Source organism: Zingiber officinale, chromosome 3B (assembly GCF_018446385.1).
Source record: "Zingiber officinale cultivar Zhangliang chromosome 3B, Zo_v1.1, whole genome shotgun sequence".
In the NCBI taxonomy this organism is placed as follows: Eukaryota; Viridiplantae; Streptophyta; class Magnoliopsida; order Zingiberales; family Zingiberaceae; genus Zingiber; species Zingiber officinale.
In genome coordinates this window covers 118741213-118813018 of record NC_055991.1, presented here as the reverse complement: position 1 = coordinate 118813018, position 71806 = coordinate 118741213, and the positions used below count along the sequence as shown (strand labels likewise).

Sequence of the window (71806 nt, the reverse complement as noted above, 5' to 3'; positions counted from 1 at the left end):
CAGCGGCTCTCTTGAGGAGGCCGAGCCGAATGCTCCCTCAGCATGGACAGACATCAGCCGCTTGGGAGGCTGTTGCAAACCCGCAGCCACCCCAACACTGGGAGTCCGGCTGGTCATCCCTTCGCCCACCACAACGAGCGTCTCCTCGCTCTCACCGATCAGATCTTCATGGGAGCCAACCGGCTACAGGCTGCGGCTCGCTAGTTCTTCAACAACTACCGCATTGATCGCGGCAACCTTGAGCTTCGCTTTGCCGGCCAGCCGTGCTCGTAACATGACTTCAGCTGCACGAAAAGAAGAAAATCAGTTAGCATCAAAGGAAGAGTTAAAAGAAGCTTCATGCCTATACTGATCGGCAGTCGGGTGTGGATCAGACTTAAGCCGAAGATATAAAAGACACCTTCTAGCAGCAACTTGTGGATGTCGTACTTCTAACTGGCCAACATCGAAGCTACGTTCAAGTAGTCTGATCAGCTCTTGTAGCTTTTCAAGGGGGAGTTGAGGCACCACTTCGAGCTGCTAGTGGGTTAGGAAGTCTAGCCGCTCGGGAAGGCACATGAAGAAAAAATATTATTTCCAGTGATTGTTGGAGGTTGACATCTTGTCGAAGAATACTAAACCGACTCGAGACTAGAAGAGGAAAATCCTCAGATCGGACAATTTAGGGTAATAAAAATAATGAAAGACTCGGGGGGTAAGAGGAATGTCATGCGGGCGGAATAGGACAATGACTCCGCACAGCAATCGAAAGGAGTTCGGCACAAGTTGAGGAAGGGAAATGCGAAAATATTTACAAACTACGGAAATAAAGGGATGTATAGGGAAATGCAAACCGACGATAAATTGGTCTAAGAAGAAACAAAGGTAGCTGGTCGACGGAGAATTGGGCCAATCAGATGGAGAAGCCCAAACGATCTAATAGTCAGGAGGGATTTCAAAAACATCTCGCAGGCTCTCAGTGTCACCTTCATCAAACCTAGACTCCATGGATGTATACCAGAGTCCAGGGACAGAGGCAGGTGGCTGTGAAGAACTTACCATTGCAAAAACTGAGAAAGGTGAAAAGAAAGCTACTAGAATGTTGCCGGAACAAAAAGAAATGCCGAAAAAGATCGAAGGTAGACGCGATTGGGAGAAGGCTTTCTGGAGAAAAGATCGTCGGAAAAGCAGGAATCACAGGGGAGCAGGGATGGAAGGTCGCCGGGGAAAATCGCGCAGGAGCAAAGGGGTGGCCGCTGGGAGCGCTCGAAGAAGTGTAGAGGAGGAGGAGATGCAGAGGGCTTATAAGCCCCAGGCTCGGCCGATCAGAGTCGTCCGATCTAGGTCACGTAAACCAAGGCATTGATCGAGCCGTCGAATTTGAACCGCCAAATATCACATCACGCCTATCATGTCAGGCGTGCGGAGGCCTCGGGCGTGACACGTGGCGCCTCACCACATGTCGGCATTTAATAATGGCATGGAAGCACGCTCAGCCTTAATGCGCAGAGATTTGCACGATTTCCCAAAAATCTGGGTGACATCAGCATGGCTCACGCTCACCCAAGACAGTCCAAGGAAAGATTTCACAAGTGTAAACCTTCATTGTGCCGGTCGGATGAAGGAGAGCATACCTAGGCCCGAACGACAAGCTTCAACGGGCCATTCGGAGAGGATCAGTCTTATCCCGAGTGAAAACCACACAGTGTCGAAGGCCGATCGGGAGGAAACCTACTCAGACAATTGTCCAGTCAGTCGGACTATAGCCTCCTTCGACTAGACTTGAGCGGAAGACTTGTGATACGGTGAGGATGATGGGCCCCACCCCGCTACCACGGTGGAGGTCAAAGTCAAGACGGTCAACGAGTGGATGATATCGGACGGTCATGTGAATCATGCTCCGACCGGGGAGAGGGCTCCGACTCGTCGTCGACTTCGACACGAGGAGCATTCAAACAACCGACGCTCAAGGGAGAACGACGCTCAGAGGCCGAGCTGAGCGGCTACCCGCTCGGCCTAGCACCAGACTCGACATCAACCGAGCACCCGGGCAGTGACTTCTGGCCGAGTGGCTATCCCGCTAGGCCCATCAACAGAGCACGCGGATAGTGGACTTCCTACCGAGCGGCTATCCCACTCGGCTTAGCAACAGAGCACGCGAACAGTGGAATTCCGACCGAGCGGATATCCCCCCTCGACCTAGCAACAGATAACACTCGGACGACGGAACTCCGGTCGAGCTGCTATTCCGCTCAGCCAAGCAACAGATACAGCAGGCTATCTTTCGACATCCTTTTGGGACTAGTGCCGTTGACAGGCGGCATAGTCAGACAAAGGATCGTACTGCGGAAGCTTCCACTGTCACTTCAGAGATATACTCAACCCGTTAAGATACTGTGTCAAGAACACTTTACTGACAGATCTTTTCAAGGAAAGCTTTGAGATGCGTGCTCGCTTTGGGAAGTGCGCATGCGTGCTCGCTTTGGGAAGGGCGCACGCGTCCTACCAGAGCTCTATATAAAGGGGGGGGGGGGTCTAAGCATCGACGGAGGTATGCGATATTTTACTGTTGCACTACAGTCTTCTTGTTGCTCCGCTCCTTGCTTCTTGTTCCTCTTCGCCGGAGACTGACTTGAGCGTCAGAGGGCCATCGCCGGGGACCCCTTCCCTGGCTCGTCATTGATGTCACTTCTGTTGCAGGTCAGAGCAAGGTCCACAGGAGGTCAGCGGGAGTGTCACATCCCCAACATCCATCTCATCGACTTTTGGACAAGATCAGATTATTTTAATAAAGGCCCCAAAAAAATATATATTTTTCATTAAAAATCTAAAAAAGAAAAAAAAAAAAAAAAAAAGGAATGTAAACGATCCTTTTTTTCCTTTCTAAGATTGTATTCTTTGTACAACTCTTTCTTCATTAATTTATTTACAGAAGTCGGAATACTCTGAAGAGTAAAGTTTGAATCATGAACGCTAATTTCCTCCTTTTTTCTCTTTTGAATCTCTTCTAATTAAATAAAAAAAGTCTATTCTCTAATTGAAATTTTAATTTCATCAATATATAAACTTACAATGTAAGTTACTTGCTTATCTATATTTTTTCTTATTGTAAATATTCAATATTATTTTTTAATATTGTATTAGAGTCTAATATTTTATGATTTTTCTTATAGATTTGAAAGAGTTAAAATATATCATCCCAATTTTATTATTATAGACTAGATTATATCGATTGCTTCAAGCACAAATCAGACTTTATTGCTCTTTCACTATTATTTTTACTGCTTATGTTTGTTTCATTGCTAGCTTCGTTGCTAGTTTTGTATGTTTTATTTTTTACATTTGAAATTTATATTACAAACATATTTTCAAAAAAATATCAATCTGAGAGTAAAAAAAAAGAGTGGAACAAATTATTAAAACTCACAAAGGTGTTCTTCATAAGTTTTTTAAAGCTGACTCTTCAATTGAAGATTCAATTGATGAATTATAAGAAGAAAGCCAAGAAAAACTAAATGATCATGCAACAAATGAACAACAATCGAGTAATTAAGAAAAACTAAATGATCATGCAATCAATGAGTGGGAAGAATTGAAAGAAAACGATGATCATAATCATGCAACGAATGAGCACGAAGAATTGAGAGAAAATGATGATAATGATTTGAATGTAAATGACTTGACAATTTTATGCATAAAAAATTTGGTATTAGAAAAACTTGATTTTGAAGATCTTATTGTTGAGTTTGTTTCTCAAAATGCTAAAGATCTAGATTTTTCAATGCTTGTTTTTTTTTTATTTGTAGGTATTGCACTTTTTGAAGAAACTTGAGAAATATATTTTGTATGGTGTTGCACTTTTTAAAGAATCTTGAGCAATATATTTTATATGGAGTTTGTCATATTTTAAATGACATATATTGATTTTTCAAGTTTTTTATTACTCTATTCAAATTGTGCATTAGTAATTTTTTTTCTATAGAGATTCTTTTTCTCTTTTTGCCGAGGGCCCCTAAAAGTCAAGGTCGGCCCTGTCTCTAAGTCAACATAAAGAAGATAAATTATAGGTGATAATATATCCCTAAGTCAATACGGAGGATGTAAATGACTAGTGACAACTCATCCATAAGTCAACACGGAGAAAGTAAATTACATATGACTACTAGCCATTAGTGTAGATGGCAAACTACTAGTCATTAGTACAGATGACTAAGGCATAAGGAAAGACATGCTCGGATGCACCGAGTTTCAATCCCAATACCTCATCTGAGGGTAAATCGGGAAGTACGTGCGACAGACAGTCCAGAAGTCCAACATTTATGTGTTACGTGTCTGATTTAGAGAAAAAATTCATGCAAATATGTTATACATGGGGATCGAACCGCTGGTATCTAAGTGACAATCTGGATATTTTACCACAACACTATAGCCCCGAGGACACAACACAGTGTATTATATATAGCAAAAGGTGATCCCCGCCAACTCGTCTCTAGGCCAACACGGAGGATGTAAATCACGAGAGTCATTAGCCATTAATACACGTGGCCAAGGTATGAGGAAGGCATGCATGGACACACCGAATTAAGCCTAGTTAGCCTCATTGACTATCCTGGGATGACTGATCCGCTCCTACAAAATTTTTTTATCGATCATCAGAATAAATCGTAAAATATATATGGTGGACAACTCCGCCCATGATGACCGATCATGGCCGGTCCCAAGCCCGGATAAAGGAGGAGGGTTGCGTTAGGTTGCCAGCCAGCGTCAAACTATGACAAATATTTCATGAATGAATCCATTAAACTATTATGCTAATGCTAGGTTGTTCCCCGAAAGGAACGCGTTGCAGGGTCCGACTATAACGTCTCGACAAGGACTGCTACATCTCCAGAACTCGGGTATAGTGATAAATATGCAAGAGTTCGCGTTACAGGGTCCGACTGTAACGTCTCAGCAAGGACCGCTACATCTCCATGAGAACTTGGGTGTAGTGTTAAATAGGCAAGAGTTCTCACACCATAGGTTAGATAAGAACAAATATGATAGGAAAACTAATAATCTAAGATTTGGAACATGGAACATAGGAACTCTCACTGGTAAATCAATGGAGGTAGTAGATATGATGATTAGAAGAAAAATTAATATTTTGTGTGTATAAGAGACAAAATGGACAGGTGAGAAGGCAAAGATGATAGAGAACTCGGGTTTTAAGTTATGGTACACTGGAAAGAGTAAAGCAAGAAATGAAGTGGGTATTATTGTACATAGTTTGTTAAAGGATGAAGTTGTAGGAGTAGTTAGAAAAGGGGATAGAATTATATCCCTTAAGATATTAGTGGCGAAAGAAACTATGAACATAATTAGCGTATATGCACCACAAGTAGAATTAGATGAAGCTACCAAATCAAGGTTTTGGGAGGACTTAGATGAAATATTACAAAATATTTCACCAAATGAAAGGATTTTAATAGGAGGTGATCTAAATGGGCATGTCGGAGTGAAAAATGAGGAATATGAGAGAGTACATGGGAGTTATGGGTTTGGAACGAGGAATGAGGAATGGAAAACTATATTAGATTTTGCGATAGCATATGACCTTATATTAGCTAATACATTTTTTAAAAAAAGAAGAGAACACTTAGTCACATTCAAAAGTGGGAATAATAAATCGCAAATTGACTTTCTTATGGTTAGGAAGAAGGATAGAAAGATTTGTAAAGATTACAAAGTCATCTCTGGAGAAAGCTTAACTACCCAACATAGGGTAGTAGTGTTGGATATACGCCTTAAACATAGTATCAGTAGAAAGAAAATATATACAATTCCTAGAATTAAGTGGTGGAAGTTAAAGGATGGGAAACAACATATATTTAAGGAGAAGGTAGAAGTACAAGCATTAGGTGAAATATATGATGACTCTAATACAACATGGGATAAGATGGTATCAAAGTTGAAAATAGTAGCTAAGAGTGTCCTCGGTGAGTCAAAGGGGCATGCACCGCTAAGTAAAGAATCTTGGTGGTGGAATGAGAAAGTACAAGAGAAAGTGAAGGAAAAACGAATAGCTTATAAGGAATTATATATTTGTAAGAATGAGGAAAACTTAAAAAAAATATACAATAGCCAAGAAAGAAGCTAAGAAAGTGGTGAGTGAAGTAAAAAATGAAACTTTTGAACGGTTATATAAAAAATTGGATACAAAAGAAGGGGAAAGAGACATTTATAGAATAGCTAAAGTGAGAGAAAGAAAAACAAGAGATCTTAGCCAAATAAAATGTATTAAAGATGAATGTAATAGGGTATTAGTAAGCGATGGAGAAATAAAAGAGCGGTGGAAGAGGTATTTTCATCAACTTTTTAATGAAGGTTTAGGAGACCAACTTAACTTGGGTAATTTAATTAGGTCAAATGAGCATCAAAATTTTAATTTTATCGTAGAATTCAAACTTCAGAAGTAAAACAAACTTTAAATGAGATGCACAATGGAAAAGTCGTTGGACCAGATGATATTCCGATAGAGGTATGGAAGTGCTTAGGGAAACAAGATATTGAATGACTTACAAAATTATTTAACATGATATTGAAAACGAAAAAAATGTCTGATCAATGGAGGATAAGTACTCTAGTTCCCTTATATAAGAATAAAGGAGCCGTACAAAATTGTGCAAACTATAGGGGTATTAAACTAATGAGTCATACTATGAAACTTTGAGAAAAAGTAATAGAAAAAAGATTAAGGAAGGAGACCACAGTGACAGAAAATCAATTTGGGTTCATGCCTGGAAGGTCGACAATAGAAGCTATACATCTTCTTAGACAATTAATTGAAAAATATCGGGAGCAAAAACAAGATCTACACATGGTATTCATTGACTTAGAAAAAACGTATGATAGAGTCCCAAGAGAAATTATATGGCGAATTTTAGAAAAGAGAGGTGTTAGCATAACATATATTGAACTAATTAAAGATATGTATGAGGATGTAATGACCAGAGTAAAGACTTCGGGCGGAGTAACTGAAGCATTTCCAATAAAGATAGGGTTACATCAAGGATCAGCTCTAAGTCCCTATCTTTTTACACTAATTATGGACGAACTCACTGCGCACATTCAAGACACAGTACCGTGGTGCATGTTGTTTGCAGATGATATTATTTTGGTAGATGAGACACGTGAAGGAGTAAATGCTAAGCTAGAATCTTGGAGGGAAACACTAGAAGGGAAAGGTTTTAAGCTTAGTAGATTAAAGACAGAATATATGGAATTTAAGTTTAGCAATATTAGAAGTAATGAAACAATTGTTAAGATAGGAGAGGACGAGTTGTCTGGAACCGAGCGATTTAAATATTTAGGATCATTTTTACAAAATGATGGAGGGATTGAGAGAGATGTCTTACATAGAATACAAGCAGGATGGGTGAAATGGAGGGGAGCGTCAAGTGTTTTATGTGACCGTAAAGTACCTCTTAAACTTAAAGGTAAGTTCTATAAAACCGTAGTTAGACCTGCATGTTATATGGAGCTGAATGTTGGACTATGACTCGAGCACATGAGCAGGAGATGAGAGTTACAGAGATGAGGATGTTAAGATGGATGTGTGGGCATACGAAGATGGACAAAATAAAAAATGAGAGCATTAGAGAGAAAGTCGGAGTTGCATCTATTGAGGAAAAACTCCGAGAGACACGTTTAAGATGGTACGGACATGTATTTAGATTACCAATAAATGCTCCAGTTAGGCGATGTGAAACTATGATAAACATGCATATCAAACGAGGAAGAGGAAGACCAAAAAAGACTTGGTTAGCAACAATAAAACAAGATAAAATTTATTTAAATATAGATGATGATATAATAGGAGATAGAGCTCAATGACGTAAAAGGATTCATACAGCTGACCTCACTTAGTAGGAAAAAACTTAGTTATTATTGTTGTACGTATTATATTTAAAAGAAATTTTTTTACAAATATATTGTAACTAAAGATTCAAAATTTAAAAATGGATGACAATTTAAATATTTTAGTGTAGCACCAAGTCGTGGGACACGACACGATGTATGCCTAGTGTTATGAATAGCAGATGAACAGAATTAATCCATATTAACTATCAAAATTTACTTATGTGATTTTTCTATATATATTGCATCTAAATATATAGATCATCAATAAAATTTTCAAAAAAAAGTAAAAAAAACTACCATGGTCAGAATCAAATATAGAAGAAGAGCGATCAAGAAAAACAATTAAAAAGTCGGAGTATCTAATGACGTTATAGTAATTATAAAATTATAATTATTATAATATGTCCAATCAATTTAAAAATTATATGAGAAATTTAGATGAGAAATAGTACTACTGAATAGTGGTGTTGGATGACATCATGACAATTGATTGAAGAGCGGATGAGACATCTTTTCGTGAAAGCAAAAATTAAAATATGGGGGTAATTTGATTATTTGGAAAAGGACTCTTCCTAATTTTTATCATTTTTAATATACACAACGTCCAGTTAACAGACATAATTTGTATTTATTTTCACTTTATTAATCCTTCTAAATAGAAATTGGAAAGTAGCTTTACTAGTTCACTTGCATTTATTACTGTTTTAATTTGGAATTAAGGGCATCTTCGATGATGGATAAATTTTTAACTTTTTGGTGTAACCCCGCCGAAAATAAAGAGAAATTTAAGAAGTTGAGTTCGATATTTCAAACAAAGCTTCTTAGTTTTTTTGATGACATGTAGAAAAAAAGAATCATAAAGAAGTTGTAAAAAATCTCATTGTGGATGTCCTAAATATCTTCCAAATAAAAATGAATGATTTTCATTTTTCCACATTATTTTATGGGATTGCTTATTGTATTTTGTAAGTGCCTTGTACTCATTTTATCGTATCAAAAATAATAAAGAAATAAATAGTTTAAGTTTAAAAATAATATTTACTTATTTCTATTTTGTCCATTTTATATTTATTTTGGAATAAGAAAAAAAACTACAAATGTATTTGCTTTGGTTAATTAGTGGGAAATTTTCATTTCTAATATATTAAACATTTTTAATATATTATATTTTTGTTTATTATTTTAAAAATATGTTTATATATCTTAGAACATTGAAGATATTTGTATCATCTTTCTCAAATATCCTCCATTTGAGAGAGATTAATTGTGCCAGGTGATTTTTCTTATTGTAGGGTCTACCAAAAAGTGGGCTACCATATTGGTACTTTTTATATATTTTTTTAATTTAATTAATATTTTTAATTAAAAGATGATGTATTTGATTGTGAAGTTGGGAATATATAAGAGTGAGATATTTAATGAGTGAAACTATACATATTTGGTTGCTAAGATATTTTATTGTAAAATTTGAGATATTTAAATAGTAAAATATTTAAAGAGTGATATAAAAATGAGAATCATAAATACTTTGGGAGAAATATTCTCAACTACTGTGATGCTATGAATTTTCAAACTCTAAAACTAGTGTTTACTGATAATCAGAGTAACACAGATGATTTAATAAACTTGGGATAAATTTTTAGTTAAGAGGGATCGTATCATGATCGAGTTAAAAATTATTTTTATAAAAAATCTTAACTCAAACTTGAATATAATCTAAAACTTCTAAATCCGAATCTGAATCTAAAACTTCTAAATCCGAATCTAGATTTGACCAGAATAACTCAATTACCAACGCTAATATTGATATACATATAAATATCTTAAATTTTAAAATAAATTTTAATCTAAAAAAATCCATTGAAATTTAATTTTGGGTCAATCTGAATCTTTCAATCTAAATTCGATCTGAATCCAAGAACTTTCAATTCGAACTTTATTTTTTTTTAAGATCAATTCAAATCATATCATCAAATCGGATTCATTTTTAATACTTCTATTTATAGCCTTAGGTTTTTTTAGTCCCTATTAGACAATTGAAACTCCCTTCCTCTGGTTTTTCTGTTCAAATCATTTCAGTTGTTTTTATTTTGAATTTGGTATATATAGTATTATTGAAATGTATGCATGTTATTTAAAAAATTTAAAAATATTTATGCCCTTTACCTTCCCTGATTAGCCGGATTCTATCTTAATTGCTGCTCACTTCGTTATTCGATAAATAGTATTATATTTTAGAATTTATAAGAACATTTACGATGAGAGCTCCCATTATAGACGTGGTAAGAAGAAAGGAGCTCCTGATAATTCTTATAAAATCTAAATCACATTAATTCTAGACCATCAAAGAATTTGAATATAAAAAATTAGAACTCATGAATCTTCATAAGAAAAATGAATACATAAATAAATATGATAAGGAACCTGATTGAAGAGTCATCCTTATTTTTAGCATTGTCCAAAAATAATCTCTGTGGAAGAAGACGCAACGGAAAGAAAAGGTTAGCATTGTCCAAAAATAATCTCTGTGGAAGAAGACGCAAAAAGAATGTCTTCCAAGGAACTTATGGGTGACGGCACTGAAAAGCTTTAGGTCAATATGGAATCAAAATCTCTGTCAAAATTGAATCATAAACCCTTAGAGACCAACCCTATATATAGTGAGTATCTATTATCAGTCCATAGATGATAATAGATGCAGGACTATAGGTTCTACACATACAAGATCTACATCTAATAACTGACACCCAATAAGCCTAAGTTAGATCACTTTAATGAGTTCGGTTTGTACTCATATGCACAACTTAGAATTAAGCCCGCCAATTAGAGTTAATAATCAACAATATAATCTTCCACTTGGGCTATTTGTGAGTTATATATAAAATACAAGTAAAATTTTAGTTGATATCAACTTTATGGGTATAAAATACCCTTGTAAACAATATGGTCCATTAACTTCATTGGTATAAGACTAAAGAGATCATAACTACTGTATATAATCGTAACAAGTCCAATATTAATCACAATACCAATGTCATTAATGGCATAAATCAAGATGTAGACGTGTAGAGTAAAAATTACATGAAATGTATTTAGTACATGTCAATTTTCAACTGGTCTTAAGATGACCTCAAAAGAGATCGGATAATATTTGCGAAATACTTTATACTAAACTGCAATAGCAAATCATGATCAACTTTATGATTCCAAAAGGAATCTGTATCATATTTACAAGCATCAAATGCTAAACATCAGTAGTAAATGATAATATCACAGTCAGAGTGTCAAACAAATATAGAAATTCTCATTAATGTTTTGAACTTTAAGTACGCACAATAATCAAAATAAAATGTTTGTCTTTATTATCAAATATAGAGCAATAAGATAAATGCAGACTCCCACTAGATGAATTCTTCCATAAGAAGGGCTCTCATATCCACAACATGTGTATAAAACACCTTCGGCACCAAACCTTTGGTGTGTGGATCGGTTAACATAAAATTTGTGTTGATGTGCTCTATCATAATTTGACTACTCTGAACTCTTTCTTTAACCGCTAGAAACTTAATGTAGATACGCTTGGACTTCGATGAACTACGATTATTCTTAGCATAAAGTTTTACGACTTTATTATCACAGTAGATCCTTAGTGGTCTGTCAATGCCATCAACGATTTGTAATAATATGATGCAGTTTCGCAACCAAATCCCGTGATTGGATGCTTCGTAGCATGCTACCCACTCTGCCTCCATAGTAGAAGTGGCTACTAGTGTCCGCTTGACGCTCTTCCAAGATATAGCCCCTCCAGTACGTATGAAAATATAGCCCGAAGTAGATCTCCTGCTATCCAAGCATACAGCAAAATCGGAGTCTGAATATCTAATCACCTCCAGATGATCTGATCTTCGATACATGAGCATATGTCATTTAGTTCTTTACAAATACCGCATCACTTTATTTACCGCTTTCCAGTGCGATGATCCTGAGTTACTTACATATCTGCCTAACATCCCCACTATAAATGTTATATTTGATCGAGTACAAACTTGTGCAAACATGAGACTTCCCACTGTTGACGCATATGAGAATTGTTCCATCTCCTTTATTTCAAGTTCAAGCCGTGGACACTGCTGCAACTTGAACTTATCACCTCTTGACACATGTATGTCACCAGGTGTACAATTCTGTATACCATATCTTATAAGCACCTTTTCAATATAGACCTGTTGCGAAAATCCGAGAATGTCTCTTGAACGATTATGATAGATGTGTATGCCTAAAATAAAGGATGTTTCACCAAGATCTTTCATTTTAAAATTACCAGATAGAAATGACTTGGTTTGATGTAGCATACTCTTATTATTGTTTGTAAGCAATATATCGTCCACATACAAAATAAGTATAACAAACTTGCTTCCACTGAACTTGACATATATGCACTGATCAACAGGGTTCTCTTTAAATTCAAATAAGGTAACCGCTTGATTAAATTTCTGATACCACTAATGGGACGCCTGCTTTAAATCATAAATAGACTTCTTTAATCTACATACTAGGTACTATGAGTCTTTAGACTCAAAGTTCTCTGGTTGCACCATATATATAGACTTCTCTATGTCTCAATTGAGGAATGCATTCTTTACGTCCATTTAATGTAGCTTTAAATCATAATGAGCTACAAGTGTCATGATTACCCTAAGGAAGTCTGTCGTCGATATAGGTGAGAAAGTCTCTTTGTAATCAATGTCTTCTTTCTGAGTGAATCCCTTAGCAACAAAACAAGCCTTATACTTTTCGACATTGCCCCTTGACCGCTTGATTTTAAATATCTATTTACAATCAACAGACTTCTTTCTTTCAGGCAATTCGATAAGTTCCCAAACGTCATTGTTTGACATAGACTTCAACTCTTCTTACATAGCGTTAATCCACCTTTCAGGGTTAGAGCAATGCTTGACTTCTTGGAAAGATGTAGGATCACCTTCCAACCCTATGTCAAAGTCATGCTCTTGGAGATAAATATAATCACAAGAATTCGTAGTTCTCCATTCATTTGTGGATTGCCTTAAAGGCACTTGTATTTGAGGTGGTTAAGGTACTTGTTCATCAATATGAGGCAATACTTCAATTTCAGTGACAACCTCCTCCAATTGCATTGGAGATGTTATGGGAATATCTTGATTCACTACGCTCACTGGATGCGTAATGCCCATAATGTGCGGTATGGTAACCACACCACTACTGATCGCACTAGTAGTAACCACAGGAGGATTGTCAATGCATTCCTCAAAAGATATTTTCCTTACCTTATCATTCCTACTGTTCTCAATGAACTTGGCATTTCCCGTTTTGAAGAAAGATTTATTAGAGAGATCATAAAATTTAAACTCTCTTGATTTCTCAGAATAACCTATAAAATTACAGGTAACTATTCTTAATTCTAGTTTCCTTACATTATGCCTGTAAGGGTCACCTTCAGTTGGACAACCCCAAACGTATAAATGCTTAATGCTAGGCCCACCCTGCTAAATAATTTGAGTTTGACCTGTCGGGTTAGCCCACCCCGCCAAACAATTTAAGCGGGTTGGGTTGAAATTTTAGCAACCCAAGCCCATCGCGGGCCGACCCGCCCCGCCACGGGTTGACCTGTCTGACAGTTCTAATGCTAGACTTTCCATCTGTTCACATCTCGACTGGAGTTTTAGTTACTGCCTTACTAGGTACTCTATTGAGTAGGTAAACTGTACTCTTGAGTGTTTCACTCCACAAAGACTCTGGTAGATAAGTGAAAATCATCATACTTCTTACTATGTCTTTTAGGATTCGATTGTGACGCTCATCTATGTTGGGACCGAAATGTAGCTAGAGGGGGGGGGGGGTGAATAGCTCGTCGCGTGCTCGTGGTCGGCGTTGTTTGTTTCTTCAAAGATGTGCAGCGAAAATACAAGAAACAACTACAACAATGCTAACAAATGGATTTTACTTGGTATCCACCTCACAAGAGGTGACTAGTCCAAGGATCCACGCACACACACACACCTCCACTAATAAACACTTCTTTTCGGTAACTACCGAAGGCGGAGAAGCCCTACAAGACTCTCAATATAGAAAGAAAGGAAAGAGAACAAAAGTATAAGCAAAGCTTACAATGAATACAAGAAACCCTAACCCTAACTTTCTTCTTCTTGCTTTTGATCCGCCTCTTGACTTGGAAGAGCCTCCAAGAACCTTCAAGAACTGGCGATCTGGACCTTGGAGAGAGCTGTGGAGTTGCTGTCGAGGATCTGAGATGAATCGGTGAAGTTCTGCGTTGTCTCTCGCGTTCTCTTGCGAAGGAATCGAGCGCCTGCAGCTTAATACGACGCCAACGGTCGGATCCCGATCGATTGGAATGCTCCCAATCGATCGGGGAGGCTTTGGATCAATCAGTGGATCGATCCAGAGTGCCTCTGTGATCTGCGGGAATAACTTGGATCGATCGACTGATCGATCCAGCCTTTATTGCGTAAAAACGCGCCACCCCAATCGATCCACTGATCGATCCGGAGGCGTTCTGTGTGCTCTGCGACTTACCCACTCGAGACTTGTCGCAGGGACCTTCCTAATCGATCGGCCGATCGATTGGGCATCAGCCAATCGATCGGCTGATCGATCCAAACTTGGTTTTTGCCCAAAACCAAGTCCCAAGCCCCCAAACCAACATCCGGTCAATCCATGACTTGTTGGTTCATCATGCATAGCATCTGGTCATCCTTGACTTGCTAGGACTTCCTCACCAAGTGTCCAGTCAATCCCTTTGACCCACTTGGACTTTTCCTCATCGTGCCAAGTATCAGGTCACTCCCTTGACCTACTTGGACTTTCACCAGATGTCTGGTCAACCTTGACCCATCTGGATTTCCCCGTGCCTGGCTTCACTCACCAGGACTTCTCTTCTGCCTGGCTTCACTCACCAGGTCTTTCACCTAGTTTCACTCACTAGGATTTTCACCTGGCTTCACTCACTAGGATTTTCTTCTGCCTGGCTTCACTCACTAGGAATTTCTTCTGCCTAGCTCCACTCACCAGGACTTTCACCTAGCTTCACTTACTAGGATTTTCATTCTGCCTAACATCCCAGTTAGGACTTCCTAGTCAAGTATCTGGTTAACTTTGACCTACTTGACTCTTCTTCAACCAACCTGATTAGACCCTGATCAGAGGGGAATTGCACCAAACAATCTCCCAAAATGAACAACTGCACCTGCACTTGTCCATATCATCGAAGTCTTGTATTGTCAAACATTGAAACCCAAACCAAGACTCAAGCTTGGTCAACCAGGTCAACCTTGACCTGAGGGATATTGCACCAACAATTTTCACCTTTTTGATATTTGACAATACCTCATTTAAGTTAGGCTAATCTCATAGCCTCAACTTTCTTCATGCCACTAGGTGATAAAGGCGTAAGTTAAACCCTACATTCTCCCACTAAGAAGACAAACTCCCTCTTAGTTAATGAAGGCTTAACTTAAACCCTACATTCTCCCCCTATTGTCACACATCAATAAATTCACTTGTTGAAAACTCTCCTCTTTAAGACTCTCCCCCTGAAGAGTTGCTCATCGTTGTTCACAACTCCACTCGTTGTGATCAACACGATAATGAAGGTCCCATACCCTTCATTATCATTAACCCTATATTCTCCCCCAATGTAGACAAATGCTCAAGGTTGAGCATTACAACTTAAACAATGAAGATATTCACTCTCCATTGTAATCCAATGCTCAACCTTGAGCATGTTCTTAAAAAGAAGGTTAACCACCTTCCAAGGTTCATGAAAAATAATTTTCATGTCTTTAAAGAGTACCTCCCACTAAAGACATGGTCGTACCTTCTGTCATTGCACCAACAATGACTTTGAATCCCTAAACCTTTAGGAAAACTAAATTTAGAAGTTTTAAGGTTCAAAAGTTCAAAATTTGAATCAAACCCCAACCTAAACTTCAATTTAGTCTTCCTCAACCAATCCATCCTTGTTTTCAACATGAAAACACCCTTTTTTATGTATACAAATGTATTTTGAGGGGTTAGGAATGGTTACCTAGACTAAAATAGGTTCAAAATGCTGAAAATAAGTTTTCCCAGCCAAAATCAGCATCTTCGATCGATTGGAGTTGAGTTCCAATCGATTGAACCAGCTTGAATCGATCCACTGATCGATTCAGGTAGTGTGGATCGATCAGTGGATCGATCCAGCGAGCTTCTGCTCGCGGAATTTTCCTTCTCAATCGATCGCCCGATCGATTGAGGTATTTCGATCGATCGGGTGATCGATTGAGGTATTTCGATCGATCGGGTGATCGATTGGAGTTCTGATAGTTGCTGAAATTCCATTTCAGTCAACTTCAGAAACCCCAAAAAAAATTCTACAAAAATCCAAAATTCGTGAAAATTTGTGTAGACATTATTTAGGGTATACTTTATCATGGAAAAATAGTTTTCTATGAAAATACATCATATTTTTAAAGATTGACATAAACTTGAGAACTTGCAAAAGCTTTAGGGTGCGTTTGGTTCAAGTCATCATGTATAACCTTGGTTATGTGATTACCTGGTAATCACATAACCAAGGTTATAGGGAATAAAACATAACCAAATGTTGTTTGGTTCAACTTAGGTAATGCAACAAAAACTTATTTGTTTGAAGATTTTAATAAATACCCTAGTTTAATATTTTACCGTATTACCCTCAGTTACAAAACCAACTATACATAATATTATTATTATTTATTTTTTAATATTTTTTTATTTTTCTTTTTCCTGTATATTTTTTTACTTTTTAATGTGTTTTTTTTTAATGTTTTTATATTTTTATATTATTTATATTTATATTTTTTATTTTTTTACATTTTTTTAATTTTAATTTTAATTTATTTATTTTATTTTTAAAATTTTTATAATTTTTTTAAAATTTTTAAATTTTTTTTTATTTTTTTAAAATTTTTTAACATTTTTAAATTTTTTTATTTTTTATTTTTAAAATTTATATTTTTTTATTTTTTAAATTATTTATTTTTTTTAAAAAAATAAAATTTTAAACATTTTTTTTATTTTTTTTACATTTTTTTACATTTTTTCTCTTTTTTTCATGTTTTTTCTTATCGGAGGGTATTTTTGGTAAAAAAAATTTGTTAACCCCGGAATCAAGAAAAACCTTAGTTTTCTGAGATTTTCCGATTCCGGGCTGCATGACCCTTTTGCTGACGTGTCGGGCATGTAACATTACTTGGGAATCATCAAATACCTAAACCAAACAAGGTTTTTGTTGATAACCTTGGATGGATAACCAAGGTTATCAAGAATAACCCCGAACCAAACACACCCTTAGTGTTTTCTTCAAGTTTGTGTCTAACTATCTAATGGTGATTACTATCAAAAGATAGCCTTCACCAAGGTTTTCCAAAATCATTTTAAAAACATTTTCAAAACCAATATCCCACCATGTTCTTTGGGCTTAATGCATATGACTTGTACATTAGCTTTCCCAATGATGGGAAAACACATAACTATGTGTTTTGATTAACTTAAAACTCAAGGAAATGCACTAAATCAGCATGTTGAGTTTTGTTCATCATCCTAACATCTCACTTGTATCTAATGTGCACAAAACACATACAAGTCATCTTATAGGTCTTTGTGAGATGTAAAATTTGGTTTTGCCCTAATCTAGGGATCATGCATATCTATCTAGGCATTTTGTGGATATTGAACATCCACCTAGGATGTCACTTGTTGAAACCACCTGTTGATAAATGTCATTTGTCCTTAATTTTAAGGAAAAAAACATAATGCATGATGATGTTATGGCATACATCAAAAAGAAATAATTTTTAAAAAATATTTTCTATAACTACATGATGTATGTATGTCATGACATGATATTTTTGTGTTTTTACAATAAGGCATGAGTGCAAACATAAAACATGATGTCATGGCATATAATGGGCAAACAATCATGGCAAGGTTTAGCATAAATAAAATATACCTAGATTATCTATCTAAGTATCCTTAAGCACATAGCTAATCCTAAAACTTAAACCCTAGATTGTCCAATTTCCTCAAGAAAATATCAAAATCTCACCTAGGTATTTCTTATGTTTTCCCAAATTGTGCCAATTAAGATTAAAATCAATATCTCCGGAATTAGGCACATTTTACTCTTCCAAAGAATAAATGATAAATCTATTTCATTTTCAAAGGTTAATCATAACCTTGAAAATGCTCCTTGAGTGTCAATTTCTTCAAAGTTGGGTTAACTACCCTTCTTCTTAGAGTTGACACTCTCTAACCCATCTATGGGGTAGAGAAAATGCTCCTAGGAACCCAAAACCTATTGGTACTCCTTGGATGCTCTAGGTATTCACTAGGGATAACTTCCCTAGATACCTTCCTAGTGACCTTGTTTGGCTTCTTAGAAGCCTTGGTCACCTTTTCTAGGTCAACCCTAGGGATTGCTTCCCTTGTGACCTTCTTTGTGACTTTCTTAGACTTCTTAGAAATCTTAGTCACATTTGTTGTTGCAAAGATACTCTTAGGGATGACCTCCCTAGTATTTTTGGCTTGCCCACTAGACCTAGGGTTGATTCCATAGCTATTGGAACCCTATGGTAAGAAATTACATCCTTCTTGGTTTTAGGTTTGTATCTCAAACCTTTATGATCATTGGATGACTTTGATACTTCTAGACCTAGGTTTTTACTCTTGGACCCTTGTGTCATATTTGTGATTTTTCTAAGAGTCTTCTCTAATTTGTCAAGTCTTGACCTCAAGACTTGATTTTCCTTCCATAATTCTTCAACCTTAGGTTTTTCACTAAAACCTTGATTTTTCTTCTTCTTAGGCAAATACCTAGAATCCTTAGGGTTCTTGCCTAGATTCCTATCTACATTTCTAAACCTAGGTTGAGAGGCTTTAGCATGATAAGCTACATGATTTTCCTTAACTTTATCATGCCTCTTATTTTCATGGTAAATAGCATTGAAATGATATAAGTTAGAACTAGCATGCTTTTTTATCATTGTTCAAGGGAGTAGGCTAAAAAAAAGTTACCTTCCTTTTTACCTTGGAGGCTCCCCCTTGAATTGAGCTTCCTCCTTGAGCCTTGACCATCTTCTTCCCCTTAGGGCATTGACTTCGGTAATGCCCTCTTTGTTGGCACAAGAAGCACACAATGTGCTCCTTGCTCTTCTTTGTTGTGGGGATGGTCTCCTTGGGCTTCTCCTTGCCTTTTTGTGCCACTTGACCCTTCTTTTTGGCCAATTTAGGGCATTTACTTTTGTAATGCCCTTTTTCCCTACACTCAAAGCAAATGATATGATTTTTGTTATTTTCTATTGAAATTGTTATACCTTTGTTTGTAGGGGTGTCATCTTCTCCTTTTGATCCGGAGGTAGAAGTTTCCTCTTGATCCGAACTTGATACTCCTCCAATAGATTTGACTTGACTTGTGGAGGTGGAAGCTTCTTCATCCTCTTCTTCTTTTGACCCGGATGTGGAAACTCCTTCTTGCTCTGGGGTAAATGATCTACACTCCCCCTCAATCCTAGAGGTGGAGGCTTGATCTTCTTCTTCATCCTCTTGTACATGAAACAAGGAATATGTTCCTTCCTTGCTCTTTTGGTTGCATTCCTTTGAGGATGAAGCTTCTTGGACTTCTTTTTCGGAAGTTGAGCATCTCTCAACTTCAGAATTCTCCTCCTCTTGGTCTTCCTTCAATGAGTCACCCTCTTTGGATTTTTCTTGGGTTGGTACAGTGGAGGGGATCTCATGAATTTTAGCCAACTTGCTCCAAAGCTCTTTGGCATCTTCATATTGTCCAATTTTGCATAGAATTGTGCTAGGCAATAAATTAACCAATAATTTGGTTACCTTGTCATTTGCTTCGCACCTTTGGACTTGCTCCGGGCTCCATTTGCTCCTCTTGAGAACTTTGCCCTTTGAATTCATTGGAGCTTCGAAGCCTTCCATAAGAGCAAACCATTGCTCTATCTCCACCATTAAGAAGTTTTCGATCTTGATTTCCAAAGATCGAAGCTGGTAGATGTGTACGGTGGAGCCACCCTCGTGTCAAATCCAAGTCCATCTTGGAATTGCATCTTGAAGTTGAGCTTCTTGAATTCTTTGACTTTGATAATTTTGCTCCAACTTTTTCACCCTCTAGCTCTTCTTGTTATGTTTGCCCCTTCCGGCGATGATTCCGGTGAAGAGCGACCTCGCTCTGATACCACTTGTTGGGACCGAAATGTAGCTAGAGGGGGGGGGGTGAATAGCTCGTCGCGTGCTCGTGGTCGGCGTTGCTTGTTTCTTCAAAGATGTGCAGCGGAAATACAAGAAACAACTACAACAACGCTAACAAATGGATTTTACTTGGTATCCATCTCACAAGAGGTGACTAGTTCAAGGATCCACGCACACACATACACCTCCACTAATAAACACTCCTTTTCGATAACTACCGAAGGCGGAGAAGCCCTACAAGACTCTCAATACAGAAAGAAAGGAAAGGAAACAAAAGTATAAGCAAAGCTTACAATGAATACAAGAAACCCTAACCCTAACTTTCTTCTTCTTGCTTTTGATCCACCTCTTGACTTGGAAGAGCCTCCAAGAACCTTCAAGATTTGACGATCTAGAGCTTGGAGAGAGCTGTGGAGTTGCTGTCGAGGATCTGAGATGAATCGGTAAAGTTCTGCGTTGTCTCTCGCGTTCTCTTGCGAAGGAATCGAGCGCCTGCAGCTTAATACGATGCCAACGGTCGGATCCCGATCGATTGGAATGCTCCCAATCGATCGGGGAGGCTTTGGATCGATCAGTGGATCGATCCAGAGTGCCTCTGTGATCTGTGGGAATAGCTTGGATCGATCGGCTGATCGATCCAGCCTTTATTGCGTAAAAACGCGCCACCCCAATCGATCCACTGATCGATTGGGGTCTATGGATCGATCCACTGATCGATCCAGAGGCGTTCTGTGTGCTCTACGACTTGCCTACTCGAGACTTGTCGCAGGGACCTTCCCAATCGATCGGTCGATCGATTGGGCATCAGCCAATCGATCGGCTGATCGATCCAGACTTGGTTTTTGCCCAAAACCAAGTCCCAAGCCCCCAAACCAACATCCGGTCAATCCATGACTTGTTGGTTCATCATGCCTAGCATCTGATCACCCTTGACCTGCTAGGACTTCCTCACCAAGTGTCCGGTCAATCCCTTTGACCCACTTGGACTTTTCCTCATCGTGCCAAGTATCCGGTCACTCCCTTGACCTACTTAGACTTTCACCAGATGTCTGGTCAACCTTGACCCATCTGGATTTCTCCGTGCCTGGCTTCACTCACCAGGACTTCTCTTCTGCCTGGCTTCATTCACCAGGTCTTTCACCTAGCTTCACTCACTAGGATTTTCACCTGGCTTCACTCACTAGGATTTTCTTCTGCCTGGCTTCACTCACTAGGACTTTCTTCTGCCTGACTTCACTCACCAGGACTTTCACCTAGCTTCACTCACTAGGATTTTTATTCTGCCTAACATCCCAGTTAGGACTTCCCAGTCAAGTATCTGGTCAACCTTGACCTACTTGACTCTTCTTCAACCAACCTGATCAGACCCTGATCAGAGGGGAATTGCACCAAACAATCTCCCCAAATAAACAACTGCACCTGCACTTGTCTATATCATCAAAGTCTTATATTGTCAAACATTGAAACCCAAACCAAGACTCAAGCTTGGTCAACCAGGTCAACCTTGACCTGAGGGATATTGCACCAACAATCTACACCATTATGACTGGGTGTACCAGACATGGTATATTGAAGCACAATTCTACACTCAGCAAGGTAGTTCATAAAAGATCCTGGACGTTGTTCACTTGATCCATCATATTGACCGTAATATTCACCTCCACGGTCGGATCGGACGACTTTAATTTTCTTACCTAGTTGAAGTTTAACTTCGGCTTTGAAAATTTTGAACATGTCTAGAGATTGCAATTTCCCATGAATAAGGTACAGATAGCTAAATCTGGAATAGTCGTCTATGAAGCTAATAAAGTATGTGTGTCTATTCCAAGATTCCTTAGCGAATGATTCACAAATGTTCATATGTATTAGCTCCAAAATGTCATTATAACAGCTAGCCCCCTTGTTCTTTTTGTTAGTGATCTTTCCCTTAACATACTATATGCAGATATCAAAGTCTGATATATCAAGGGAATCGAGAATTCTATGTGACATTAACCTTTCTAGGTATTGTTTGGATATATGTCCTAAATGTCTATGCGACAACATAGAAGAATTCTCATCGATCAATTTATGTTTCGTACATATGCTATACATTATTACGTTGTCAACCGTAGAAGTAAAAGTGTTCAATTTATAAAGCTTATCAAATAAGGAACCATTGCCAACCAACACTGAATTAAATAAAATACAAAAAATTTCATTTATAAATGAACAAGAATAATCTGATTTGTCCAAAAAAAAAAAAATTGAAATTAAATTCCGTCAAAATGACGGTACAATAAATGTATTTTCTAAATTTAGAAAATTATTAGTTCCTAAACAAAGCTTAAAAGCACCAATCGACTCGACTTTAATTTTCTTTCCATTTCCTGTATAGTTTCTTACTCGCAGTTTGAGAACCAGATGCTAAGTGAGTACTATCAGATGTCTTAATCTTTAGTCTCCCTTCCTCTTGTACGCATTGAGCTATGAGCTCATTTAATGTCCACTTTTCCTTTTGAGTATTATACGATATCTTAAAAGGAGTGAACCATGCAGACAGAGACATTAAGATGAAATGCACTAACATACCCTCAGACATATCGAGTTTTAGTGCTTTCAGACTTGTCGTTATATTGGACATCTCCATAATATACTCCCTTATGTTTACTTTACCATTATATCGTATAGTTACCAACTTCGTAAGGAGTGTGGTAGTCTCGACCTTTTCATTTGAGGCGAATCGGTCTGTTAATTGGTCCAGAAAACTCCTAGCATCTTCTCCCTCTGTTATTGAGCCATTTATTGGTGCCAGTGGAAAATTTCATGATACTCAGACACATGCGATTTGATTTTTCCCACAACTAAAATTCAACCCTTTGCTCTATAGTGCTAACATTGGTCAGAGGTGTAGGACGATTATTTCTTAGTGCATAGTCTAAGTCTATGCAGTCTAAGACTACAGTCACGTATTCTTTCCGTTCAATAAAATTCAAACCAGTTAATGTTGTGATGTTATTAATGCTGGTAGTTACAGATTGCATTGAAATTTAAAGAGAAAATTTTATTTAAGCTCACGATTTAACTAAAATAAGAACATATAAGTAATATAAAATTATGTAAATAAAATAAAATTGTAAATGCATATAAATGATCTCTTTATGAGATACCAAGTACAACATAATGTGCTTTTCTTTAGCCGACACATTATTTGTTAGTGATACTCTCTAATATAACTTAAACTTTAATTGACCACACAATGTGTCTTCCTTTGAGTAGACCCATTGTGTACATACTATGATACTTTATATGAGTTATATTTTAGTTCATAGCTCACAACAACCTTAATCGGTCACATAATATATTTTCCTTTAGGCCGACATATTTTATGCATGATCTGAATAAAATAATATTTTGTTCCATAGTTATAAGCTACCTTATGCATATATCTGACATAAAAGTAACATTCCTTTGGGCTGATTACTTTTAGCATATATATACGTCTACCAACACAAAATGCACTAAGCCTACCTAAGGTGTCTTCCTTTGGACTGACACATTAGTTCAAGTTAGTAGCACGTTGTGTGGATAGACTAAAGAAAATTCTAAGAACTTAATTAGAAAAAAAATTACTTAATATAATCAGCCTTAACAACTCCAAATTATACTTATCAATCGATTGATATCAAATGATAGTCGATTAGTTTTATCCAATCGATTATCATTATTAATTTGAAAGTTTAATTAAAATAATTGTTTTAATTTAAATCTAAAAAGTTAATAATTTTTTATTTCAAATAATGTAATTTATTAATAGTATTAGTGGTGATTTATGAATTTAAATTTTATTTATATATTAAGTAAAATATAATGGGAAAGTGTGACAGGGATAAAGAAGTTGGTTAGAGGTTTTTTACTTTTGCCTTGACGTAGATATAATAATGAAGAAGTTTATGGAAAGAATTCATGACTGTGGAATGTGGATGCTCTAATTGAATAGCCGTCAATTTAAATTAGGATTACCGGATTGCTCCACTCCGTTAAATATTTTAAATAAATTATATTAAAATTTTATCAATTCATGGACTTGAATTAGCTTGTCCCGTCTAAAAAAAACTTTTAAAATTTTAAAAAATTCAATACTCAAATTGACGTGCCTAATCCACCATTTAAAATTTTTAATATATTTTTTAACTACGCACGGTCCGTCTAACCCCCTAACTTATCTGGGTCAATTGGCCTGTCAGGATACAAAGAAGATTCTCTAGTGCATAAAATAGACCATCTTTTTATATGTCTTAATCCTATTTTATAGATGCGGGCTATCAATATATATATAAAGGGACCATCGCAAAATGCGGACCAAGGATCCGCTTCGCCAGGACCATGTGATGGATTTGACCTGTTCCGGAGCACTATCAAAATTCATTATGATCCTAGATACGATTCTAGTCATTAAATGCTTTTACTAAAAAAGTGTTAAGTTGATAGACCTTATAAACACCTGTATTAAAAACATATATATACCTACGAAATTAATGAACTGATTACGTCGTAAACAATTGGAACCACCAAATTCCAGACACCTTTATCTAAATGCTCAACTTCGAATCCAGAATCTCCACTTTGCTTCGCACTCACGCCAAGCCCCACGCGTCTCCGTTTAGTTAGCCGTCCGATTATCATCGGACGCTTAATATTCGAACAACCAAGTTAATTTCTCCTCTTGCATATTCTCGAATTAGGCCATCCTTGGATAGGATCCGAACCCACCCGCAACACCCATCAGTATGAATACCTTTCATTCCCTCCTTCCTACACGCGGATAATTGTCGGGGGAAAGGAATCGCACTTCTTCTCGAGATCGCTTTCGGCTGATTCTATAGTCCTCGGATAAGCGTCTCCGGAGTCCAATCCAGGGTTCCAGACTTCCAGTAGTCCTCGTTCGGTTGCTTTTCGCTCTTAAGTTTCTAATTTCGGGCGAATCGGGGCTTTTTTTCTTTCCTCTCTTTTTTGGAGTGGGTTCGTACTCGTTCGAAATGGCGTGTGAAAAAAGTTGATTTTTTTCCCCTAAACTTTTCTCTCTTCAGTTTGCGATGGATAGGTCGAGGACTGATTTTGATTTCTGACTTTTGGGGCATTCACTGCTCGGCTGCTCCGTTGATCTATATTTTGACAGGTTCGATTAATCGAATGTGAAGTTTTAATACAAGGTTATCTCGTTCATTAAGATTCTTGCTATAGATCTGTGATTAACATATTTAGGATGTCTTTGTCAGTGGGACATTGTGTTGTTTTTTTTTAACAGCGAGGGATTTGATGGTTGCGTAGAGACTATGTTTCTTTTTAAGTGGGTAGTTAGTGAAAACCTTGCTAATTTGGTTTTATATTAGTCGATAAAGTATTCTATTGATTTATGACTTTGTCGACGTTGATTGTTCTGGTGACCTATGTTTTGATGGGTTAGGTAATCTGATAAGGTTATCTTGTTTATTAAGAATGTTTCTTTGAGTTCTCTATTCTATGGATCTTTTTTTTTCTAGTAAGGAATTTGATGGTTGCGTAAAGAGTACTTTTCTTTTTGAACAGATAGCTAGTGTTCATCTTACTAGTTTTGTTAGAAATAATCGATGAAGTATTCTGTGGAAAATTATCATTTATGTTGCTGTTTTCAACAGCGAGGTATTTGCTGGTTCTTGTAAAGATTAAGTTTCTTTTAAGTGGGTAGTTAGTGTTCATCTTACTATTTTAGTAGAGAACAACCCATAAAATATTCTGTTGAATCTTTTCTGTCAAGAAAATTATCATTGCATCTGAACTTTATTCTGTTTTTTAAATTGTCATCGTTATTGTTCTTGCTCTTTATCAGGATTTTTTGTAGAGGTGATTTTGTTTAAAAGTTGCAGATTAAGGTTCCGAGATGGATGACTACAGTTCTGAGAAAGATGAGATATTAAAGGAGTTCTTTATTCCTAGTTACGTATTTACTGCGGAGTTGCCAATAAAACACCTTTCTCATGTACCCGCTTGTCCTGTAGTGGTCTTCATTAATACCAAAAGTGGTGGCCAGCTTGGAGGTGATTTACTTGTCACATTTCACAAAGTTCTTAACAAACTTCAGGTACTTAATTAAATGCCGAGAGAAATTCATTTACTCAGATACAAAGATATCATAATTGATTTTACTTGTGAAGAATGTGCATTCCAGGTTTTTGATTTGCAATCAGAAGCTCCTGACAAGGTGTTGCACCAGATATATGGAAATTTGGAAAAACTCAAAGCAAAAGGAGATCATCTTGCTGCTGAAATCTTAAATAGGTTGAGACTAATTGTGAGTACTACATATGGTCCAGTAGTTTCATCGTTTCCATCTTCCAGCATATGCAGACGAACCTTTGGCTCTTGGTTTATTAATTTGCCCTGAATATCTCTATAACTTGGATTTTCTTGATTAAGGTTGCAGGTGGAGATGGTACAGCAAATTGGCTTCTTGGAGTAATTTGTGACCTTAAACTTGCTCGACCACCTCCTCTCGCCACAATGCCACTAGGCACTGGAAACAACATCCCGTTTTCATTTGGCTGGGTAGGTGGAAAGAGGTTTTTCCTCTTAAAGTGGAATTTTGTCTGCGGAATTAACTTTGGTCCACATTCAAATTCTCAGAAGCATATACTAGAATAAAAAAATACAGTGAAATGTTTTATTTTGCCTTATAGGAGAGCATTTCTACAATAAACATTGTTTAGATTCGGTTTAGATTCTATTAGTTAAATTTTTTTCCTTTATAGTCGGTGTTTCTTTTGGTTTGCAATTGAATCTTGCTTCACCACCATCTGCAGTGATGCACTATTATGTAATATTTGGTTCTTTATTAACTTTTTGTCTCTTCGACTATGTTGTTTGTACATTATATCCCTTTATATTCCTGAAACTTGACACCTAAAAGATTGTATTATGTTGCAGAACAGATCAACCACCTCATATATCAGACTTTTGCAAAACACTTGGATGACTAATAAACTAACATGGGACTAAACCTATTAAATCATAATATCCACATTTTCTTACAAACAAGGATAAATCAGCCCTGACCAAAAAAAAACCCATCAATTATGGAGAAATCAATGCTGTCAAAGTTAGTTTTTTAATTAATCATGCATCTTCATTTGGTGAGTTGCGTTTTAATATTAATACAATTGCAGGGAAAGAAGAATCCTGGTACAGACTATCAATCTGTCAAATCATTTCTAGAACTAGTAATGAAAGGAAGAGAAATGATGATCGATAGGTAAATTTTACATTATTATTGATTAGGAAGTTATATGATCAAAGTCATTGATGTTTGCTTTACAGGTCCATTATGTGCTGTACAATTACCTCTTTATCGCATGATGAATGATAGGAATAATTAAGTACTCCGATATGTTTTCTGAAAAACATATTTACTCTGATTAGGAATGGAAAGAGGTTTTTTTATTAGGCAACCTACTTCAGTTAAGCTTTGTACCAGCTCAAATTCATTAATCTGAAAACACTGAATGCATCTTCTTATGTGGGATGTAACAGACAGAAAACTAGGTTTTTCTTGGACCAAATATATAAAGATGGATTACAAGCCTATTTATGCATAAACAGCTAAGCCAACATTTTGTTTCAACTTTTCATTGTCTTAAGAAAATTTATGTCATCAAGCTGCTCTGAAGTTGAAATAGTGCAATAGAATTGAGGAAATTCTGTTATTCTCATATGTTTTGAAGGTTTAAAACCCAACTCAAGCTGCATCTTTTTTTTTTTCCCCAGCTGGCATATTATTATGAAAAAGCAAGTTCCAAAGGAAGGTTCATGTGATCCAATTTCACCTTTAGAACTACCTCATGCTATGCATGTGTTTCGGTGTGTTTCACAGACAAGCTCACTGAATATGGTAAAAAACACTCACACACTACTTTTCCAGTACAAGCAGATTTCACTTTTGGTAATTGTTTAACTTTGGGCATTAACTGATTTTTTTTTTTTTTTTGTGTGTGTTCTCTATTTCCCTTGATTAGAGTAGACTACATTGTTTGTTGGTGATCCTGTCCGAATCGCTGAATCAACGGACGCTGGGCACGTGGCGCTCTCCTGGTTGCTGACATAGATCTCCGACCGGTCGTACGGCGCTCCGGCGAACCTGCAAAGAAGTCGGGCCGGGAAGGGGTTCCCGGCGACGACCCTCCGACGCTCAAGTCAGGCAAGTGGACAACAAAGAAGTGGCTCTCAATCTCAGAGAATGCATACCTCCAATGAAGTGTGAGGCCCTTTATATAGAGCTGCGAAGAGGCTCGCGCATGCATACCGAGGCGCGCACGTGTCCCCAGCCCATACCTCAGCATGGGCTTGTCAGATAAACTTACCTGACACCATACTGCTACAGTCCGAGTACGTTTTTGATGGGACAACGGAACCCTCTGTCATGAGATCCTACTTATGACCTGCTCGTTGGACATACTCGCTGTCAGAAGATGTTTCCTTGTCCTTTCCTCCTTAGCCCATGCCGAGTGTCCGACCGATCAGCAGTCCCATTATGTCCGGCCGGTCATATGTGCGGGTCCACTTGGGAGATTCCCGGTAGTGTGCTCTGTGAAGACTGTTCGAGTATTGCTACTTTATTCCTTTGGCCGAACGGGTAGCCCGCTCGGGCGAAGAATCCTGTTCACCATGAGCGTCGGAACCCTAACTTCCGCTAGGGTGCCCTTGACTTCAGTTAGACACCGGTAGCCGGTCGGTCCACCCTTTTCCGGTTGGCCGGTCGGCCGACCCTTCTCCGATAGGCCTTTTGACCTTCACGTGGCGTTGACTTTTTGGAACGGGGGTCCCCTGTTCTTACTGCCGGATCAGTTGGCAAGGTGCATGTCTAGTTTTATTTACTTTTTTTTAAAAAAAATTTATAACTCAAACCTATGGGAAGAAGGTCTAATCCAGAACCGCTCGAACCAATAATGCCTAAGCAAATTAGTATACATCAATGCTTGAGGTATTGGATTCATTTCATTTCTTCCAATTTCATGAAAGAAATATTCGTTAATAATACTAATAGTGATGAGAAGATTATCGATATTGTCATTAGTCATAATAGACCATATATACTACAACCACAAGGTATTCCTACCGTTGAGCTCCATGTAAGGTCATATCCTTAGTAATACTTAGCCTATTTAGACCTCATTTAATTATCTTTTAATTATATTAAGTGAAATCCATGTAACTTAAGATTTTTATTTAATAGATTTATACAGTTTTATCAATGTTGCCTTTTGCAATTTGAAAGTATTTTAGTTATCTTTATTCAAATGATTTCTTGCTTTCTAAATTGTATTAATTGATGAGATAATACTTTGATTAAACCTTGAGCTTGAATTATCGAAGAAAATTTTAGAAACTAGAGATTTTAAGATAAGGTGAACAAAAGGATAAAAATTAATATATTAACTGTAGTGTCAGTAGAATAGGTGGTTGAAGTGGGAAAGAGCTTTTGGAATATTGTGTGGTCATCATATCTGCATAGGGTAAGCTTTATAAGATTGTGGTATGATTCATCATAATCAGAGGTGTGTTTGTTAAGCAACAACACACACTAAAAGTTAATATAGCAGGGATAAAAATCTACAAGTATTGAGTTACTAGAAAGGATGAAATAACAAATTCTTATATGAAAGAGCAAATATGTGTTGCTCTAATAGATGATAAAATAGAGAATAAGTTGAGGTGGTAAGAAAATATTTAAAAGATGATCAATAAATTGTATAATTAGAAGAGTTGAATCTATATTGTAATGCAAGGTGGAACAAAGTTGAGGGAGACTATAGAAAATATTAGTCAACATAATAAAAAAGATTTAAGTAATTTGAATATTATTGGTGATATCGCCTTGCATGGAGTTCAATGGAATGATTCATGTAGCAAACCTTATATAGTTGGGAGAATTGATGATGATGATTTCCTGCTTATCAAAATTCTAATTTCTTATGATTAGGGTGGATCCTTAGTCTCTTACTATAAAATAGCTGGATTAAACAAAATTCCAGGATGAAAATCAATTTATTTGGTTTTTTTTGTCATTTTGGATAGTTTTATTCTAATAGCATCATTTGACATTTCAAATATGGTTACTATATGGATACAAAGTCTAAAACTTATTCATATCAACCTTTCAGCAAGGCTACCAAACATTTCGTGGGGGATTCTGGAACTACTTTAGCATTGGTAAGAGTTCCAAGATATCACTGCTTTGTGATCTAGTGGTGCTTCATAACGTGACATGAAGGGCTTGACTTGTCATAAATATTCATGATACTTTAGTATTGAAAAAATGTCAAAAAAACTCATACAAGCAATGCTCATTTCCATATTTTCTCCATGCAGTAATAATTTATTTATCCTAATTTGTCTTCTACGACCAGTTTTACAAAATAAGAACAGATAAGATAAAATTATTCTTTGTTGGAAAATTTCTCTATTTTCATTATGCAACTAAAAAGATCCTTTATTTTTGGTAATTTTCTGTTTCCATAAGTGCATATGTGCTAATGGCCCCTTTAATATCATGTTGTATATTCTAGGAATGGATGCACAAGTGTCATTTGCATTCCATGCTGAGAGGAAGAAGTACCCAGAAAAGTTCAAGAACCAGTTAGCTAATCAGGTATATTTTTCGTTGCTGCTGTTGTAATTTGGTAAAGGGTATGTTGTATCTCTTGATTATGCTGACACTGATTCATTCAACTATAACAAAAGTGCTTGTTCCTACAATCGATCCCTCTATTTGTTGAGCTCGTCTTATTTCATTAAAACAGTATCATCTACTGGAATGCAGATGACCTACTTGAAGCTTGGATGTACGCAAGGATGGTTTTGTACATCTCTATTTCATCCTTCTTCAAGGTGATTTTCCATTAATATTTTACTATTGAATACTACAGATCAAGATAGCTACAAAATTTGCTATGTTATTTTGTCAAATTCTTGTTAGCACTATTACTGAAGTTGTAGCTGTTGGAATATTCATAGCCATTCTGTCAGTTATTTCTATCAATCTGAACATTACTTTGTAGTTGATGCGTGACAAAAATTATAAGAAATTCAATATTTTTGTGACCATTACTGCAAAAAGACAAGTTACATAGCATTAGAAGCTCTGCAATATACACAGCTGACAATCTTGCAGGACATTGTGGCCTATGCCATCTTTTGGTTGTTTCATTTTCTTGAACTTGAGATGATTATTTTATCTCACACTAATTGAATTGTCCTTTTCATTTTATTATCATATTCACAGTCAAATTAATTTGTTCCCTCTTTGATAACATCTTAACTTTTTGAGAGCGTCTAACCATAATAAACAAACCATTTCTTGCCTATATTAGGCATATTAGGAGTTTAGGAGTCATCCTAGCAAATTAAATTTCTATTTGTAACCCGTTAATTCACTAGCATCTTCGTTGACAAAGACATTCAACTATTTTGCAATAGGCTTAGGAAGTTAAACCCTCACATATCTTCTGTAGAATTGGCAGTTGTATGACACAATAAGTTGCACAGCCTAATCAAAATCCAACATAGGATAAGTAGTCGTCTCGAATTTTAAGTTGCACTGATGGTAAAGGGCAACAAATCCATAGTATTCCTATTGCTTAATTAGTAATTCTTATTAACTTCGAGGCATTAGGTAATTGTATTGTACTAGAATTGGTTAGGGATATTCTTGTTAGTCTTATGGTTCTAAAAGGCCAATATATTAGCTTTTCCAATGAAATGTATTATTTTTGTTCGGAGGGAAGATTTCCTTGTCTCACATTTGTTACTTAGTCCATTTTTAACTCGTCTCATGCCCATTCTCTTCCATCCTTTGGTGCTCTTGCCAGCGATAAGTTATAAACTTGGCTGTAATTTTTTTTTCTTAAGTAGGACAGTTAGCCCATTCATCAATCTTACGTTGTAATTTGTCATTGAAGAACTGTCACTGACGTGAAGTTATGAATTAATATTTAGTTTATCAGGAAGAATATGTTCCACTTTCTGAACAAAGTCCAATAACTATAATTTTGGGATTAAAATAATTTTTCTTTCTTGATTACAGGAACATAGCTCAGCTTGCAACAATGAAGATCATGAGAAAGACTGGCCACTGGGAGAAGCTTCATGTTCCTCGCAGGTGAAACTGACACTTCTCTATCGTACTCCAAGTGTTTCTAACTGTAGCAATCTAGACACATTTAATGTTTTTGCAAAGATTTTCTACCAACTCAAGTTACCTAAATATCATAATATTTCTAGTAACCTTTGTTTACTAAGGCAATGCTAGTGATCACTGCTAAGTCTGCTGTTTATTTTCATTATACAGCATCAGGTCAATTGTTTGTCTTAACTTGCCCAGCTTTTCTGGGGGATTGAATCCTTGGGGAACACCAGATAAGAAGAAACAACAAGATGTTAGTTTTTTTTTTCCTGACCAAATATACTGTTCGTATTTCTCGTTTGCATCTTCTGAAGTCTAATATCTTCAGAGAGAGCTGACTCCACCATTTGTCGATGATGGCCTACTTGAGATCGTCGGTTTCAAGGATGCTTGGCATGGACTTGTTTTGCTTGCTCCTGGAGGACATGGGACTCGCCTTGCACAGGTATCCTCATGCCATTTGAGAGACAATTCACTTATTCTCTTGATACACTCTCAACTAAGAATCACATGATACTCTAATGGCATCAAGGCACATCGCGTTCAATTCAAATTCCGCAAGGGCGCTGCTGATCATGCTTATATGAGAGTTGACGGAGAACCATGGAAGCAACCACTTCCTCAAAACAAGGACAAAGTTATCGTCGAGATCTCCCATCTACGTCAAGTGTGTATACTCACAACAGGTAATTGCGTAGCTAAAAGTATCCACGATATACCTCGCAATGAAGACTCAAGCAGTGAAGATTCTAACAATAGCTACTCTGAGGAAAGGAGGAAGTTTGGTTCAGCAGAAACATTCAGGTATCATGACGGTATCGATAGTGTCATCAGCGCTTAGTTTTTCAGTGATTTAGTATGTATTTTTCCGATTTGCTTCTTCAGTCAATCTCATATAGTTGTGTTTTTTGGTGTTTCTTTTCATTGGCCAAACACTTCGGCCATAAAATTGTTTTCATGTTTTTTTTTTAACCAACTAATAATCAGTATAAACTCACACATACTAAAAATATGCTCAAGCTAGAACATTTCTAAACTATTGACAATAATATTGCCTGTTGATAAAGTCAATAATAGATGTATAAAGAACCTACCAATTGGTTGAAGGAACCTGCTGTAGCTTGGCAATAAGAATGTTATATCTTGCATTAAGGTAATGAATATTTGCTCTAAAATCTCCATCCTTAATTGTGTCATGATTATGAAATTGTTAAGTCATTTTCCATTGACTCGTTAAGTTTTATGATCATTCCACACTATTAGGAGGGAGAATTAGGAAATCGAAATTAGCCTGGGAGGATAATTTTTCGGTCTTTGTAAATTTTGTAAATTTACAAAGGGATAATCAACCTGGTTAAACCTTGGGGCTCTATTAACTTGTTAAAGCTATAAATAGATAATTGTTTTATTGCTGGAATAGAAATTGATTGACAAAGAAAATTAAATTAGGATTATAAATGAATTAAATGTTAGTGAGTAAATTTGGTATTTAGATCATGAATAAATTTGGTGTTTTGCTCGCGATTAAAGTTAGTATCTCGTCGTTAATAAAGTTCTTATTGAACTTATAAATAAATAAAATTATTTTAAAAATGAATAAAGAAATTTGTAATATCAAGTTTATTGAACTAAATAAGTTAAAAATATAAAAATGGTAAACAATCTAATAAATTTTATTTAAAATGTAATAACATCTAAATTAATTAAAAATTAATATAAATTAAGTTTAAATAAAAAAGAAATTAAGTTTAATTTAAATAATTGTATTAATAATTTAATTCATTTTAGATTTGATCTAATTAATAATATAAAATTTCTTTAAAATAATAAAATAAAATAATAATCTCGGTTAATCTTATTTGATCTTTACTAACTAACTTCAATGAAATCCAAAATGGAATTATGTTAATATTTTTTTTTACTTTTCACATTAAAAATAATTCTAAAATTTATTATTAATTTCTACATACATGTCAATCAGATATCAAAAGTTAAGATTTAGTTATTGTATATTATTAAAAAAAATTTTCTTTAATCAATATCTAGAGTTTTAGATTTTGTGGTATGTTATTAAAATTTTTTTTCATTAATCAATTAGAGATTTAGAGTTCAAAACTTAATTGTGACATATTTTTAAGAATTTTTTCATTAATTAATTAGGAATCTAAAGTTCGTTATAGTCACACATTTTAAAATTGACAACAAATAGAAAATCTTTTATAAATACCTTGGGTTCCACCCTTACATTGCTTTTCTTGACTTTTTATTAGAAATCATACTTTTCTTGGATGTGGTTTAGGATACTTGAGTGTTAGCTTTGAGTATCACCCTTGCATTGTACTATTACATGGACTTGACATACTCTTACTCAATTTATGAGCGATTTTTTAATTAAGAGTAAATGTAGTATTTGTTATTATCAGTTTATATATTACACACAATGTGTGTGCACGATGATTAATTTTTACAAAAATAACAAATGGATTTTATGTTTTTGAAGATTAAGAAAACATATGTTGGAATCTTTTTATGTATCCACTTTATTTTTTCTTATTATTTCTTTTACTTATATTTAGGAGTATCAATTCCGATGGGGTTAGATTATTATTTTTTTTAAATTTCAATTTAAATATGATCCGAGTTTGAATTCAACTTAAATTCTTAAATCCAAATTTGATCTGAATAATTTGATTGAAAATGATTTTTTAATTATTTATTTTATCTTAATAATTTATTATTATTATTATACTAATATTAATATTAATATTAATATATATAAAAATATCTTATATATTTTTTTAAAAATTAATTTTTAAAAAATCTATTAAATTTTAAATTTGGGTAAATCTGAATCCGATTTGAAAATTTTTAATACGAAAATTTGAACTCGATTTGAATCTAAAAATTTTCAATTCGAAACTAAGTTTTTTTTCGGATCGGATTCCATTTTTGACCCTAAAATTTTAATCAATTTCTTCTTCAACGCTTAAACAAACCACTGGTCAACCATCAACCCGCAGCCACGGGAACGTGTTCTCCACGAAAGATTTAAGAATTCGAAAAGCATGACGCCACGTTTCATTAATAAAAAACTAAAGGTACGAAGTACTCAAATTATACCAGTTCCGTAACTTAACGATGGCTATGGTACCCGCTGAGCTGTTTCCAATAATGGGAAGGTCAGTCTGTGAGTTAAAGTACTCGTATACCATAAAAAAAACAACCATCTTCCATTCTAAAAAAAAACACAAAAGTCCGTTACGATTACTACAATGTCTACCAGCCTCAGTATTTAAAATAGAAATGGGCCCAACGAGCTTTCTACAATAATAGGAAGGGTATGGTTCTAGTCAGGTTAGCTCAAGTCATCGGCCTTCATAAGCAATTGCCGAAGTAAGGTTGCATCCGGTGAGGAAGGATGGCAGAGGGCGGAGGCGAGAGGTTGTCGGAGAGGATCGTAGTCAACGGGGCGGCGGCGGAGTCGGCATTGGAGGTGGATGGGACGCTGCGATGGCGCTCCGGCGGAGGAGATCAGTGTCTCAGGTTGGAGTCGGAGGTCCTGGGGTTGGACGTCCAAGGAACACGGATTACGGTCCGGGCTTTAGCGGAGGCTCCTCGTAGTGGTTCTATCTGTGCCTTCGGGGGAGCATCTGGGGAGAGAAGGAGGGTGAGGAGGGATTACTCTTTGGAGATGCCCACGGAGGCGGCGGCGTTGCGGTGGAGCGCCAGATTGATGAATTGCATCGATTCTCTCGGTAAGCAAGTGTTTTGATGATGTTGATGAGTCCTTATTCATCCAGTGATAAGGATCGGAAGTTAAGCTGAATTATTATCTTGGAGTTATCATTTTCGAATCAGTACTCAATTTTGTATTAAGTAATGTAAATTCTTCAACTTTATATCTATTGCAAGAGTGAAACCAGAAAAGTCTGCATTTACTTTTATGGGGTTAATCATTGTGAAACTGTCAAATCGTTTACTCTGATAGGCCGGCCAAAGAAGCTGTTTGTTATTTTAAATCCATTTGCGGGGAAAAAATCCGCAAGAACCATTTTCGAGGATCAGATTAAGCCAATTCTTGAATCTGGGAATATCAATTATACCGTAGTAGGTGAGCATTTTTCAAAATTTACTTTTCCACTTCCATAGAATAAGAAGTTGATTTTTGAACTCTGCTTTCCTCAGAAACTAAGTACCAGAATCATGCTCAGGAAATGACAAAATCTTTGGATCTTCCAAAATATGATGGTATTGTGTGTGTCAGTGGTGACGGTGTTCTAGTGGAGGTTGGTAGTTTAATCAATATTTACATTACAGAATACAATAATGTTTTGGTTATATTAACAGGGGAATTCCTCTATGCCTGGGACTTGTATACAACATAAGTTACATCATCATTCTTCTGTCATGTGCTAGGGACACTTGACTTCTTTTTGTATTCATTAATAAGGAGCATTCAGTGTGATATAATTGCTTGTTAAACACTACTCTAGAAATAATAAACATCATTATGTACTTCATATTGTCATAGCGATATAAATGAATGATGCATTTGGTCCTGAATCCTTGATTCTTTTGAATATTTGTTGTTTCCTGCATTTAAAAAGTCATGCAATAATCAATCTTCACCTAAATCTTTATTTTTTCCTTTTACAAAATTTATTGAGCGCTAGACTACAATCACTATATATATATATATATTGTATTTATGTGTTTTAACTTCTCCAAACATAGTTAGCTAGTAAGCAATTTTACAAACAAATGAGTAATGAAACCGCTTCACCTTTTGCGAAACTAGTTACTCTCCACCATCTAAAATGCAATAAAAATGATTTTTCTTACTTAATATGACTATCTGGACTTATGCTCCTTTATAAGTATCTCTAAATCGCCTATCATGACATTGTCATTTATTTTTCTTGCCAATTCTAATTGGGATTATAATTATTCCCTTTTAATCACCAAAAAAAAATGCTAATTACGAAACAGCAAAAATCAAATCTCCAAATTATTGTAGATGCACCAATCTCTGATACTTTTCTTTTCTTTTATTATGGATGCATCAATCTCAAATTAATCTCTAATCTATTTGCTTCAAAATTTTACATATGTACTCCTAGAATAAATCCATATCTTTTGCACTCGTGATATTAATTAGTTATTTTCTTTTTTTTTTTCTAGAAATATATTTAGTTTTCTATTAGTCTTTTCCATGGACAGGTAGTCAATGGTTTGCTGAAAAGAGAAGATTGGGCTACTGCAATTAAGATACCTCTTGGGATAATTCCAGCAGGTGCATCTTCTTTTTCTCACTATTTCATATTATCAGTTAGCCAGTTACTACTATTAAGTATTGACTTTGACTTGGTTAACCATTTGGATTAGTAGCATTAGGTATGATTTTGCTCCATTTTGTATTTACTGGAAGACTCTTGCATGTATTTCCTGTCTGTCATTCATGCTTTCAATAAATTGTTTCCTGTATGTTGTACCATCCCTATCCCTCCCTCTCTGACTTCCTATTTTTGTGTACTTCCTGATATCGTAAGAAAATTTACACTTCCTTACTCATAATCATAATTTATGTATTAAGGGATCTTGTAATCTCTCTTCATTTCATGATTATCTTGTTTTTTTCTTCTCATTTTTTAGGTACCGGAAATGGTATGGCAAAATCACTTTTAGATTCTGCTGGTGATATGTACTCTATTGCTAATGCTACATTTGCAGTTATACGAGGTCATGTTCTCTTTCTCATAATCCCTGTTCACTAGAGAAAGTCGAAACAGCTTCTAATAATACTGATAATAAGCTTCTTGATTGTTGATTATCTATAGGTCACAAACGAGCTCTGGATGTTGCCACTATCTCACAGAAGGAGAAAATATTTTTCAGTGTCTTAGCACTTATTTGGGGTATGAAAATAATGATTAATTGTTGAAACTATGTTCTGTTTTATAATGTAAACTTAATTCTGGTCGTTTCAATGGAGTTATCTGATCAGGTGAAAGTTTCAAATTTGTACACTTGAAAACTCATTCAATCCATTATGCATTTACAGGCTTGGCGGCTGATGTTGATATTGAATCTGAAAAGTATAGGTGGTTGGGAAGTGCTCGCCTTGACATATATGTAAGTCGATGTGCAGTTTCTCATTCCTTCTGCATATTTGTCCATAGTTTCAGATATGATAGTTATAAGGTGGGCTGCCAAATGTATGTCATGAAGAGTGTTTTATGCATTGTGAGGGATGTTCCATGGTCCTTTGAATATTCTAGAATCAATAAATAAGATTTGACAACTGTCTTAAATATATGTCAAATTTCATGAATATGGATCTAAATCATTATTCATTAGCCAAACAATTGTCTTGCAGTCTGTGGGCACTAGGATTAGTTAAAGTCCAATGCACCAGTTCTCTCTGATTGTTCGATAGTTTGCATTTAGTTGTAAATTTGTAATTCCAAATTTGGAGGATGATCATTTTGGATCAAATCATGACAATGAATATTGATCGGGCATCAAAAGGTCGTAAGCTTGAAGTACTACTTTTACTTGATTGGTGCCATAGAAAATTTAGAGATGAATTATATTGTCTTTCTGAGCCAATGAAACAAGGAATATTCTTTAAAGTGAATTTCTGAATTTCTAGCTTGAGCATGGGCTGACAAGGGAGTGAAGATCAAAAGAATTCTAAGATAGTGAGAGGACTAGATGATACTTAGGCTTCTCTAATTTGGTTAATAAAATGGTAATGATAGCAGTTTGAGTCAATGCTATTCTGTAGACATTCTTTGAACTTTCCATACTGTCTTTGTCACTCACCAGAGTGGAGGAATCTTCATCAGTAAGACCTATGTGCATCAAGCTACCCCTTTGACGACTCATTTATAGTATGAGCTTGTGGATAAGATATAAACCCCATATCGCTTAAAAAATTATCCTCAACTGATGTAGTTGATAGGTGTATATCATGTACCTAGAATGTTTCCATATGCTATTACTAATAGGTCTTTCTTACAGGCTCTTCTCCGCATAATGAACCTACGCAAATACCATGGACATTTCCAGTTTATTCCTGCACCTGGATATGAAAATCATGGTGAACCAGTGAAGCGAGTTGATGGGGCTAAGTCTAACTATGTATTAACTCAACAAGAACAAGGAAGTGACAGTAAGTTCAAGACATGTGGTTATCAAGGCCCAGAGAATTCCCTGGACGGATTGGAATGGAGATCTGTTGATGGCCCTTTTATTTCAATTTGGGTGAACAATGTGCCCTTTTCTGCTGAAAATTATGCCCCAGCACCGAAAGCAAAGGTGACATTTCCTCATCACTGGACTTTATTTCTTCTGTAATCATTGTGTTCACTGTTCGTCAATTAGAGTGTCAATCTATAACAGATATTGCATGATTATTAGGGCTTCTTAGAAGGATGGGAAATAGTTCCCTTGTTAAGTCATTGTCTGTGGCTTTTATTTTTCATTAGTTTTAAAGCTTTTAACTTCTTTCTCTATGTTCACAAAACGGCGACATCATATGATACGTGACGACAATGCAGTTCTCAGATGGATACTTGGATGTAGTCATTCTGAAGGATTGTCCAAAATCAGCCATTCTAGGAATGATGTTCAACATGAGTGATGGAAGTTATGTGAAATCACCGTATATAATATATTTGAAGGTGCGCTATATCTTCTTATAACTTTTCAGTGACTACGTCATTATGCCATCTTAAATGAGATGTAACTTGACTTTGACTGTATATTTGTTTTCAAGGTTATTGATGAAGATAATATGGAAGAAGTGAAAAAGAACCAATATTTCTCTGTTTATAGATTAAATAGTATCGTAATGCTATTAGATATGAGGGCATACCTTGTACTCTAAACATGTTAAAAATGATCATGATAATAAACAAACAGCAATTCTAGTTGTCTATTAACAATTTGTTAGCAATCGAAGATAACTTGAAACTTTCATTTCAAATGTTGCTTTGTTTTGTTGATACTAAAAAGCCCTTTAAGATAAACTCAATTTGGTAGAGGAAAATAGGAGAGAGGTTGGATGGGAATATTCATCTAAATAGTTCTTTGTACCTGGCATCAAATTTATGGTGTCGGAGAAGATTTAGGAATCGACAATTGTGTTCAATTCCACATTTCATACTCAAGTCATATATTGATACGGATTTTTCAGGTCAAAGCACTTCGATTAGAGCCAGGAAAGCGCGTAGGGCACGACACTAAGGGTGGCATCATTGACTGCGATGGCGAGGTTTTAGCTATCGGAGATGCTGCTGCTGACAGCAATGTGCAAAAACATTTTATGGCTTATGGTCCTCTTCTCGTGACAGTGGACCAGGGTTTGGCTACCATATTCACTCCTGTTCCTTAATCTCACTTGTTCTTTGTTCTTGATCCATAAATATACTTGTGAATCTAACATTTGAAATCTCACTTATTTTCCCCAAAAAATGGAAGAGGGGAAAAAATAATAATAATGTATGCATACATGATATTTGTAGTTACATGAACATGAAATGATAAAAGAAGAGGTGGGGTTTTAAAACAAATGCACACAGCAACTACATCAAATGACTCAGTTTGGAGAAAGTTATCAAAATTTGGCATTGGATTTGCCTTTTACATGGAGTTGTATCAGCTTGGAGAAACTTCTTTTATTGTTTTGATGATATCTCAAGTGTTATGCTAAATGTGATTGTACTTCATTCTTTTTAGTGTGTGGAAGAAAGTGAAACAATTTTCCTTAATATTATTAAGAATCCCAATTTTGATTCAAAATGGATGTAGATGTTTTTATAATGAGAAGATTATAGAGAATTATCTAGAATGTTCTTGAGGACTATGGACTAAGATTAGAAGTTAAGATAGTGAGTCAAAAAGTTAATCACATATCTTTTTTACTTTTGAAATTGGGTGAGCTATGACACCAAGGTAAAGATGACATATCTTCGTGATTCTATTGCTTGTTTGATTTCGTATAAATGCAATTTGACTCCAAATCACATTTGAGGAAACATGATTAGTATCTAAACCCTACTGAAAAATATTTCTAAATATCTATAGCATTGCCAATTTGTAAAAAAAAAAGTATTATCTAATTTTTATAATTCCGTATTACATTCTCAGTATAACTTTTCTTTTTAATTTTTCATTTTATCTATTCAAAAATTCATTGCACTATTAATTTATTCTATCAGATCTAATAACGTTAAAGAGGTTTATAGGAATACATTATTTTTTATTTTAACTCTTCTTAGATCTATATCATTCAAAAAGTTATAAGTTTTATATTTTTTTTTAACCAAGAGAGTCTTAAGATTTAGGATTATAATGAGTTTATTAAGAAAATCTTATAATTAGCTTATGATAAATTTTATAAGTCTTTGCAAATTTAAAAGTTTAGTGTTCTAAATTTATGGTGTTGAATTCAAATACAAGGGCATGAATACATTTAGAAGACTTCCATGAGTATATTATTTTTAGTTTGAAATGATTTCAAATTTTCTAGGTTCATTTTTTTTTATCCTAAATATTCATGCTCTCCGATCTCAATTCAATTTCGTAAATTTAGAGTCATGAATCCTTTAATGGGTAAAGTAAAAATTTAAATGCGGAAAGAAGGAAGGAGTATAATAAAAATGCTATACGTGCTTTTAAAATTATGGAAGTCGGAGAGATGGATAATACTAACGTAGTTAAGGAAAATGCCGAAAAAACAATTTATCGGTGAAGAAGCTGTAGAATCTTGTTTTTGGACCGAACCGTTATTGAGCCCAATTAGACTTCATGGGCTCCGCCCGGCTCACCTTTTTGTTTTTGCGCGACCGAGCTTTTAAACGAGTCTTCGCGTCTAGGTGCTTCTCGAAGCTGGTGTTGCGAACGAGACTGGCGAGAGGGCGAACCAGAGATATACGGAGTTCAGGTAAAGATTTCGATCCTCTTTTGCAATTAGAATGGTGATTTCATGAGTTCATGGCCTATGTTTTCCTTCTTTCTCTTTGTCCCTTTTTCTTCTTTCTTTTGTTTAGTTTCGATTAGGGTTTCCATGGGAACGATCTCCGTTTGATTTTGTGATGTTGCTACAAAACCATAGCCTCGGTGGAGTCACTATCAGTAGAACGATTATTGCATTTTTTTTTTACCTTGGTAATGATAGAATTTCATTTATTGTTCTTTTGAGCCATTGAAAAGGTTTCGTATGCCATCAATTTTTTTTTTCCTAAACAAGGATAGTATGGAAGAGTTTACATTTAGATTTCCCGACACAATTTGGTGTGGAGGAGGAGATCACAGGGTACCGGTAGGCTGGGGTTCTATTGATTCTAGGGATTCTATATCTTTTATGTAATTTATTTATTATTTAGTTGTTCGCATAGAGAGTTGAACGCCTTGTTTCTCTTCAGTGGGTGATTTTGATTTGCAAGCGTCTGCTTTCTAAGTGCTTGCATTTTGTAATTGCAAAAGAAATACAGCTCATGATAGTTATCTGACAATCAAACGGTTTTTTTTTCATAATAATTGATTTGTGCTAGTTTTGGATTTTCTTGAAGTACATAATTCAGTTTAATTGGGAGGGGAAAAAGGTCTTGTATTGTGTGTTGGGTGACATTCCATCATGAGTATTTCCCCACGCGTACTGTTTTTTTCCCTTCCCATTATGAGAATTAGCAAGTACTGCCATGAGTGTTAGTGGCTGTATTTAATTGAGAATAGCATCTTTTCTTTCTTTGCCAGCACTGGCCATGCAGCTAGGCATTTCTTTACGTGCCTGTGGTACTAATTAAAACAGTAGCTCCACTTTTATTATAATTTTAACACATAAAAGTTAGCAAAACACGAACAAGATATCATCGATTTCCAATAAATTACATGTTCATCATATTTAACAATGTCAATTCTTCTTTAGCTTTTGGATTTTTTTTTGAACATTTACAGCTCAGTTAAGTTTATACATATGCAACTCACATGAATAACTATCAACCTTTTGTATAGAACTCATACCAACATAGATAAAATAAGTCCTTGTGGTTGGAATTAATTGAAAGCATGAGTGAGTACCTTGCTTCTCCTGTCTCTCTGTAGTACCTCTGAAACACAGAACCTTTCCACCACGATGTTCTCTTTTTGATAAGACTATAACAGTAACAGATGATGATATAATTGGACTTGTGTGAGATTGAAATCATTGAAAAAGTTAAAAAAAAACGTTTTGCATTTTTTTTAAAATATGACATTGGGAAAAGGTTTGATGGATTTTCCAAATTGTTTTCCCTCCCAATGGTGCATTTTTTTTAAGGTTTATTTCAGTTTGCCAACCCTTTTTTATTTTCTTTTTTTGTCAGGCAAATATTAATCAATTTAATAAACAAACTTTAGAACATAAAAATGTGACTAAAATATCCTCTTAAATGAATGCATCAAATTTGAATTTCCATGGATCTCATAACAAGTCATCAAGTATTTTATATTGGAAGTGCTTTCTTTTTTCACTGTTTCCTTCCTGAAGTTAGTGGATGATCTTGTATAAAATATCATTTTCACGCTGAATTTTTTTGTTGTTATCTTATTCATTTTTTATTTCTTTAATCAGCAATGTGTTAAATACATTTGTGTATTTGTAGATTGCTCGAGTGGTAGCCTGATGGAACATCTCAGGACTTCAAATAATCCTGATCATGGTAAAAATGGCTTAGGAAACACCTATGGGACTACCATTAGGAATGTAGCAGGATTGGAAGAAAAGAAAGCTGCAGTTCAGGCTGAGATTAGCAGAGTTAATCGGCTTCCATCGAATAGTAGCTATGCAGTTCATCGCATGCGGGTCTTGAAGAAACTTCTACATCTTTTCTCCGTCCAGGTTACAATGCATTTTTTCCCTAAAAATTATAGTATTACTCTTATGTTTTCAAATTCAAGCTGTTGGATGTGTATTTAGGTTTAGTAGCTTCAACATAAACTTTGATGCTAATCATCCCACGAATTAGGTAGTAAAGTTTAAATGAGCATAGATATTGATTTTCAGATCTTTAAATGGACAGTGGGATTGTTCGGATAGAAGTATGGTCATGGGAATTTAAGTTGGTTTTAGATTCCAACTGAACTTTAAGTTTATTGTTTGTTTGCTTCACAAATCAGAATAGATAAGGAATAGAATATTTAGTTCTTGAAAATGGAATAGACAAAAAATAGAATCTTGAATATGCTGTAGTTTTGTTCATGAAATAGAGGTGACATGGAATTAATGTTCCTATGTTGGTTTGAAAGAATATTATACGGAATAGATAGGAACATATTTCACAACTTGTCTAGCTTGCCTGTCTGATCGGACCGATCTACTCTTTACTCCATCCTCTCATTAGACCACATAGGTCCCTCAACATGATCGACACATAGACTTGCTTGGCCCACCATGCCCAATTGACTTGACTGATTGATTGCCTGCCTATTTGAATTCTACCAACTCAACTGTACCTTTTAGTTGGTTCAATTACATCAAGCGCTAGAGATATCTAGTGACCAAATTATAGTCTTTGCTTCTTCAAAATCATGATGTCTTTTTTTCCCTTTCTTCCTGACACCTTGTGTTACGTCTTTGTAGAGAAGCGTCTCCCAGGATGAAGAGTTGGAGCTCCTTTTTGCAAGTCTTTCTATATGGTAAGTATATAGCGTTTGATAGGACAAATGACTTTTGTAACTAAATGTTTCATGTCTTTTCAACTATGCAATTATGTCCAATCTTTTTTACATGTGTTTCCGTGAATGAAAGAAAACCAAATATTTGTTAATCACTCCTGTCTTAATCTGAAATTACACTAAAAAAAATTTAAAACTGCACGGCTAGCCCATGCAAAGTGTTTTGATTAAAACATGCTCTATCAAAGATACAAGTGACAGCGAATCATATATGCGCAGTTTATTTCTGAACCGTTTGCACTAATGCTCTAATTCACTTGGAGCCTCAGGATCATAATCATAATTATTGTTTGTTGCAGATGGAGAAATACAGAATTGTCTCCAGTGCGTGTATATGAATATATATAATCGCATGCTTCTGTTGGTGTTTGAATTCCTCTCGGGTACAGTTGTGTAAGGCATGTATCAATTTCTATTGATGTTTATAAACTAGTTTGTCCTTCTCCTTGCTATCGTGGTATGGTGAACTATGCATGGTCATATTTGATGATCTCTATACAGGTTCGGGCTTTGGCTGGGTTTCGCCTGTTCAGTCTGACATATATTATCGAAAGTTACAAAAACAATATAAGAAATGAATAATATTAAAGCATTCTGAAATATTTTAAAAATTCATGGTTGTATTAAAGATTTAAGATTTTAAATTATCCAAAATTTGTAGGGAGAGACATTTTTACATATGTATTATTAATCGAGCCCGACTCAACATGGAAAACCAAGAACTGGGACGCAGTTAGATCTATTAATATATACTGGAAAAAATTCAGCTGAATACGAAACCATGTACACGTAGCCTTTCATCTGCCACAAAGATACACTTTCAGAACAAATGGTTGCTGTAAACAAGTAGCGATCGGGGTGGGTCGAATAAAATTTATCCTAAATATCAGCTTGACAAGGGGAATGATGAACTAGACCATCTGCTAATTTCCAAAACATTGCTTACGCCACAATGTGCCTGAATGTGAGGTTGATTCTAATGGAATCTGCTTTCAGGCGTTTGGGCACTGAATGAACCCAGTCGCGCTGTGTGTAGCCTTTCATCAGCAGCAAAGATCCATGTTTTAGAACAAAAGACTGCTGTTTGTGTTCGAGTTGTTTCCTATCCGAATGACGTGCGCCTTTAGCAGCTGGTAATACAATCACCATTAGAGCAGAGTTTAGTTGGTGAGTGAATGCTGAGAAAAATATTCAAGTGGCTGATCCTTTTTTATGAACCTTGGCTTTTCGTAGGTTTCTTTCGCAACAGAAATTCCCGCTCGCAACCAAATGAAACTGAAGCTATTTCTGGGGCTGAGCCATACAATTTATCTTCGTCCGAGTGCCATGCAACATAGTCTGAGCCATTCTTGTATCTGTTCAGAAGCACAGTGTTGAATTTGGACCCAGGGAATGCTTCACAAACCTAGATAGCAAAATGTGAATCGAGTTATTAATCCAAAACATTAGCTTTACGGTGGTCAGAAACTTGTATGATACTAAAAGCCTGAACTGCACCAAGATGTATTGCTATTATCATGTTATGGATGTATTATCAGAGCAAGAGAATAAGTAACGATGCAAATTGCAAGCAATGTTGGGAGAGCCCGGCCGCAATTTTCTACCAGATTGGTTTAGTCCATCAGAACACTGATTGCAAGGGCAAATGCGCAAAAATAGACTTGCATGACTAGCAATTTCCAACTTCAAAGACAGAAAAAAGATTAACAGATAGCTCATACTGTCATCAAGATGTCTTTGACAACAGGGTATTCTTCCCAAGAATATGAGTTTGGCTGGTATCCACTGTATCTCATCGGTGCGAGCCCCTTCTCTGCAATATAACAAGTCTCTCTAGGCTGCAGGGGAGAAAAAAAAACATAGCTATTACAACATATAGAATTAAATTTTTGACAAAACTTCGTTTGAAAGTACAAATAGAAGAAAAATTATAATTTGGCATTCACCAAACCGCACAACTTTAGGATATTTTAGATAAACCAAGGGTCCATTTTGTTATAAAGAAAATAGTTTACAAAGTGAAAGCACTTTTCAGAGAGTTTTTAGGAGAATTTCTTACAAGAAACCTATTTTCCATTGTTCGATGGTAGATGGTTAAATTGATAAACATCTATTGTCTTCAACCTCAACTTCTTTCGCATCCTCGTGGATGTAGGAGGTGAGCTTAGGGTGATTGAACAGGGGTCACAAAGGGAAGGAGTGGAATTTGGTGTGCATGTGTATGTAACTTCATAAAGATTTCATCTTTCTTTTTTTTATTGACCGTGATTTTCCCCTAAACCAAACCCTGAAAAATCTGCAAAAAAATTCTGTTTTACAAAACAAACGAACTCTAATAATTTACAGAGTATCAAACAAATTTATGTTTTCCTGACTACAAGTCAAACCAATTCAGAGTATCCACTATGTAAGCATCATTCAAATAAGATATTTGAAATTTAGCAGTTACTAAATCGACTAATGGTTATCGATTTATTTTGTATAAAAATAACAGAATTTCTTTACAATCATTGCAGTGGATTAAAGCATTAACCTGAGAAAGGTTGCTTATCATATTTCAAGAATCAGTCTTACAGCAGGCATCAAATTAATCCCAGCTATAAGTTCACATATAAGTTTGAAGATTAACAATCTATTTGATCATAAAAGGAGTCAAATTTCTTCAGATGGGAATTGGTAAAATCTGGAAGGAAGATCTTCCAAAGAGATGGATCGAAGGTCTCGTTCACGGGAGTATACCAACGTATCAAAAAGAAGCGCCGATTAATAGCATCAGAGAGCAAAAGCTCAACGATCAAAAACCTATTTGTTGAAAGAAAGAAAAAAGTCGCAATTTTTCATCAGAAAGATGGAGTCAAGAAGGAAATTGGTAACAACCTGGACACGAGATCTCGCTTAAACGTGGCGGACCAAAGGTCTCGTCCGAGGAGGATCAACGCATCAAAAGGCCGATTAGTTACATCAGAGAGCAAAAGTTCAAAGATCAAAAACCTATTTCATGGCATTTCTTCATCGAACAGATCGAATCAAGGAGTTTGGTGAATACCTGGACGCAAGATCTTCCGAAGACCCGGATCGAAGGTCTCGTCCACGGAATTTCGCGATTGAGATACCGGAACCATTCCCAGGCCTGGTCGCGAGGAATAAGCCGGGGAACGTAGACGACCTCACTGCCGTCGCCCAGATCGACCGCTCGCTTCTCCCATCTGCCGCCGCTAGGGCTAGGGTTCTCGTCGGGATCTGTGAATCGGAGGCACGAGCTCATCGCAGGATCGAGATGTTTCCCGCCGTAGAATGAGGCCGATAAATGATTAAATAAAGTAAAAAATTTCATTTCGCCCACTCAAAATACCTTAAAATTTAATTAATGCTAAAACATCCTCAAGTTTTCATTTTATTATCAAAACGCCTTCTGATTTTAATGTTGACTTAAAAAAGTAAAATCAATATTTTAACGATAAATTAGAGAAAAATCCTCAATCATAATGTTAATTTTACATATAATTTTCATGTCCAAAAAATTTTATTTCCACTCCCTGCATGCAAAGTATTACTTGTTTCAACTCTCTCATGTAAATATTGATACCTAAATTACCCCTCAAATTTTTTAGGTACAAAAATTTCAAAATTTAGTATAATTCTTTTTAAAGTCAATACTTTATATTAAAAATCGAGTATATTTTCTATCAAAATTGTCCCTATTATTTTTTAGGTATAAAAAGTCTAAAAATAAGCTAAGTATAATTCATGTTAAATTCAGCACTTTACACTATAATCTAGTACTCTATACTAGGATCGAGTATATTTTCTATCGAAATTAACCCTCATATTTTTCGGTACAAATAGTCTAAAAATGAGTATACTTCCTATTAAATTCAGCACATTAAACTAAAATCGAGTATATTTTGAGGTGAAAAAAGAATCGTACTCAATTTGATAGAAAATATATTAGATTCTAAGTTAATATACTCAATTTAAGAGGATTTATACTGATTTTTAGACTTTTATACCTAAAAATATTATGGACAATTAGGTAAAGATGTTTGACTAGGGAGTGAAAATAAAGATTTTCATGGATGGGGACTGCATGCAAAGATTTGTTTGCCAATAGAGAATGCATGCAAAATTACCCATATTTTAACACCAAAATACAAAATTTAAAACACATTTTAAAATTAATGATTAATGCGAGCAAGAAATACATTTTCTAGGCTCGAGAAAGAGCCTAGAAAAATAGGAGTGTAAATGAGCCGAGTTGAGTTGAAATTTATAGTGTTCAAAATTACTTGATAAGATAATTAAGTCGAATCAAACTTTTGAAATAATTGTTCAAGTTTGGTTTGATTTATTTGTTATGAGCTTGAGTTTATTTGAAACTTGACTTAAGCTTGATTCATTCAAATGTTATCGAGCTCTCAATTTAAGTTTGACTTGAGTTTAGTTCGAGTTTTGTTCGTTTAGATGTTATCGAACTCTCAATTCAAGCTTGTTTAACATATTGATAAGAGTTTTATTAATGAATATAATTCGTGAACATTGTTCATGAACGTTGTTTACAAACGTTAATGAGTTGAATATATATGTATTCAAGTTTGTTTATTTAATTTAACGTGTTGTTTAAACTTATTTGTTTAATCGATCTTGTGCATATTGAACGAAAATAAATAAACTTTTATTTAGCCAAATACCAAGTTTGTTCACCAATATTGAATGCTTAGGTCATTTACAACTCTAAAGAAATGACTGTGACGTTGAGGCAGTGAGTAATGCGACATATCATTGGGCTTTGATGGCGTTCTTAATCATTGTTACACGGTGTGAGTGTAACACTGATATTTAATATCATTTTATTTGACGTCTGAAGGCAATTAGGGAGTAATATTGAGTCTAGATGATCGGTGGAAGTTAGTATTTGAACATTGAGATAGGATGCTCGATCGAAATTGGTATCAGAATAGAATGCTCAGGGAAATCGGAATCCGAGCACTGAGGCCAAGTGCTTAGGGAAAACGATATCCGAACACGAGTGTAATCGAATGAAGTCGATTAAATATAGTATTGCCTGCTAGTCCTCCCTTTCCAGGTTGGCCTTTCTTTCTCAGTGCTATCTTTCTCAATCTGAGATTTGGATAGTGAAAGACATTTAAAGATGCTGATTTCCCGAATTTAAGATTCATGTATTGATTAGTATGAAAATAAATTGTCGTAATAATCATATAAACGGAAATGCCTTCGAGTTATGTTTGGCCAAACTTATTTGATTTGGCTAGTTTCGGATAATGATTACCATTGGAGCAAAAGTGAAATACTCATCTTAATGATTTGGCAACCTTATATTCTTTGGAAGGAAGTAAATTAGGTGACATTTAAGTCGGTTGAGAATTAATTTTGGTTAGATCCCGTGATTATTTTGATATGATCAATCAAGTTAGATTATGTCCTGTTTGATTTTGATCCATGCGTTTAAGTGTGCAGGAGCTTAGGAGCGCAGGATCTCGAGCGAAAGACGTAGCTAGCGAGAAGGACGGTACGGGAAGGGAGCCGACGGGCTCGGTATGTTCGAAAGATGAAAGAGCTGCGGAAGAGTACACTAGTGGACGAGAAGAACGTGTGCGACGTTCGAGAGACGAGAAGCCGGGGCAGAAGCCTGCTCGAGAAGAAGGCCGGAAATTGGATTCGAGTGAGCCCTATTTCGGTTGGCCACAATCCTCGAAGTTATCGGGACTTCGGAAGCTAAAGAGAAGACGAAGAAGTGCTGGAAAAGTAGCTGGAGGCGCCCTCAACAACTGCTGAGGCGCCTCCACCCTCACCAGAGTGAGGGCGCCCTCAACTGCATTGAGGGTGCCTCAATGCTCTTGGAGGCGCCCTTAACTAGGTCAAATAGACCGTTTACGAGCGGATAAAGTTTTATCCACTTATCCCCTTGGAGGCGCTCTCAACTCCTTTGGAGGTACCCTCAGGACTCGAGATAGGATTTCCAAGAGTTATATAAAGACCTCTGGAGTTAGGAAATTATTCATTCAACTCTGTATTCAATTCCTAGCAACATCTGAGCTTTCTTAGTGTGTAAAAAGGCTTCTCCGCCTACAGTGAAAGAGACGTTTCTAGTAGAACTGTTCAACCGTCTTGGATTAACAATCACTTAGGTCGTAACCAAATCAAATCTCTGAGTCTTCTTTCTTTTCTTTCTATTAGTTTGCTTTTATTTTATTGTTGCTATTTTAGAGTTGAAAGTACGAGGAGTAATTCTTATTTTGCAGGTAATTCACCCCTCCCTTTTGTCGACCCCGTTGTACCAACAATCCTAAGATCTATTGGAGCAACTATCCATTTAAATATTAAGTGTGTGAACATGTGGGGGCTAAAATGACAACTATTGTTGCTTGTTGGTGTCAAAAAGATGGATTTAAAATCAACATTTTTATATCAGCTTAAGGCAATACATTTCCAGTATAATCAGCTTTAAAAAAGATGGATTTAAGGAGGGAAATATCTTAAGGCAACATATGTATGAAGATTTAATTGAAACAGGTAAAATAAGCATAGATGTGGGAAATAGATGAATCTCAGAGAACTGTACATCTCTTAATGCAATCAACTCCATTTCTTCTTGTTAATTGAACTAGTGACCAAAAAAAAAAAAACTACAAAAACAAAAGCATTGATTCACTCTTTTGCATTTACCAAGTATGTCAAGTTCCACTTTCTCCAGGTTCAGGCCTAGTTCTTCTGTTACGAGCTGCAGCATATAACATGACAACTTATTAGAACATTACCAAACAACAAATTGTTAACAAAGGCTGAGAGTAGCAAGATCTTGCAGATTCGATTACCTGTTCTCCCCCAAAACAGGTGCCTTAATAGCACAAACCTGAATGATCACAACTGCATAAGCATCAGCATCAGAAAATAATCAAGACTAGGTGACCAGAAATTTACAATCATAAATGACTAAAAGGTGGTTTAAAATGAAACTTTGACCTTAATTCCAGCACGTAGCTTATTTAGAATCAAAGTTGCGAATGCATCACTTTCTAAATCTTCAGCAACAATTAGCAAATGTCTCTGAGCACATTAAAGAAAAATGTGAGTAGATATCATATCCTGTAAAGACACGTTGAATCAGGATACTTTACCTTGAATGCCAACTCTAACACCTTGTCGATTGCATTAATACTTGAGATTTTCTTCTCATGTATCAAAATTAGAGGATCAACAAGTTCCTGAAAATTCCAAAATGAGATTCACTAAACAATAAAAGAAATGTTATGTAGATATGATCAGGATAGGCTACTTACCAATTTTTTGGTCGGTAATGAAATAAGGTGATATGTAGCCTCGTTCAAGTTTCATCCCTTCAACAACGTAACTTCCCATTCATTTAACAGTTTTTACATCCTAACAAAGCACCATAAGATTCCAGATGATTTTCGTAGTACAAATGCCAGCAGACTTGTAGAAAATTAAACTGAACACAAACTGGGTAAAAAGAAACCCAAGAAACGTGGGTAAACGTGTACAAGATCTAAGAAATCAACACTTACTAGCACACTCTAAAAAAACTAATTTTTTCTAATGCATAAAAAAACGTCAGCACTTAATTATTTAGAATACTTTCCCTTATCAACTTAGTCATATTTCATATAAAAATGATAGGCTAATAAGCATATTGATCTTATCCGAAAGTGGAAAGATGGAAAGTTAGAGATGTGGTGGCTTCGCTGACCAGCTATAGACGTCGCTCCGCTCTACAAAACAAGTAATGTTAGTACCGAGCCAGCGAAGGGATTCCCGGTGTTGGTCATCCGATACTCAAGTCAGTCACTGAAATAATAGAAGAAAACAGAGCAACAATAACTCTAGTGCAAACAATGAATCATGCGTACCTCTGCAGATGATGGACCCTTTTTATATAGAGCTTTGGTTAGCGACGTGCACGCTCCTCAAGGCATGGACACGTTCTCCCATATATCCTATGAAGGGACTTGTCAAGAAAGTACTTCTGACATCATACCTTAACAGAGCATGCATATCATTAACAAGACAGTAGAAGCTTCCGCCGTACGATCCGTCTATTGTCCATGCCTGATGTCAGCAACACTATCTCCTAGAAGGGTATTGATGTGGATATGATTTAGGGGCAGAAGGGTAATTAAGAGAGGAAGGAGGGGCATTTTCGTCCTTCCACTGTTTAGGGCTTAAGAGGGCTTCGTGGGTTTGGTTCAAAGGGTCTTCTTCTTCGTTTGGCTCCGCCGCTAGCCCTCTCACGCTCCTAGCTGACACCGACGCCGCCCGCTCCCCTCTTCTTCCTTCGGTCGCCACCTCTTCTCCTCTCTCCCTCCCTTTCTTCCGCAACCAGACCGCATCTCAAGATGAGGGGAGGACTTTCCTGCTTCATGTCTTGCACTGCGCCGCCACCCTCGAACGATGGCCGCCGGCGACGACTTCCTCCTTCGTCTTTCTTCTCCTCGTGACGCTAGCCATAACCTCTCCTCTTCCTTCTCCTCACGACACCGGTCACAACATCTCTTTTTCCTTCTTCCTCTCCATGCCTCTGCTGTCGCCAGTCAGACCGACGCCAACACCAGCGAGGGCTTCTTCTTCTGTAGCTAAGAGGAACCTAGGGAGGAGCTCGCGTTTTCCTTCCTCGCTGCCACCACAGCCGCGAGGGACGCCGCCGCCGCCCCCATTTAGCGCTGCCTTGCCGGAGGGTCTCGTCGCCGCCGGGTCCTTCTCGCGCCAACTCTGCCCTCCCTTCCTCTTCTCTCTCTCTTGCATAGCCGCCTCCCGCCATCGTCGGCTTAGACGCACGCCGCCAGAGCCCTCATTTTCTCCCTTACTCACGCTGCCACGCGCGACAGCCCATCGCCCTCCTCTTCCTCTCTTCCCGCTGCCACCGTAGTTGTTGGAGCCACTGTCAACACCTCAAATCCGTTGGTCTGGTTCTCCGGCGCTCGATCCGTAGTGTCGTATGCCTCCAATGTCGATCGGGCCCCTGAGCCCTCGTTGCCATTATGTTTTGGCCAGACTCGTGCGATGTTTTATGTCCCAGCCTGCGTGCTGATATTCATCTCCCGACTTGTGTGCCGATATTTGTATCCCGGCCTGCGCGCCGATATTTATATCCCGGTCTGCGTGCCGATATCTTATTTCGGCCTACGTGCTGAGGTTGCATTCGGTTTCGTGCTATTGCGTTCAGCTCTGCGTCGTCAAACCCAGCTCCTCGTCGGCACATTCATCTACCCTTCCGGGTCACGACAACTTGAGCAGCGTCCCATCCGAGGGCGCCCCCCTGGGCTAGGGTACGTTTTTTGTACTCGCCCCTCATTTATTTCATTATTATATTATTAGTCTGTTACTTATATATTCGTTGGATTTGCCTCGAGTCTCGGGGTACCAGAGATTGGGACGACCCGGTCGTTGGCTGTAGGTAGCGTTGACCAGAGGACTTTTGACAACTTGGTCAACACAGAAGCCATCTCAGCATACTCCCCTCCGGGACGTTGCGACTCGGTCAACATTCCATCCACCTCACCCGACGGTCCATCTAACTCAATTTTCGGACAGGATTAATTTGGCGTCGTCTGTGGGAATCTTCTCCACCTGTTCTGGAACGTGAAGACGGACGACATCGGAAGGTTCTCTCCCTTTATCACAGTCCCGAAGGATTTCTAGGAACTTATTATCTTCTCTTCTCGCTCCACGGGTATTCGGGAGCCGAGGGATTAAGTTGGAGCTTCAGCTGGTCGACAGGTTAGTTTTTCTATTATATTTTTTTTCCTTAACTCCACAGGTATTCGGGAGTCAAGGGATCGAGACCAACCCTCAACTGGTTGGCACAGCTCCTCGATCAGGTACGCTACGGGCTCTGCTCCCTTTTTACGATTATAAGAGCTGCTATAGCTCCCTGATAAGAGAGTAAGATCCTAGTTCCTTGATCAAAGACTAGGGCCTTCGATTTTTGATTGAACACTAGGGGCCCAGCTCCCCGATTAGACATTAGGGGCACAACTCCCCTCTCATACACTAGGGACACAGCTTCCCAATCATTGACTTGTAGTACAGCTTCCCGATCAGGATCTAGGGGCCTCGCTCTTTGATTACAGGCTAGGGGCCTTACTATCCGATCAGGGACCAGGGGCTCAACTCCCCAATCAAGTGTGTTATAGGCTCTGTACCCTTCACCATGAGGCTCTGCACCCTTCACCATGGGGCTCTGCATCCTCTTACTGCTATAGGCATTTCATTCTATTATTACTATATGCTCTGCATCCTCCACCTATTTTGTAGCCTCTTATGTCTACAGGCTATACTTCCTTCACCTACGGTGCTCTGCTTCCTTCTCTTGTTACGGACTCTAGTCCCTTATATTGCTATGGGCTTTACTCCTTTTGATGGTCAGGGCTCAGGATTATTCTCTTCCGGACTCCGCAGACATTTGGGAGTCACGGGATCGACACTATTCCTCTCCCTGACTTCACGAGCAGTTCGGAGTCAAGGGATCAAGCTAGATCCTCAGTCGGTCGATATTGTTGGTGCAATCGACCTCTAGGGTTTCTATTTTTGACAATATGACCAAGGGTTGACCAAAATAGGACTTGATGTTTGGGAGAGAGAAGTCTAGTCATGACTAGATGACTAGCAAAGGTAATTCCTAACCAAAGGTTAGGCAAAGTGGAAGTTCCGGTGAGTGAAGTCGGACCCTAGTGAGTGAAGCTAGGTGGTGGAAGTCCCGGTGAGTGAAGCTGGGCCCTAGTGAGTGAAGCTAGGTGGAGGAAGTCCTAGTGAGTGAAGCCAGGCCCTAGTGAGTGAAGCTAGGTGGAGGAAGACCTAGTGAGTGAAGCCAGGCCCTGGTGAGTGAAGCTAGGTGGAGGAAGTCTTGGTGAGTGAAGCCAGACCCTAGTGAGTGAAGCTAGGTGGAGGAAGTCCTGGTGAGTGAAGCCAGATAATGGAAGTCCTAGTGAGTGAAGCTAGGCAACCCTAGGAGGTAACCCTAGGTTATACTTGAATTCTGTTAATACTGTGCTAACTCAGTGTTGCAGAGAAGATCAGCTAGGTCGACGGGCTGACCAGGTAGCTGACATGAAGTCCAGACGGGTCGAAGGGCTGACCGGATGTCTGGCAGGTAAGTGGAGGTAAGTCACTGGGGGGGAGTGATTGTGAGGATGCGTTCCAGGGAAGTAAACATTAGGTGTCGATCCGACTTAGACCCATTTCGGATATCTAAGTTGAGATCGTGACTAGATTCCAGTCTCGAGAAGACGGAGTCTAATTAATATTCTATTTGATTTTAAACTGTGCTAATACTCTATTTTGCAGGATATATATCTTGTATTTGCCTCCGGACTAACGTTTTCTTGCAGGAAAGAAGGAAGCAAACTTTATCCATTTCGTGCGTCGACATGCAGAGCTTCGTGATTGGCTCGGCTACGTCATATTCAGGGCGCCCGAAAGGATCCAGGTGCTCCGAACCTCCTATATAAGGAGGGTAAAGGCTGGAGTCAAGATACAACAATGAGAAGATCTTCCACTGGTTGCTCTGCCGTGCTACGCTCCTGCGACGCTCCTCCGACAACGCGTTTTTCTTATCATTCCTTAGTTTTTGTCGGTATTATTTTCCTTTAAAAGCAATTGTAACTTCATCTGTAATATTTCGAATTGCTAGTGGATTGCCCATCGAAAGCACCCTTACGTGCGGGCCTTGGAGTAAGAGTCGATAAAGGCTCCGAACCAAGTAAAAAATGACCTTTGTTAGCATTGTTCGTTTATTCTTTCCGCTGCATACTCGTTAAACTTCTTAATCACTATTCACCCCCCCTCTAGCGAAACTCTTCGATACAACAAACACCACTTCACGATCAGGTATGATAAAGGTTGTGCTCCCTTATATTACTACAGGCTCTGCTTCAACGGGCTTCATGGCTTATCTCTCCTGTTCGGGGTCGAGCGGTCTTCATTGGTCTTGGATCAGCTTATCAGATTTCTTATCTCCCCCATCCGGGGCCAAGCAGTCTTCACTGGTCTTGGACCAGTTATCGGATCTGTTATCTCCCTCGTTCGGGGTCGAGCTATCTCCACTGGTCTCGGACCATAGTATCGCCACCGGTCTCGGACCAGAATATCGCCACCGGTCCTGTAACGACCCGCCATCTACTGACTAAACTGTAAGGCCGGGGGTTACGGTTGCTAAACTATTATGTGTCTATCACTGAAGTATAATGTACGGAAAGATAAACTAATTAAAATCTCTGCTAATTGCTATAAAATCTAGAATTCATGTTCAAAATACCATTTCATTGTTGTACATATGCTAAAGAAGGGAATCTAAACTTTCCATTTGATCAAGGAGCTGAAATCAGACGTTTTCAGCTGAAATCAGACTTCCCAATCGATTGAAGCTGAGACTCGATCGATTGAAAGGGCTTCAATCGATCCACTGATCGATCCAACGTGCTTCTGTGCACGGAGGTCTTTTCTGAATCGATCGGCCGATCGATCCAGCCTGGGCCAATCGATCAGCTGATCGATTCAGCAGCTCTCTGTTCATGAATTTATTTCCCGATCGATCGGCTGATTGATCCATGGCCAATCGATCAGCTGATCGATTCATCAGCTCTCTGTACGCGAAAAATCACTCCCCAATCGATCGGCTGATCGATTGAGGACCCTCCAATCGATCGGTTGATCGATTGGAGCTCTGATTTATGTGATTTCTGCTGCAATCCACAGCTAAACCATATACAATACAAATGTATCAACTTAAAAACATCATAAGGTTCCTAGGCATGCCATTACTGTCATTGTTCATGGTTTATTAACTGACATCAAAGTAACTAGTAGTCTAGGCATAACGTGGTGCATACTTTCACAATTCATGACAATTAAACATTCTAAAGGTGCGGAATAATAAGAATATAAGAAGTTCTAATTCTTTAAACTTGCTAGTCTTCAAGAGTCTTTATTCCAAGTTCCTTCTCACACACATCTTGACACATTGACCTCCAGCCTCCGCTAATCCATCTTCCCTTTACCTGTATCTGCAGTATAAGGAAAAAGGAAACTATAAGCTTAGGAGCTTAGTAAGAACCATCTACCTCACAAAACATGCATTCGATGAAATCATGCTTTTAAAAGATGTTATTTGAAACACATGCTGATATTCGTACTGGAAATGCTAAAACATGGCATACTAATATATGAGTCATGACAATCAAATACTGATCATAGAAGTATCTTGTTGTATCATTAAGGAAAACTGAACGAATACATAAACTAAGCTAAACTAATGCTAGGCTAATGCTAAATCTGAATTGTATTCACATAACTAAATTATGAAGTTTTGAAAACTATTTTTCATAATAGATAAAAATAATAATCATGCTGCTGATGGGCCCGACAACTGTACTTGCTATGCGTGCATCCCTAACTAGACCCGAGGTAGCTAGTTCCGAATCTAGTATGGTTTACTAGGTTATCTAAACCTAGGGACGACTATGGGAGCCCGACCCAAGGATAACTAAGAGTCCAGCACAGTGCCACTATTAAAAGTAAAATACTGATTCATAAGCTGATTTATCTTATCTTGCTCTTACTAGGTTATCTGAACCTAGAGCTAGGTTATCTGAACCTAGAGGCGACTATGGGAGCCCACCCATTGGACCGTAGTCCCACATAAACTGAAGCAAGACTAAGCATGCTATTTAAAATGCTTCTATGATATTTAACTGAGCTATTAAAATGTCTACTGTAGCATTTAACTGTACTAGTCATTTTATCGAACACTTGTTGTGCTCTATCTCTCCTCTCTATTAGGGGACCACCTCTAGGCACCCGACAGCATCTAAAATCCCAAAACTGGAGAGGGAAACATGTCTGGCCCATCTAGAGGTACTCAAATAACCCTAAACTTGCGAGGAGGGTCAAATACACCCTACGTGCCGAAAAATCTGCATATGACTGAACTAAAACATAAAAACATGCGATTAACTACTTATACTGTAGGTGAGGGGTTACTTACTTCCTGCGCTAGGTTTCTTACAATTCTGATCGCTAGATTTCCGGAGAAGAAGATCTCTTCGGCGATCTTCTTGCGTCTACGCGTTCTTCTCGTGGAGAGGAGGGTCCTCGTATCGGAGTTATCGCCGGAAGGTGTTCCTATGACCCTAGGAATGGAACCCTAGGTCTCTTGGGGCTTGGTGTGCCGAGAGGGTGAGGAAGAGGGAGAGGGCGGCGATGGAGGGTGAGGGTGAGGAAGAGTTGCCGATCCAAAATAATAAGTCCTCACTTAAATTCTCTATTTACATTAAGTGATTAATATGACCCAACTAACCCATAACTATAATTTCTCTCCTCTTCTTTCAGCACACCCCTGCTGGGGCCACCTGGTTACTAAAGTCATGCTATGAGTCGTAGGGTCTAATAGGTTGCGGGTTCAATTCCCGCTTAGGCTATTTTACATTTTTATTTAATTTTGCTACTTCTGCTACTCCAAAAATTCAATAAAAATATTCTAAAATTCCATAAAAATAATAGAATATTTCTAAAATTTATTTGAGAATTTTCGGGCGTTACAATCCCCCATACCTTATAAAAAGTTCATCCTCAAACTTAAAATAACTATAGGTACTTCTGTCTCATACTAGCTTCTGTCACCCAAGTTGCCTCTTCTGTGGTGTGGTTTTGCCAAATGACTTTTACTAATGGTACCTCCTTGTTCCGTAATTTCTTAACTGCTCGGTCTATTATCTGAATAGGCCAACTGTCATAGCTGAGGTCTTCGCGGACTTGTACCGACTGGGGCTCAATCACCTGGGTGGCATCTGAGATATGCTTCTTCAGCATAGAGACATAAAATACGTTATGGATAGTTGACATCTCCTGGGGTAGCTCTAGCTCATATGCTACCTTGCCAACTCTTCTAGTGATAAGGTATGGTCTCACATATCTAGGACTTAATTTGCCCTTCTTCCCAAAACGCATTACTCCCCTCATGGGAGCCACTCGGAGGAACACTATATCCCCCACTGAAAACTCTAAGGGTCGACGTCGTGTATCAGCATAGCTTTTCTGGCGGCTCTGAGCTGTCTCTATCCTCTGTTGGATCTGCTGTATAGCTGCTGTGGTATCCGCTACTAGATCTATCTGAAGTTCTAGTTCTTTCTGTTCACCACTTTCATACCAGCAGATTGGAGATCTACACCTCCGTCCGTAAAGAGCCTCGTAGGGTGCCATGCCGAGAGTGGCCTGATAGCTATTGTTGTATGCAAATTCTGCTAAACACAGATATTTGCACCAACTTCCCTTGAAGATAGGGCACACGCTCGGAGCATATCTTCGAGTACCTGATTTAATCGCTCCGTCTGACCATCTGTCTGAGGATGGAAAGCTGTGCTAAACTTTAACCTGGTGCCCAATGCTGACTGTACACACTCCCAGAAGTGTGACGTGAATCTACTGTCTCTGTCTGAAATGATGGTCCGTGGAACTCCATGCAGTCTGATAATCTCCTTGAGATACAACTGAGCTAGCTGCTCCATGGAGTAGGATATCCTGATAGCTAAGAAGTGGGATGATTTAGTCAATCTGTCGACTATTACCCAGATGACATCAAAACCATTCGTGGTTCTGGGTAGTCCCACTATGAAATCCATGGAAATATCCTCCCACTTTCATTCTGGAATCTGAATAGGCTGCAGAACTCCTCCTGGTCTCTGGTGTTTTGCCTTGACTCTCTGACAGGTCAGACAGGTACTGACATATCTAGCGATGTCTCTTTTCATCCCAGACCACCAAAAATGTCTCTTTAGGTCTTAGTACATCTTGGTGGAACCAGGATGCATCGCATAAGGAGTCCTGTGAGCCTCGTCTAGGATCTTCCTCCGTAGTTCCTCCTGATCCGGAATGCATAGTCTGTCACCAAAATACAATACCCCGCTATCAGATACTCTGAACTCTCCACTTTCTGATTCTGCTAACTCTTGCTTGATTTTCTGAATTTCAGGGTCCTGACCCTGAGCTGTCTGGATGTCACCAAGCAGGGTAGATGCTAAGGCCATAGTAGAGAGCTGTCCAACTATAAGTTCGAGATCGAAATCTATAATTTCCTTTTGTAGGGGCGGTGACATGGCTGCTAGGAATAGTAAGGTGACACTGGACTTCCTGCTAAGTGCGTCTACCATCTTATTGGTTTTTCCTGGGTGGTAGAGGATGTCTATGTCATAGTCTTTGACCAGCTCGAGCCATCTGCGCTGTCGCATATTCAGATCCTTCTAGGTGAAGAAGTACTTCAGACTCTGATGATCTGTATACACTCTGCACTGAGCTCCATCTCCAAATTTTGAGGGCGAAGACGACTGCTGCAAGCTCAAGGTCATGAGTAGGGTAGTTCCTCTCATAGTCCTTGAGTTGTCTGGAGGCATAGGTGATCACTTTGCCATTTTGCATCAGTACTTCTCCTAGTCCCAATTTAGAGGCATCATTGTAAATATCAAAGCTGTCTGTGTTTTCTGGCAGAGTCAGGATGAGGGCACTGGTCAATCTTCTTTTTAGTTCCATGAAGATGTTCTCACAGTTCTCTGTCCACTGAAATTTTCTGTTCTTCCTGGTGAGAGCTGTCAGTGGGGAGGCTATCCTGGAGAAATCCTCTACAAATTTTCTGTAATAGCCTGCTAGTCCTAGAAAGCTTCTGATTTCACTGGCGTTCTTAGGTCTTTTCCAGTTATTCACAGCCTCTATCTTACTGGGGTCTACCATGATACCATCCTTGGAGATGATGTGACCCAAAAAGGATACCTGATCGAGCCAGAATTCACATTTCATGAACTTGGCGTACAACTGGTTCTGCTGAAGGGTCTGCAGTACTATCTTCAGATGCCCTGCGTGTTCTTCCTGAGTTCCGGAATAGATAAGAATGTCGTCGATGAACACGATAACAAACTTATCTAAGTATTCCCTAAATACTCTGTTCATGATGTCCATGAAAGTAGTTGGAGCATTCGTCACGCCAAAGGGCATGACTACGAACTCATAATGTCCGTATCTGGTCCTGAAAGCTGTCTTGGGTATATCACCTTCTTTAACTCTCACCTGGTGATATCCCGATCTGAGGTCTATTTTAGAGAACACTGCTGCTCCCTTTAGCTGATCAAACTGGTCATCTATCCTGGGAGGAGGATACCTGTTCTTAATCGTGACTTAGTTTAGTGCCCGGTAGTATACACAGGCGCATGCTCCCGTCCTTCTTCTTCACGAACAATACAGGAGCTCCCCATGGTGAGTGACTAGGGCGTACGAAACCCTTGTCAAGCAGCTCCTGTAGTTGCTCCTGAAGTTCCTTTAGCTCTGCTAGAGCCATGCGGTAGAGTGCTTTGGAGATGGGATTTGTATCGGGGATGAGTTCTATCTCAAATTCAATATCTCTGTCTGGTTCTAGGCCCGGTAACTCCTCAGGGAAGACTGCTGGGTAGTCACATACAACTCAGACTTCTTCTAGCTTTTGGTCCTTGTCCTGACTGGTACTGACTACATATGTTAGGAACCCTGTACATCCTGAATTTAGTAACTTCTGTGCTTTCAGAGCTGAGAGAAACTTCTTGGTCTTTCTCTTTGGTTCTCCGATGTACTCAAACTGCACTCCTGCTTCAGGTTGGAATATAACTTTCTGTTTACGACACTCTATGGAGGCACCGTACTTGATCAGGAAGTCTATTCCCAAGATGACATCATAGTCAGCCATATCGAGCACTATAAGATCACCAAAGAGTTCTCTGTCCGCTATAATGACTGGCACTGCTCGGAGCTAGTGCGTAGATGCCATGATTTCTCCCGAAGGTAGTGTCATCAAAAACTGACCACTGAGTACATCTGGAGGTATTGCTAACTTTTCGACAAATGCCCTGGATATATAAGAATGGGTTGCCCCAGTATCGAATAAGACAATTACACTTTGCTGTAAAATACTGATCTGACCTGTAACAACTATCGAGGCATTCGCTACGTCCTCTCTGGTTAGTGAGTAGATTCTTGCGTTCGTCGTGGCTGAGGGGACTTCTAGTCTGCCCTGGCTGATGCGCGGACCATCTAAAGCATCCTGCATCTGGTGCGACTGTGCTGGCTTGCCTCCGTACTGAATCGGCTGTGGTGGGGGAAAGCTGGTCTTGTTCGGGCATTGTTTAGCCATATGCCCTTCCTGGCCACATTCGAAGCATCCTCGTGTGCCCTTGCGACAAACTCCTGGGTGGAATTTCCCACAAGTAGAACACTTGGGATAGCTAGGCTGTTTACTAGCTGGTCCTCCTTTTGGTTAACTCCCTGGTTTACGTTTGTTACTGGAGTTCCCTTTCCAGTTAGAGCGTGGCCCTGGTGTTTCTGAGTACCTGAGCCTCCTTTGCCTTTGGACTCTGAGAAGGCTTGCTTCTGCTGTTTGATGTTGTTCTGGTAATGCTCGGTGATCAGAGCACTACTTACCAGTTCTTCAGTGGTTTGTGGCCTATGGACGCCGCTGGCCACATTCAGTGCTATTTCTGGCCTTAACATTTTGAGCATCAGTCGGACTCGTTCTCTTTCGGTGCTAACTAGTTCGGGGCACAGACGAGCCAACATGTTGAATTTCTTCACGGCCTCCTCAACTGAAAGGTTGCCCTGACGAAATTCAGTGAACTCGTCGTAGAGGCGGTTTGTGACCCGCATGTGAAAGAACTCCTCAAAGAATTCCCTTTCAAAGTCGGCCCAAGTCATCTGGTTCACTGGGCGCTTCGCTTTAATCCTCTCCCACCACATACGTGCATCTCCTGCCAGGCAGAAAGAGACGCATTTCACCTTTTCATGTTCTGGCCAGTCTAGAAGTTCCACCGTACTCTCCAGTGTTTCGAACCAGGCTTGGGCATCCCATGGTTCACTGGTACCTGAGAAGTTCCCTGGCTTGATTTTCTGCCACTGGATCAGATAGACTTCTCTCCTTGCCCCCGCTACTGGGGCTACTGGTGCTATATGTTGAGCTGGTGGAACCTCTGTAACTACCATGGGGTTGCTATGTTAGGTTCTGGGGTGGCAGTGGGAGTGTTCTGCTGATTAGCCCTTAGAGTGACTATCTCCTGTTGCTGTTCAGCTAGCTGCTTCTGTAACTGGGCCACTACCTCTGTAAGGTCTGGGGGAGGCACTGAGCTGTCTGCCTCATGCTGGGGCTCAGTAGCTGGTGCCCTTCTAGCTGGGCGTCCTCGTATAATTTCCTAGAGAAGTAGAGGACATACAATCATTTTTACATAACTACTACTATCATGTTAGATGCTATCATATATAAACATGCGTTAGTCATCTATAAACATGGAAGCAAGGAACATAAATAAGGTGAGAGGTATTCTTACTTGGAAGCTGCAAGTTCAATGCTGATGTGTGTGTGGAGGAAGTATGGAACTTGCTCTGATACCACTCTGTAACGACCAGCCTTCTACTGACTAAACTGTAAGGCCGGGGGTTACGATTGCTAAACTATTCTGTGTCTATCACTGAAGTATAATGTGCGGAAAGCTAAACTAATTAAAATCTTTGCTAATTGCTATAAAATCTAGAATTCATGTTCAAAATACCATTTCATTGTTGTATATATGCTAAAGAAGGGAATCTAAACTTTCCATTTGATCAAGGAGTTGAAATCAGACGTTTCCAGCTGAAATCAGACTTCCCAATCGATTGAAGCTGAGACTCGATCGATTGAAAGGGCTTCAATCGATCCACTGATCGATCCAACGTGCTTCTGTGCACGGAGGTCTTTTCTGAATCGATCGGCCGATCGATCCAGCCTGGGCCAATCGATCAACTGATCGATTCAACAGCTCTATGTTCGCGGAATTTATTTCCCGATCGATCGGCTGATTGATCCATGGCCAATCGATCAGCTGATCGATTCATCATCTCCCTATACGCGAAAAATCACTCCCCAATCGATCGGCTGATCGATTGAAGACCCTCCAATCGATCGGCTGATCGATTGGAGCTCTGATTTCTACGATTTCTGCTGCAATCCACCACTAAACCATATACAATACAAATGTATCAACTTAAAAACATCATAAGGTTCCTAGGCATGCCATTACTGTCATTGTTCATGGTTTATTAACTGACATCAAAGTAACTAGTAGTCTAGGCATAGCGTGGTGCATACTTTCACAATTCATGACAATTAAACATTCTAAAGGTGCGGAATAATAAGAATATAAGAAGTTCTAATTCTTTAAACTTGCTAGTCTTTAAGAGTCTTTATTCCAAGTTCCTTCTCACACACATCTTGACACATTGACCTCTAGCCTCCGCTAATCCATCTTCCCTTTACTTGTATCTGCAGTATAAGGAAAAAGGAAACTATAAGCTTAGGAGCTTAGTAAGAACCATCTACCTCACAAAATATGCATTTGATGAAATCATGCTTTTAAAAGATGTTATTTGAAACACATGCTGATATTCATACTAGAAATGCTAAAACATGGCATACTAATATATGAGTCATGGCAATCAAATACTGATCATAGAAGTATCTTGTTATATCATTAAGGAAAACTGAACGGATACATAAACTAAGCTAAACTAATGCTAGGCTAATGCTAAATCTGAATTGTATTCACATAACTAAATTGTGAAGTTTTGAAAACTATTTTTCATAATAGATAAAAATAATAATCATGCTGCTGATGGGCCCGACAACTGTACTTGCTATGCGTGCATCCCTAACTAGACCCGAGGTAGCTAGTTCCGAATCTAGTATGGTTTACTAGGTTATCTAAACCTAGGGACGACTATGGGAGCCCGACCCAAGGATAACTAAGAGTCCAGCACAGTGCCACTATTAAAAGTAAAATACTGATTCATAAGCTGATTTATCTTATCTTGCTCTTACTAGGTTATCTGAACCTAGAGCTAGATTATCTGAACCTAGAGACGACTATGGGAGCCCACCCATTGGACCGTAGTCCCACATAAACTGAAGCAAGACTAAGCATGCTATTTAAAATGCTTCTATGACATTTAACTGAGCTATTAAAATGTCTACTGTAGCATTTAACTGTACTGGTCATTTTATCAAACACTTGGTGTGCTCTATCTCTCCTCTCTATTAGGGGACCACCTTTAGGCACCCGACAACGTCTAAAATCCCAAAACTGGAGAGGGAAACATGTCTGGCCCATCTAGAGGTACTCAAATAACCCTAAACTTTCGAGGAGGGTCCAATACACCCTACGTGCCGAAAAATCTGCATATGGCTAAACTAAAACATAAAAACATACGATTAACTACTTATACTGCAGGTGAGGGGTTACTTACTTCCTGCGCTAGGTTTCTTACAATTTTGATCGCTAGATTTCCGGAGAAGAAGATCTCTTTGGCGATCTTCTTGCGTCTACGCGTTCTTCTCGTGGAGAGGAGCGTCCTCGTATCAGAGTTGTCGCTGGAAGGTGTTCCTACGACCCTAGGGATGGAACCCTAGGTCTCTTGGGGCTTGGTGTGCCGAGAGGGTGAGGAAGAGGGAGAGGGCGGCGATGGAGGGTGAGGGTGAGGGTGAGGAAGAGTTGCCGATCCAAAATAATAAGTCCTCACTTAAATTCTCTATTTACATTAAGTGATTAATACGACCCAACTAACCCATAACTATAATTTCTCTCCTCTTCTTTCAGCACACCCCTGCTGGGGCCACCTGGTTACTAAAGTCATGCTATGAGTCGTAGGGTCTAATAGGTCGCGGGTTCAATTCCCGCTTAGGCTATTTTACGTTTTTATTTAATTTTGCTACTTCTGCTACTCCAAAAATTTCATAAAAATATTCTAAAATTCCATAAAAATAATAGAATATTTCTAAAATTTATTTGAGAATTTTCGGGCGTTACAGGTCCGACCGATCTCGGACCGAAATATCGCTACTGGTCTCGGACCAGAGTATCGCCACTGGTCTTGGACTGGAATATCGCCACTGGTCTCAGACCAGAATATCACCATTGGTCTCGGACCGGAATATCACCATTGGTCTCGGACCGGAATATCGCCATTGGTCTCGGACCAGAGTATCACCACCGGTCTCGGACCGAAGTATCACCAACGACCTCTCGGTTGGACTCCAGACTCTCGCCCTAGTGCGAGTTATAAGCAAGCATGCTCTCGCGACCAACGACCTCCCGGTCGGGCTCCAGACCCTCGCCCCAGCGTGAGTTATAAGCGAGTATGCTCTCGCGACCAACGACCTCCTGGTCGGGCTTCAGACTCTCACCCTAGTGTGAGTTATAAGTGAGCATGATCTCACACCTCCAGACTCTCGCCTCAATGTGACTTATAAGTGAGCATGCTGTCACGCTTCCATACTCTCACCCCAGTGCGAGTTATAAGTGAACATGCTCTCACACCTTCAGACTCTCGCCTCAGTGCGAGTTATAAGTGAACATGCTCTCACACCTTCAGACTCTCGCCCCAGTGCGAGTTATAAGTGAGCATGCTCTCACTCCTCCAGACTCTCACCCCAGCGTGAGTTATAAGTGAGCATGCTCTCACGCCTCCAGATTCTCGTCTCAGTGCGAGTTATAAGTGAGCATTCTCTCACGCTTCCAGACTCTCTCCTCAGTGCGAGTTATAAGTGAGCTTGCTCTCACGGCCAACGACCTCCCAGTCGGTGTTCCAGACTCTCGCCCCAGCGCGAGTTATAAGTGAGCTTGCTCTCACAACCAACTACCTCTCGGTCGGAATTCCAGACTCTCACCCCAGCACGAGTTATAAGTGAGAATGCTCTCACGCCCAACGACCTCTCGATCGGCGCTCACCGTTCACTCGCCACTCTGCTTGGCACTCATCGTTCGCGACTCAATCGTCGCTCTGCCAACACTCACCTCTCTTGCCTCACTTACTGCTTTGCCTGGAACTCGTCCCTCGCGTCTCACTTATCACTTTTCCTCGCATTTGCTGCTCGGTCGGTACCCGCTTTTCTCCTTGCTTGGCATTCACATAATTGCTTGATTGTTCTGCTCCCATTCATGCTCAATCCACGGGCTCTGGTCCCATTCTCATTTCGTCTTAGGCTCCATGTCTATCTAGCGCACATGCTTCACGCCCACTCGGCATTCTTCCGATCACACGACCGACCTTCTCTTAGTTGACCGATTAGTATCGCTTGACCATCTGCTCGCTTGTTCACTTTGCATCCGTCGGCATGTTTTTCGATCCGCTCACGGCTTCGTTCATCCATCATTCTCTCTATTTTCCGGTCGTTATTTATTGACGCTCGGTCAATATTTTTCTTGGTCGCGCTCATGGTTATGCTCATCTATCATTCCCTCTATTTCTCGGTCGCGATTTATTGACGCTTGGTCAGTATTTTTCTTGGTCACGCTCACGGCTATGCTCGTCCATCATTCCCTCTATTGGCCGGTCACGATTTATTGACACTCGGTCAGTATTTTTCTCGGCCGCGCTCGTGGTTCTGCTCGTCCATCATTTCCTCTATTGCTCGGTCACGATTTATTGATGCTCGGTCAGTATTTTTCTCGGTCGCGTTCATGGCTCTGCTCGCCCCTCATTCTTTCTATGTCTCGATCGTGATTTACTGTCGCTCGGTCGACATTTTCTCGGTCTCACGTTTGATACCGCTCGCCCATCGTCTTTCGATCTGCTCGTCATTTTTCGATTGCCAAATTGGCATTGTTCGATTGTTCGATCATGATTTACTGTCACTCGATCGACATTTTTCTCGATCGCGCTCACGACTTTGCTCGCCCATCGTCTTTCAACCCGCTCAACATTTTTCGATTGCCAGGTCAGCATTTTTTGATTGTCAGGTCAGCATTATTCGATTGTCCAGTCACGATTTATTATCACTTAGTCGACATTTTTCTCGGTCGTGATTTACTGTCCCTCGTTCGACATTTTTTCGGTTGTGCCGTCAGAACCCTTTGCTCGTCGTCTTTCAATTCACTCGATATTCTCTCTATAGCCTGGCCAACACTCATTCATCACTCCCACCTCCTTTCGTCGCTCTGCCCGACGCTCATCGTTTTGCACCTCATTCGTTGCTCTGTTAGGTGCTTACTATTCGTCGCCATTCGTTTGATGTTATACAGCAAGTCCAGCGATCGGGCTCTGTATTTAGGACTGATTTCGTCATTCATTTGGCTGGGTCTAGTCAGTTGGACTTGTGCCTCCTTCGACTAGACTTGAAAGGGAGGCTTGTGATGTGGATATGGTTTAGGGGCATAAGGGTAATTAAGAGAGGAAGGAGGGGCATTTTCATCCTTCCATTGTTTAGGGCTTAAGAGGGCTTCGTGGGTTTGGTTCAAAGGGTCTTCTTCTTCGTTTGGCTCCACCACCAGCCCTCTCACACTCCTAGCCGATGCCGACGTCGACCGCTCCCCTCTTCTTCCTCTGGCCGCCACCTCTTCTCCTCTCTCCCTCCCTTTCTTCCGCAACCAGACCGCATCTCAAGATGAGGGGAGGACTTTCTTGCTTCATGTCTTGCACCACGTCGCCACCTCTGCTCCCTATTTCACCGCCACCCTCAAGCGATGCCCGCCGACGACGACCTCCTACTTCTTCTTCCTTCTCCTCGTGACGCCAGCCATAGCCTCTCCTCACGACGCCGGCCACAACATCTTCTTTTCCTTCTTCCTCTCCATGCCTCTTGTTAGGATATATACTAAAAGCCTAGCTTTTGGTATAAACATTTATCTAGAAATAAGAATCACATTGGTCAAATGTCTACATTTATGATAAATGTAGTTGTTCAATTAATTTATATTGTAGATAACATGGTGTGTGGTGTCACACACAGAAGATCATGTTATTAGTACCTTATAAATTATAAATAGTAGCTCACGACCAAGATGGAAAGGAACAGACCATTAGAAGGTCGTAGTGTAATTAGGTATTAGTTTATCTTAACTATATAATTACACTAGTACACTTAGAGTGTATTGAGTAGGACCATTAGAGGTCGTTTCTTTTATACTGACTTTATAAAGGAACAAAGACCTCAGTTATTATGGAAGTGTGTGCTCTTAATCCTAATATAATAACAAGCACATATATTTGATATTTATTTCTTTAATTTATCAACGGGTGAGATTTAGTTCGATAAATCAATAAGCCCGATAAGTTGGGAAATGATATCACTTATAGTGTGTGTTGTTGATTATAGAAGGAAACTGTGTCCTAGTAATCTAGGTTGAGAATGTCCTCAAGAGGAGCTCATAAGGATTGTCATGTTAAACCCTGCAAGTGGACTTAGTCCGACATGACGATAAGGTTGAGTGGTACTACTCTTGGAGCTAGATATTAATTAAGTGAGTTGTCAGTAACTTACTTAATTAGTGGACATTTGTTATCTTAAACACAGGGAGACCAACACACTCATAATAAGAAGGAGCCCAAAATGTAATTTGGGATTGGTGCGGTAGTTCAATAATAGTTCTTTAGTGGAATGAATTATTATTGATGAAATTAAGTTGTGTGTTCAGGGCGAACACGGGATGCTTAATTTCATCGGGAGACCAAAACCAATTCCTCCTCTCGGTCCCTATCGTAGCCTCTTGTATATAGAGATTTATACCCACCACATACCCACCTTCTTACCCATCCAATGGGGCCGGCCAGGAACCCAAGCTAGGGCCGGCCAAGACCAAATGGTTGAGCCAAGTTGGTGGCCGGCCAAAGCTTGGGTCCCAAGCTTAGGTGGCCGGCCACTAGAATATTAAAAGGGTTTTTTATTAAAATTATTTCTTATGTGGATATCATGATTTAAAAGAGAGTTTTAAAATTAAAATGTCCTTTTATAGCTTTCTACAAAAGATTAAGAGAAGAGATTAATCTCTTTCCTTATTTGTAGATTAAAAGGATAGTTTTAATTTTTAGTAAAAACTTTCCTTATTTGTAAATCATCCACATGTTTAAAAGAGAGTTTAAAAATTTGAAATCTTTCCTTATTTGTTGATTAAAAGGTGGATTTTAAATTTTAAGAAAACTTTCCTTTTTAAACATGTTCATAATTTAAAAGAGAGTTTAAAAATTAAATATTCTCTTTTATAAGTTTCTACAAAAGATTAAGAAAAGATTTGATATCTTTCCTTATTTGTATATTGAAAGAGATTTTAATTTTTAGAGATAACTTTCTTTTTATCCACATGTTTAAAAGAAAGATTTTAATTTTTCTTTTTTATTAACCAATCATGAAGGGATAAAAATTATTGAAAAATTTTATAAATTTCCGGAAGCAAATAAGGAAGTTTTAATTTGTGTTTAAAATTTTATTTGCTTGGAGATTTGTATATGGCCGGCCATTGTAAATTGAGAAGAGAAAAATTATTTTTAATTAAATAAATATTTCCTTTTCATGGCAAAAGAATTAAGGAAGTTTTTATTTAAATTTCCTTATTTGTCAAGACCAAGGATTATAAAAGAGGGGGTAGAGGTGCCTTCATGGGTGAACAACTCTATTATTTTTCTCCCTCTTTTCTTCCTTGGTGTTGCCGGCCCTTCCCTTTCTCTTCTATCCATCTTTGTGGTCGAAACCTTCTTTTCTCTTGGAGATCAAGTGGTGGTCGGATCTTAGCTTGGAGAAGAAGGAGAGAAAGCTTGCATCCCTTGGAGCTTGGTTGGTGGAAAAGGATCTTCTTCCTTTGAAAGTCTTGCTTGGCCGAAACTTGAAGGAAAGAAGAAGAAGGTGGTTTGGTGGTTCTCGTCTCGGAAGATCGTTGCCCACACAACGTCCAGGAT

General features: G+C 38.2%; 4 protein-coding genes across 10 annotated transcripts; 3 read left to right on the top strand and 1 right to left on the bottom strand.

The window, feature by feature from the left end:
• The first annotated feature begins 24936 nt into the window (after positions 1-24936).
• Positions 24937-33365, top strand: LOC121967421 (diacylglycerol kinase 5-like). 7 transcript variants are annotated; one of them, XM_042517626.1, is made up of 14 exons: positions 24937-25161; positions 25230-25318; positions 26046-26260; positions 26348-26470; positions 26596-26724; positions 27342-27427; positions 27940-28063; positions 30333-30381; positions 30738-30820; positions 30992-31059; positions 32255-32329; positions 32519-32606; positions 32682-32798; positions 32886-33365. In XM_042517626.1, exons 3-14 carry the CDS (start codon positions 26060-26062, stop codon positions 33192-33194), a joined length of 1452 nt encoding a protein of 483 aa, XP_042373560.1. In that variant the 5' UTR covers positions 24937-25161; positions 25230-25318; positions 26046-26059; the 3' UTR covers positions 33195-33365. The 7 variants fall into 7 exon arrangements, with proteins under 7 accessions (XP_042373560.1, XP_042373563.1, XP_042373558.1 ...); XM_042517629.1 differs by having other exon boundaries at positions 24937-25318; positions 26046-26114; positions 26178-26260; XM_042517625.1 differs by having other exon boundaries at positions 24938-25087.
• A 2337-nt stretch (positions 33366-35702) lies between these two features.
• On the top strand, positions 35703-41126 carry LOC121967420 (sphingosine kinase 1-like). Its single transcript, XM_042517623.1, has 10 exons — positions 35703-36108; positions 36342-36464; positions 36539-36639; positions 37574-37646; positions 38006-38092; positions 38191-38268; positions 38415-38485; positions 39377-39673; positions 39916-40038; positions 40554-41126. The coding sequence occupies exons 1-10, from the start codon at positions 35772-35774 to the stop codon at positions 40749-40751; spliced, it is 1488 nt and encodes a 495-aa protein (XP_042373557.1). The 5' UTR covers positions 35703-35771; the 3' UTR covers positions 40752-41126.
• A 1040-nt stretch (positions 41127-42166) lies between these two features.
• Positions 42167-45528, top strand: LOC122055165. The gene is made up of 4 exons (XM_042616549.1): positions 42167-42302; positions 44002-44237; positions 44979-45034; positions 45373-45528. Coding segments are annotated over exons 1-4 (429 nt in total). The 3' UTR covers positions 45374-45528.
• Positions 45529-45783: 255 nt separating this feature from the next.
• LOC121967419 (DNA oxidative demethylase ALKBH2-like) lies at positions 45784-48358 on the bottom strand. Its single transcript, XM_042517622.1, has 4 exons — positions 48120-48358; positions 46795-46911; positions 46292-46478; positions 45784-46203 (listed from the first exon to the last, which is right to left on the bottom strand). Exons 1-4 carry the CDS (start codon positions 48336-48338, stop codon positions 46016-46018), a joined length of 711 nt encoding a protein of 236 aa, XP_042373556.1. The 5' UTR covers positions 48339-48358; the 3' UTR covers positions 45784-46015.
• Between the last annotated feature and the right edge of the window lie 23448 nt (positions 48359-71806).

Bases quoted from the DNA above. Each gene is read 5' to 3' on its own strand.
- LOC121967421 (XM_042517626.1), top strand. From the start codon at position 26,060: ATGGATGACTACAGTTCTGAGAAAGATGAGATATTAAAGGAGTTCTTT. The intron at 30,382-30,737 runs GTAAGAGTTCCA...TGTATATTCTAG, and splicing joins CTGGAACTACTTTAGCATTG to GAATGGATGCACAAGTGTCA. The intron at 32,607-32,681 runs GTTAGTTTTTTT...TAATATCTTCAG, and splicing joins ATAAGAAGAAACAACAAGAT to AGAGAGCTGACTCCACCATT.
- LOC121967420 (XM_042517623.1), top strand. From the start codon at position 35,772: ATGGCAGAGGGCGGAGGCGAGAGGTTGTCGGAGAGGATCGTAGTCAAC. The intron at 36,109-36,341 runs GTAAGCAAGTGT...TTACTCTGATAG, and splicing joins GAATTGCATCGATTCTCTCG to GCCGGCCAAAGAAGCTGTTT. The intron at 40,039-40,553 runs GTGCGCTATATC...CGGATTTTTCAG, and splicing joins CGTATATAATATATTTGAAG to GTCAAAGCACTTCGATTAGA.
- LOC122055165 (XM_042616549.1), top strand. From the start codon at position 42,167: ATGGGCTCCGCCCGGCTCACCTTTTTGTTTTTGCGCGACCGAGCTTTT. The intron at 42,303-44,001 runs GTAAAGATTTCG...GTGTATTTGTAG, and splicing joins CAGAGATATACGGAGTTCAG to ATTGCTCGAGTGGTAGCCTG. The intron at 44,238-44,978 runs GTTACAATGCAT...ACGTCTTTGTAG, and splicing joins TACATCTTTTCTCCGTCCAG to AGAAGCGTCTCCCAGGATGA.
- LOC121967419 (XM_042517622.1), bottom strand. From the start codon at position 48,338: ATGAGCTCGTGCCTCCGATTCACAGATCCCGACGAGAACCCTAGCCCT. The intron at 46,479-46,794 runs GTATGAGCTATC...TTTGCTATCTAG, and splicing joins TCAAAGACATCTTGATGACA to GTTTGTGAAGCATTCCCTGG. The intron at 46,204-46,291 runs GTTCATAAAAAA...TTGTATTACCAG, and splicing joins GAAACCTACGAAAAGCCAAG to CTGCTAAAGGCGCACGTCAT.